The 72,089-nt window shown below is 40.4% G+C and overlaps 3 protein-coding genes across 7 annotated transcripts in view; 2 read left to right on the top strand and 1 right to left on the bottom strand.

Moving 5' to 3' along the window:
- LOC106850023 (toll-like receptor 1) overlaps positions 1–1,761 on the top strand; it is a 4,598-nt gene extending 2,837 nt beyond the window's left edge. For both annotated transcript variants that reach the window (XM_014871029.2, XM_088163272.1), the window contains exon 2: positions 1–1,761. This exon is cut by the window's left edge. In XM_014871029.2, coding sequence (XP_014726515.2) covers positions 1–1,701 — 1,701 coding nt within the window. In that variant the 3' untranslated portion in view covers positions 1,702–1,761.
- A 6,702-nt stretch (positions 1,762–8,463) lies between these two features.
- Positions 8,464–13,494, top strand: LOC106850051 (toll-like receptor 6). The gene has a single exon (XM_088163271.1). It carries the CDS (start codon positions 10,031–10,033, stop codon positions 12,434–12,436), a length of 2,406 nt encoding a protein of 801 aa, XP_088019397.1. The 5' UTR covers positions 8,464–10,030; the 3' UTR covers positions 12,437–13,494.
- A 6,425-nt stretch (positions 13,495–19,919) lies between these two features.
- Positions 19,920–44,951, bottom strand: KLF3 (KLF transcription factor 3). Of its 4 annotated transcripts, none has more exons than XM_088163270.1 (7): positions 44,860–44,951; positions 40,072–40,110; positions 33,236–33,335; positions 27,360–27,855; positions 26,331–26,481; positions 21,803–21,963; positions 19,920–20,665 (listed from the first exon to the last, which is right to left on the bottom strand). In XM_088163270.1, the coding sequence occupies exons 3-7, from the start codon at positions 33,290–33,292 to the stop codon at positions 20,484–20,486; spliced, it is 1,047 nt and encodes a 348-aa protein (XP_088019396.1). In that variant the 5' UTR covers positions 33,293–33,335; positions 40,072–40,110; positions 44,860–44,951; the 3' UTR covers positions 19,920–20,483. The 4 variants fall into 4 exon arrangements, with proteins under 4 accessions (XP_088019396.1, XP_088019395.1, XP_014726513.1 ...); XM_088163269.1 differs by having other exon boundaries at positions 33,236–33,332; XM_014871027.2 differs by lacking the exon at positions 44,860–44,951 and adding an exon at positions 44,151–44,828.
- Between the last annotated feature and the right edge of the window lie 27,138 nt (positions 44,952–72,089).

Below are 72,089 nucleotides of genomic sequence, written 5' to 3'. Positions count from 1 at the left end.
GACAATGTAAAAAACTTAATAGCTTTATTATCTGATTTCAGACAAGGAGCCAGGTTACAAAATCTGACACTAACAAACGTAGCAGCGAATTGGAATGCTCTTATGGAAATTTTTCAGACTGTATGGCACTCATCCATTGAATACTTCAATACCAACAATGTAACACAACTGTCAGATATTAAAAGTTATGACTTTGACTATTCAGGTACCTCTATGAAAGCATTGACAATGAAGAAAATTATAATCACAGATTTATATTTCTCACAGGATGATCTATACAAAATATTTGCAGACATGAATATTACAGACATGACAATAGCTGATTCAGAGATGATTCATATGCTTTGTCCTTCATCTAAGAGTCACTTTAGATACCTAAATTTTTTTAAGAATGATTTAACAGATTTACTTTTTCAAAAATGTGACAACCTACTTCAGCTGGAGACATTAATCTTGAAGAAGAATAAATTTGAGAGCCTTCTCAAGGTAAGCTCCATGACGAGTCATATGAAATCACTGAAATACCTGGACATGAGCAACAACCTGCTGCACCACGATGGAGCCGAGGTGCGGTGCCAGTGGGCCGAGTCTCTGACTGAGCTGGACCTGTCCTCCAACCAGTTGGCAGATGCCGTGTTCGAGTGCTTGCCAGCCAACGTCCAAAAACTCAGCCTACAAAACAATCAGATCAGCAGTGTCCCCAGGGGGATGGTGGAGCTGAAATCCTTGGAAGAGCTGAACCTGGCATCGAACAGGCTGGCTGACCTGCCGGGGTGCAGTAGCTTTACATCCCTGCAGTTCCTGAACGTCGAGATGAATTCGATCCTCACGCCTTCTGCTGACTTCTTCCAGAGCTGCCCGAGGGTCAGGGAGCTGCAGGCCGGGCACAACCCGTTCAAGTGCTCCTGTGAGCTGCAAGCCTTTATCCACCTGGAGGGGCAGGCAGGGGGGAAGCTGTTCGGCTGGCCGGCGGCCTACGAGTGCGAGTACCCGGAAAGCTTGCGAGGGACGCAGCTCAAGGACTTCCACCTGAGCCTGCTGGCTTGCAACACGACGCTGCTGCTGGTGACAGCTCTGCTGCTGACGCTGCTGCTGGTGGGCACGGTGGCCTTTCTGTGCATCTACCTGGATGTGCCGTGGTACGTGCGGATGACCTGGCAGTGGACGCAGACGAAGCGCAGAGCTCGGCACAGCCGGCCCGGAGAGCAGGGGAACATTCTGCAATTCCACGCGTTCATCTCCTACAGCGAGCGCGATTCGCTGTGGGTGAAGAACGAGCTGATCCCCAACCTGGAGAAGGGGGAGGGCTGCGTCCAGCTGTGCCAGCACGAGAGAAACTTTATCCCGGGCAAGAGCATCGTGGAGAACATCATTAACTGCATTGAGAAGAGCTACAAGTCGATCTTTGTGCTGTCTCCCAACTTTGTGCAGAGCGAGTGGTGTCACTACGAGCTGTACTTTGCCCATCACAAGTTATTCAGTGAGAATTCCAACAGCTTAATCCTCATTTTACTGGAGCCAATCCCTCCGTACCTGATCCCTGCCAGGTATCACAAGCTGAAAGCTCTCATGGCAAAGCGCACCTACCTGGAGTGGCCGAAGGAGAGGAGCAAGCATGCCCTGTTCTGGGCTAACCTCAGGGCAGCCATTAGCATTGACCTGTTAAAAGCTGATGAAAGCTTGTATGAGGAAACTGATTGAGAATATTTCGAATGCTTTTTTCTTAGTGAAACAATAAATATGATTTCCATTCATTGTAAATGTATTTAAATTTTTATTTGACAATTTCATTTCTAACTGGGTGTCTGTATTGCCTCCTAACTGTAGTCAAAATTCAATTCACCTTATTGCAAATCTCTTGAGATAGCTAATTGCAAATGAATTTGAATGTGGATTTTGAAATATGACTTGAAATATTTTAGTGAGGTTTTCTCAGCAGAAGAAAATCTGGAGCAGTTGGTATAGTCATATGGACGAATGCTTCAGCTGCTGGTTAGTTTGCAGAGCTGCTTTAGGTAGCTTTTAGACAGCTTTTTCAAAGGAAATATTTTGCTAAAATTGGTTCACGTGAAAGCAAATTAAAGATCTTGAGAAGATGCCTGAAGTCCAGAGCTCAAAATGGTTGCCAAATAGTCTTTGCTTAGATTCAGTGAAGATTAAAAGGATAGGATCCAGATACATAAGTTTGTGAACTTTGATCTTGCCAAAAACAAGGACTGAGCAAGGAAGAAAAGTTTTGGTTTTTTTTCTTAAGCAGAAGAAAAAAAAAAAGGTGAGGTAATTCACTTTTTTTGCTTGGAATTGCGGCAAGGGAGGAGCAGTGAATTGACTGAGCTCTAATACCCATAGGGTCCTGGTACCATTTTGATCCTGAGAGATATCTTGACCAGAGGGGGTGAGAGGGCATCTGCAGTAATAGAACTGCCTTCATCATATTATCTATATTTTGAAAAACTCCTGACATTTCTAAATCGTGCTTTTCCTCCTCTGGCTTACTGCTTTTTGTGTTCTCATCATATATCTCACTTTATGCTTCTTATTAAAAGAATCTGTCCTTTTCAGCTGAAACAGTATCTCTTGTAGCATGGCTATGACTTGTGAACAGAAAGTCAATAACCAGTCAGAGCCTGAAAAAATATCCCAGGCCTTGAGAGAGCGGATAAGACTTTATTCACTGAGTTCGAAAAACAAACTACATTTACAGCATTAGCTTTCCTTTATAGAAACATAGCAGGCCCTTCTGTTTGTACTTATACTGTACTTTTACCTTCAAGAAAGCATGGCTGGACTCAGGCAAACATTCACAACTGCTAAAGATGAAGACAGCAAACTTCCTCTTTGCCTCAACAAGGGAAGATTGTTTGAAATACCAGAGCTAGGTGACCATTAAGCAGGAAGTTTCCCTTCAAAAATGTGTTTCAACATGCATATGAGAGAAGAAGGGATGTTATGATGAAATCCTCAAGTAGTATAGAATTTTTACATTTTGTCCTATTTTTGTCTTCCATTATTAGCAAAAGGTTTTACTTTTGATGCTTCTTTTTGCCTGAGGTCTAAGTAGGCTGAGATTTCTTAACCTGAAGCCTTGAATTCTGAGTGACTGTTTATGACCTGTAGAAGAAAGGTCAAATTTAACACCTCTTTCATCCCACTTAACCTCAGAATTAATATAACACACCTATTACCAAATTGCCGACATTTTATTCGGGACTGTGGAAAGAAATGTTTTCTCTGCTTCCTCTTCCCCCTCGAACTACTGCTTCAGTGTGTGACTCATTTAACCCTTAGAAAACTGAAGATGATCAGATAGCTTGTTTTGCCTATCTCTTTCTCACAACCAGGGACAGCTGAATTATGTGGTGCCTTGCTTGAAATTTTTTTCAAAAGCCTCAGAGTTTTTAGGCCAGGAACCCTCGAAACGTCTGCAATAAAATTAACATCCCCTTGTTGTGTGCAACCTTAAGAAGTCATCTATCTTCTTCTCTTGGCTGGAAGACAGACAAACCCTCTGAAAATCAGAGAGAGCACAAAGAAACCTTGCTGTTACTCATGTGGGAGCCATAGCTATTACCAGAAATTAAGGAGTGGAAGGTTTTAGTAAGGTAAGCAAGGTTTGTTTGCCACTTTGGAAAGGACTTGGAACTATGTGACCTCAGGGAATGTAGCTGATGTTATGATAAGCAGAAATATATAATTACGGTTCTCTGGTATTACAGTTTTCTAGATTCCAATATCCTTGAGTGAATAAATTAGAAAGGGTAGCTTTTAATGAGCATGGGCATCAATTAAAACTTGTACTACTATGTAGCCCCCATACTATCATCCTTTTTTCCATGTGCCAAATAATTGATAAAACAGCTAAATGTGCCACAAATTATTAGAGCTAGTTTCTCTGATTCCACAAGAGAGAATGAGTTTCTGAAGTGGTATTAGAATATTTCAAACAATTATCTCAGACTCTGTCATACTCCCAACCCTTCCTAAAAAACCAGAGTTTAATCCATGAAGAAATTTTTCCATGTTCACGGGGCCACGTGTAGTCTCACAGCACATGAGCCAGTTTATCTGCACATTTTGGAAAGGGACTAAACTTTTCTGTGCAGCCTGGTGATGTGTGCCTGCATTTGGTGCTGCACTGAAATGTCTAAGAGCTGCTGCACTCCAGGTATCAGGAAAAGGGAGTGTGCAAATGTGTTCTGATGTCAGATACCGTATCAGAACAGATTCCTGGCATTTGACTAGTCATCTTGGTGACTAGCACGAATGCTATTTTTACATGCATAAAAATATCAACATACAAAGCTGATAACATGGGAGTTAAACACCCTCCAAAACCTAGAAAATATGCAGAATGAAATGAAAGTGTACAAGTGTAAATGTTTATATATATATATATATATTTAAGTAGTGTGTAGAATAAAGGAAACTGAACTGTGGCAGACAGTTGGAGACTTGACACAATGTGGGTTGCTCTGCTGAGAGCTCAGCTCTTCTTTAGCTTTAGAAATGCTACAAAACATTTTCACTGAAGTTAACTGCAGAGAGTTAGAGGAAGGAAAGGCACTCAAGGGAAAATAATGGGACTGTGGGAGATTCTGCTGAGGGGCAGGTTCAAAACCTCTGTGAAACCCATGTTTTTACTCAGGGCTTGATTAGTCTGTTTTATCTTTTGGAGATTTACTGTAATGCTCATTTGTAGTCATTGTTTTGTCCAGAGAAAGTAGTATTTATAATCAGTAAGTTAGAAAATTGTGTGTTCTGCAAGGCTACTCTGGGTTACCAGTTTGATTTCCACAGTTTTGATCCATGTGTCTATTTATACCAAATCAAAACAGACTTGGGCATAAATGTGATACAGTCTCTGCTCACTTTGACTTGTGGTGACATTTAGCCTGTGTTTCACCTACTTGATGTACAGGTGACAAAGACAATTACAGTTAAACAGAAAGTCCTTGATGTGACCAAACACCAGCTTTCCAAACCTTTAATTATTGTATTAACTTTTCATGAGTGCTTTGATGAGTTCATCTGCTCAGTGACTATCCTTTAATGCCATGCCTTGCACATGTAAGTTCCCTTCTGCGGTGCTTGTCCCAGAGATTCTTCACACTTTTGGCATGATGCTGGTCCAGAATAGCTTTTCATACCTGGCCAAGAAGAGCTGTGGTTCCTCTCTGGGTAAGTAATAATGACATACAGGCAGAAATGTGAAATGTCTTTTTGTGAACATTGATAGAACAAATTGCAAACCCCCCCAGCAGTGTAAAATTCAGAAATGGAACAAGGTATCTGCATGAATATATATGAGCTGACTATGGAAAATATGGTATGTAGCTGGTACATTTCAAGATGCATAAACAGAAATACAATGCTATTAGTTTTTGCCTGTCGTGAAAAATGACTGAATCAGTAAATTGAAACCAGCCCCAAACAAAACTTGGTTGAATTGGTTAGTAAAAATAAACGATGCAAGATTCCTAATGGTTTAACAAAGGTATTCAGGAATATCCGTTTTATTTTAACCAATTGCAAATTTTTCTTTATGGCAAACTGTTTATTTGAATGTATTTTAAAGCCTCATAAAGAAAGGTGGCAAGAAAATTAAACCTACTACAACAAAAAGGTGTTTTTAATAGCTGTGTGTGCACTGGAGTCAGTTCTGATGAAAGCTGATGGTGTATTTGATTTTATCCATCCAGCAAAAATTTTTCTATTAATTCTATTCAAAGTAAAGCTGCCACTGTTTTGCCCAAGTGTGATATCATTGTTCTGTCAGCAAGTGCCTTTATTCAGTATCATGGATTAATGCCTAGCAATAGAAGAGTCTCTTTTAACTTAAAGTCTGGGTGGTATCAGCTGGCAAACACTCTTGCTGCTGATTGAGAAGCATTCATGATCCCTGGTCTTGTCTTGGGTCACGGATGTTGATTTTCTCCCAGGCTCATGTTCCTGTTCACAATGCTAACTGAATGGCTGCTTTCATGGATTCCTTCAGCCCCAGATTGCCCTATATTGTCATATTCTTTGTGGCTTCATTACAGCTGTATTGTCCTAGGGAATATTCTCTGTTATTTTTTATAATTTTTTGGAGGAAGCCACAATGTGAGGTATCTTTGATAACCATTCTAGTGTAAAGATGATTGGCCTGCAAAGGTTTTTAGCTGTGTCAGTTTGCCCCTGTTACTAGCTTTTGAGATATGAACTTCTATCATCTGTCAGTGTGCTACAGTAAATACTCTCCTTAATGAGCAAAAACTTTTGGTAGGGTAGAGCTCTGCAAGAGATCTTGATATGAACAAGAGTTGGCAGTGAGGGTTCTGCTTCCTCTTTTCTGTGTGTGCAAAGAGGAGATGCAGTTGACTGATTTCTAGAAAATGTGTAACATCAGAAGCAGACTTGAAATTAGAAATGCAGAATTATTTGGACAGTCTTGCCAAGGGAAATATTCTATACTACAGACAGTTTTTTTTCCTCCTAAATCAGATGGTTATGTAAATATTACAGAAGTAAATTATTTTTAGTCGGAACTGTTAAAAGTTTCCTTTCATTGTGCTCTTAATACCTGCACTGTAAGGAAGTTCCATTAATTCTTAGAATTGTAGAGTCTGTTCAAAAAAGCCTTGTTTGTTTTTTTTTTTTTGCTTCCTGACATAGGTAATTACTGAGGAATTAGCATCTTATGTGAGATTCCCCACTCTGAACGTTATGTATGTATGAAATTCTATTTTGAGGATACTAACCAAGTATGCAGAGGACTTTTGCTGGCTTTTCAACTTGGAGATGAATTCCATGAACAAAAGGTGGGTGATATTTGCTTAATTATTTATAATGATTTTTTCTCTGTTATATATATATCTTGGACTTCATCAAATCTCAGGTGCTGATTTTTTTGCTGTTGGAAGATAATCTTGCATTTTGAAGTTTCAGTGAAAACACTCATCTGGGTTTCAGCAAAGAGGAAAGGGAGAAAAAACATTTGGCATGGCAGTTTTAATTGTTGGCCCACTCTAATTTAATACCATTTAAAAACAGCATTGCAGGATTAACCCTTCATCCTTACTATTTATTGTCTAGACATATTTCCTTTGCTCTTTGACTGTGGCACTCTGCAGGGCTATAGAGTTTGGCTCATCCCTCGTTGCAGTGTCTAGCACAGCATATACAATAAATTAAAACTCATCCGGTGCTGGAACATGTACGGAGAATATATTTCTGGGTTTTTTTTCTCCCTTCAGAACATTTTTTGCTTTATTATTGGCATCCCTATTTCCCAGGAGGAAGTTCCTCCAGATAGTTCTAGATCAAAATTTATTTGATTCAAGAGTTAGATAGTTTATCAGCCTGGACTCTGAAGAACAGAGCCAACTGCACTTTGAAGGAGCTGGGTCACATTTCCTAGTCTTGTTTTGTCTTGCAGTTGATACTGTACTTTGACCAACCATCCCACCTTTATCTCTTTTGTGTCCTCAGATACCTAGCACAACTTTCTGAAGGCGTAATTTGACCTCTCATTGGATTCAATAGAGGTAGAAGTACTTCAGTGATTTATTCTTTTATTGCTTTTGGTGATGTTAATTGCATATATTTTTGCTTTACTTTACTTTGCTTTACTTTTACTTTACTTTACTTTGATTAAACTTGATAGGAAACTTGGATGGAAGGGTTGAGTTTTGATATCAGTTAGTCAAATTATTAGGGACTAATACACATTATAACTTAGAACTGAAAAAACAGGTTTTTGGTTTCTATTTAACAAAAGATTACACAGGGACAGAACTTTAAAACTTTGATGTTTTATATCTTTTTAACGGAAAAAATGAGAATAGAAAATAAAACTGGGGATGTTTGTCTTCTGAAACTGTTTATGAGCTGTTTATGCTTCATATTGTCTATGTGCTTTTTTTAATGCTTGTCAAAAAGAGAGTAATGCCCACATCATGGTGTTTCAAAAAAGGACTGATGCCTCTCCAAATCCATGGAGGCTGTTGATAGGCATTACCAGATATTAATTCAGCTGGACTATATCCGCAAAATCCTTTCCTCCGTGGGTTTTTGATAATTAGAATTAGATTAATCAACCCTCACGATTTTTAGAGATGTTCTTTGTCAAGTCGCAATCATAGAGAAACGTAGAAAATTTCATAGGACACCTAGGAAATTCTGGAGTCTTTGGTAATGTCTAATGTTTTCTTTCAGATTTTGGGTATCACTGCTTCATACATAGTCCAGTCATGGCGTGGTATTACTATTAGTATGCTTTTGGTCAGACTGGTACTACACTATTCATTTGTGTGGAGTGTGGAGGGTTACCCTAGCAGGGTGCCACCTGTCCACCCAAGCCATTCCATCACTCCTTTCCTCAACTGGACACAGAAGAAAATATAAAATGAAAGGCCTGTGAGTCAGAAAAGGGCAGGGAAAGATCACTCACCTGTTGCTGTCACAGGCAAAACAGACACAACATGGGAAATTAATTTAATTTATTACAATTTAATCAGAGTAGGATAATGAGAAATAAAACCAAATCCCAAAACACCTTCCTCCCAGACCTCCCATGTTCCCTGGGCTCAGCTTCACTTCTGAATGCTCTGCCTCCTCTCCCAATGGCACAGAGGGTCAGGGAATGGGGGCTGTGGTCTGTTCATCACTTGTTATTTTCCCCTTCTTCCTTCTTACTCTATTCCCCTGCTCCATGCTGAGGTGCCTTCCACTGGAGATAGTTCTCCACAAAGTTTTCCAATGCTGCAGTTGTTCAAGAACTCTTCAGCACGATCCCTTCTATGGGGCACAGTCCTTCAGGCATAGGCTCCTCCATGGAGGGGCAGTCCTATCAACAAACCTGCTCCAGAGTGGGCTCCTCTCTCCACAGGACCCAGGTCCTTGCCAGGAGCTTGCTCCAACATGGGCTTCCCATGAGGTCACAGCTTCCTTCAGGCATCTACGTGCTCCAGCATGGGGTCTTCCAGGCTGCAGGTGGATCTCTGCTCCATCATGGACCTCCATGGGCTGCAAGGGCACAGTTCCCTCACCACGGGCTGCAAAGGAATCTCCAGCCTTAGGAACAACTCCTCCCCTTCCTACTGCCCTGACCTTGGTGTCTGCAGAGCTGTTTCTCCCATATATTCTCACTCCCCTCTCCCAACTGCAGTTGCTGTTCCCCAGGGCATTTTCTGCCTTCTTCACCATGTTATCCCAGAGGCACTGCTAATGTTGTGAATGAGCTTGGCCTTGAATTCCAGCTGCTACTGGCTCTATAGAACACAGAGAAAGCTTCCGGCAGCTCCCAGACCTGTAGTCCCCCTGCTACCAAAACCTCACCATGCAAACCCAATGCAATGGACAGTATAATTCCTCCTCAGAATTCTTGGTTTACTGGAAAAATGGACTCTTATGTCTTTGTGCTACAGCAAGGACAAAGCTGCTAATCTGACCTTGAGAGGGTGCATGGCAATGTCCAGGGTCTTTGGGGTGTGAAGAAGAATATCCTTTGAGTGAAGAGGTTGTTTTTGTACCAGTTCCTGTGGGTTTATTGGGTGGTTTTATTGGAGTTTTGTTCCCAAATGTGTGTAAACTTGGGATGTAAAGAAACAGCAGATGGATGGGTTGTTTTGTTCTCCTTTTTTCGTAAATGTATTGATGTCGGTTTGTACCAGTTTTGTATTTTTTTATGATTGTTGAGAAATTGTACTTTTTAACATCTATGTGTTTTTAACATAGCAGTGGCATCCCACCCATTATAAGAGAATTAATTTATATACTACTGAGTCAATAATTAGAGTTAAAGAATGGGAATGAGGATGATTGATAAGAACTGAAAACAAGAGTATGTAAAAATAATTCTTATTACATAGATTTTATATGAATTTTTTATTTTCACTATAAAAAGGCAACTTCAATCGTTCAACAGCTTAATTAAATTTCATGTATTTTTTTTTCATAGGGCTGGACTCATCAGTGAGACATATTGAACAGAAAACAAAGATATGCTTCTCTGTTTCTGTAAAAAACCAAGATAAATCTGCATAGCATAATGAGATCCCTCACAAATATCTCTGTCTTTACTTATGCCTTTGTATTCACACTATGGAATAATATCCAGCCAACTGTAGAAGATGAATTTATGGCAAATTATTCAAGCAGTTCTCTAACTAATGTTCCAAAAACCATTCCAGTCCATACTCAAGTATTAGATTTATCACATAATAGGATCTCTGGACTTAGTATTCCAGAATTTATTTATCTTTCTGACCTTCAAGTATTAAATCTTTCTCATAATCTAATTACGCTGCTTGACTTTAGTGTCTTTATTTCTAATGAAAATTTAGAATACTTAGATTTATCTTATAATAACATTTCTAAAGTTTGCTGTCTAACTCTTGCATATCTTAGACATTTAGATCTTTCTTTCAATAAGTTTACTGCCCTGCCCATTTGTCAGGAATTTGGGAACATGTTTCAATTGGAGTACATCGGATTAAGTGCTACAATGATACAAAGGTCAGACTTCAGGTATATCAGACATTTGCAGCTGCACACTGTCTTCCTGACCTTGGAAAACTTTTCACTGTATGAGCCTCAGAGTCTGACAGTCTTGACTACAAGGAACCTCCACATTGTTTTTGCAGAAAACCAAAACTTCACTTTCCCCCTCTTGTACGATGGAATGAGCACATCAGAAAACTTAAAGATAGTTAATTTAAGATATACCTTGAGCTACAGACATTTCCCCTCTCCATCTTTAATGCTTCTGAAGAAAATCAAGACAACAGCTCTCATGCTTGATGCTGTGGACCTACAGTGGCCTATCATCCTGCAAATTTTCATGCTTATTTGGTATTCACCTGTGGAACGTTTGACTGTCACAAATTTGAGTTTTCACGGACCAGTGGAGGAGCTGACTGAACATGCATTTCTACCCTTATTAAGTTCTGTGGAACAACTAATTTCTTTGGATGGCTCCATGAAAGCATTAACTTTGGAGCATGTTCGTAATAAGGTTTATTATTTCAATCAGGGGATTCTATACAGACAATTTTCAGAGTTGAATATTGCCAATTTGACAATAGCTGATGCTTATATGCCACACATGCTTTGCCCCAATAGAACAAGCTCTTTTCAGTATATAAATTTTTCTCACAATGCCCTGACAGATGAATTGTTCCAGAATTGTGGCACTCTCGTGGATCTGAAATTACTTATTTTGAAGAAGAATAAATTTGAGAGCCTTCTCAAGGTAAGCTCCATGACGAGTCATATGAAATCACTGAAATACCTGGACATGAGCAACAACCTGCTGCGCCACGATGGAGCCGAGGTGCGGTGCCAGTGGGCCGAGTCTCTGACTGAGCTGGACCTGTCCTCCAACCAGTTGGCAGATGCCGTGTTCGAGTGCTTGCCAGCCAACGTCCAAAAACTCAGCCTACAAAACAATCAGATCAGCAGTGTCCCCAGGGGGATGGTGGAGCTGAAATCCTTGGAAGAGCTGAACCTGGCATCGAACAGGCTGGCTGACCTGCCGGGGTGCAGTAGCTTTACATCCCTGCAGTTCCTGAACGTCGAGATGAATTCGATCCTCACGCCTTCTGCTGACTTCTTCCAGAGCTGCCCGAGGGTCAGGGAGCTGCAGGCCGGGCACAACCCGTTCAAGTGCTCCTGTGAGCTGCAAGCCTTTATCCACCTGGAGGGGCAGGCAGGGGGGAAGCTGTTCGGCTGGCCGGCGGCCTACGAGTGCGAGTACCCGGAAAGCTTGCGAGGGACGCAGCTCAAGGACTTCCACCTGAGCCTGCTGGCTTGCAACACGACGCTGCTGCTGGTGACAGCTCTGCTGCTGACGCTGCTGCTGGTGGGCGCGGTGGCCTTTCTGTGCATCTACCTGGATGTGCCGTGGTACGTGCGGATGACCTGGCAGTGGACGCAGACGAAGCGCAGAGCTCGGCACAGCCGGCCCGGAGAGCAGGGGAACATTCTGCAATTCCACGCGTTCATCTCCTACAGCGAGCGCGATTCGCTGTGGGTGAAGAACGAGCTGATCCCCAACCTGGAGAAGGGGGAGGGCTGCGTCCAGCTGTGCCAGCACGAGAGAAACTTTATCCCGGGCAAGAGCATCGTGGAGAACATCATTAACTGCATTGAGAAGAGCTACAAGTCGATCTTTGTGCTGTCTCCCAACTTTGTGCAGAGCGAGTGGTGTCACTACGAGCTGTACTTTGCCCATCACAAGTTATTCAGTGAGAATTCCAACAGCTTAATCCTCATTTTACTGGAGCCAATCCCTCCGTACCTGATCCCTGCCAGGTATCACAAGCTGAAAGCTCTCATGGCAAAGCGCACCTACCTGGAGTGGCCGAAGGAGAGGAGCAAGCATGCCCTGTTCTGGGCTAACCTCAGGGCAGCCATTAGCATTGACCTGCCAATATCCAGTGAAGCAAATGAGTAGGGGAGTGATGCTACACTTACTAGTAGTATAAATATGTGAATAACTGACTTGACTGCTTTGCATTAAACTCTGTTAATATTTTTTTCTATTTTCTTATGATATTACCAGTTTGTTGCAATATGGCACATACAGAAATTGCTATTCCTTATTTGAGCCATCCAGGCAGTCCTTAGTCATCTGTAGTTGCCCATCAACAACAAAGAGAAGGACAGAGAAATTTTCATAGTGACTGACCTAATTTTTAAGTTGTATTTATTTTGGACTTTTCCCATTGAAAGCTATATTTGAAACTAATGAGAATAGCCGTTGGTTTGGTGTCATCAGGCTGCCAAGGCATACATTTAATCTTTGTTCTGTCATGAATGTTGTGAGGTTAAGATTGTAAGGATCTGCTTTCTTACTTTTAATAAAATAACACAAAGACGAAAACTCTTGTTTGAATTCCATCCAATTCATTGGTATAGTAGATGTCAAGAGTACAGTATCTTCAACCTTTTAGCCTGTTTTCCCTTCCTGGAAGTCTTTCTCTTCATCACAGAGAGACTTTCTTGGGTAAGTGCTGAAATTTGAATCCACTTATCCTTGTTTGATGTTCTTCTTCCTTTGTTATATTAAACATTACCACTTGCCTAGAGATAGATAACTGCCAAGTCAAGATTTAATACAATTTGCTATTCACTATCTTCAAAATCATAGTTAAGACCCGTAGTTATTATTTTTTGTAGTATTGTAATGTTGCTGCTTTCTGCCTTGATTTTATCAAGCCATACTGGGTTGCGGTTTTTTTCTTGTTTCCTAGTACTTAGAAACTTGATGTTTGGAGGTGAACCTCCTTTTATCTCCAGGCTTCCACTGAACTCTGTTACTTTGCTCATTTAATTAGCAGGTGCTGAGGCTCATCACACAAGTGAAAGAAAAGTAATTTTCCCTGGAAAATAATTTCTCTGCTAAAATCTTACTGATTAAACTAATGGTGTTTGTTAGTAGGAGACATCTTGTAACTTGCTGTGCTTGGATTTGAGTGTCTAATAAACATCTCATTCTTTATCGATTATTAAATTTCATGTGTCATTTCAATGGTGATGTGGAGTTGTGTCATTACATTTAATGAAAATGGAAATGTAAAGTCCTGTGATCACAACTGTGAGGATCAAACTGGTAAGAGGATGTGATCCTCAACACTCACTGAGGTGGCTCACCAAGCACACATCAGGTGTGGTAGGTAGATGAAACAATGAAATTGAAGCTGCGGGAGAGCTTGTTGGTGTCCAAAGATGCTGAGACACTGCTGGCACCCACCTACCAGTTCAGGTTATTTGGATAGGATTGTAGTAGGATGCCAGGTGCCTGGCTCTGAGCTTTGGAAAGAAGAGCTAAAAATCTCTACTAAATCTTAATTATCATTCAATTATTACCACACTCATTAAATCCGTATCTCTCCAATTTAGAGGGGAGGATGTTGTGGGGAACCATGCCAACACCTTACCCAGAAATTTAGATTTAGTAGGGATTAGGGATGCTGGTGGATGAGGGGCTGGACATGACCCAGCCATGGGCACTCACACCCTGAAAGCCCCAAACGTGTCCTGGGCTGCATCCAGAGCACCGTGGGCAGCAGGGGAGGGAGGGGATTCTGCACCTCTGCTCTGCTCTGGTGAGACCCCACTGCAGGGCTGCATCCAGCTCTGGGGTCCCAGCACAGGAAGGACATGACCTGTTGGAACAAGCAGGCTGGATCACCTCCCCTATTGGGACAGACTGAAAGAGCTGGGGTTGTTCAGCCTGGGGAAGAGAAACTCCGTGGAGATCTTGTTGAGGCCTTTCAATACTTAAATAGGGCTTATAAGAAAGATGAGGACGGACTTTTTAGCAGGGCCTGTTGTGATAAGACAAGGGGTACTGGTTATAAAATAAAAGAGGGCTGATTTAGGTTGGATATAAGCAATAATTTCTTATAATGAGGGTGGTAAAACACTGGAAGAGATGGCCCAAAGAAGTTGTGGATGTCCCATCCCTGGAAATATTCAAGGTCAGGTTGGGAAGGGCTCTGAGTGATCTGATCTAGTTGAAGATATCCCTGCTCATTGCAGGGAGTTGGACTCAATGACCTTTAAAAGTCCTTTCCAACCCAAGCCATCTTATGATTTTATGATTTTACCTCTCTAGGACTTCTTGCTACTTTAAAGTGGGAAATGCTACCAAGTAATCCTGTGCCCCTTCTTTCTGAAAGCCTTACAGCCAGGCATTACAGCCTAAGGACGTGATTAGCAGTCACACTTAGTACTAATGGGCTAAGGGGCACGTAGTCTATCCTGTTTACTAGACAAGAAAAGAGGAAGCAAAATTTCTCTAATTCAGGCCTTCCAGTCTCTGTAAATTTAATGCATCAGCAAACAGGGAGTTATATCCTAAATAATGTACAGACTGGGCTGTGGAGGAGTCCCTCACCTTGAAGACTGTTCTGAAATGTAAGTTTTAGATGGGAGTGAAAGAAATAGTTTCTCAAGTCTGCCATGTATATTGTTTTGGAATACTAATGGTGTAAGAGCCCTTTATGCTCCATCCTTCCCACCTTACAGACCTTTCATGCACATGCGAAATACTTCAAATATACAAATACTTCTGTTATTTACCATACCATACCATACCATACCATACCATACCATACCATACCATACCATACCATACCATACCATACCATACCATACCATACCATACCATTTCTTAAAATACAGTTCTGAGATTCTTTGATAAAGCAGACTCATTTTGCTGTGGTTTCGTGTGTTGGTTTGTTTTCCTTTTTAAGTAAGCATTTGACAGTATTTCTCATCAAGCAACATTGTGTATTGGCTTAATTAGTGTTCAGCCAGGCCAGAGTTTTAATTGTAAAGGATACATTTAAAGCATTTTTATTACTAAAATTCACAGTAAAGACATAGAGATCCATTTTAAATCCTTGAGCAGATTTCTGTGTATGACAAGATTGAACTCAGTGATAGCAAATAAGACAGAGGGAACAGCTTAATTTCTCAAGTAGAAGAAAATTAATATTATCTTAAATTACAGTCTCATTAATTTAATTTTTGCCTTTTTCTCAGACCAAGAGGGACACCCAGTGGCCGATAAAATTATCACTGCTCCCTGAAAATGATCATTCAGTCTAGAACGTATTCAATGCTTTTTGACTCATAGGAAAAAATAAATATTATCAGCCCAGCAATTGGAGTAGCCTCCTGTGGGACGAGCTCTTCCCCATGACAGCTGCCACACTGGGTCAGTGGCCATGACTCTCCTGTGCTTTGGTCCCTCCTGCCTGAACCTTAGAAATCAATAGCATTATATGAGCTGTCTCTGGCTTTGCAATGTGCACTCCTTATTTTCAAGCAGAAGGCCAAGAAATACAAGCCAGTCATTTTCTCATATTCTGAGTGCTGTTTGCAGGCTTTTATTTTTATGTCTCATTTCTGCTGTACCTGCTTTCCCTTCTGTACATCACCATGGCATGGCACAGGCATTCACCAGGCTGATCAGCAGGATTCCAGGCAGTGAGAGATCAGCAGCACCCTAATGCAAATACTTCAGCAGAAACGGGAAGTGTTAGAGATGCATGGTGTATTCGGCCGGGCTCCCTCTTCTTAGGCATCTGATAAGGTGTGAAGAAATAAAACCCCATTCTTTGTTATCTCTACCCATCATCATCATCTCTCAGCACAGCCTGCAGGTGTGTCTGGAGGTGTGCCGGTCTCGTGGTGATGTGTCAGCAACCTCTGGCACCCTGCTCTGGGAGAGGCTGTGGGGCAGAGCTCGGCTACAGGAGCAAGCCCAGTCAGCTTGTGAGTGATAAAAAAGACAAACTCACGTGTTTGGTGCTCCACACCTGCCTGTGGGCTAATTAGAATGCCCTAATTAGAAGTCAGTAAAACATTTTTATGAGTTTGCCACTAAGTGTGCTGCTGGACACAGCTCCTCCAGCACAAATTCCTTGTGCTCCTGCCCTGGGCCCTGGGGGGGGCAGGCACACACAGGAGGTGGCCACTGGCTGGGCAGAAGGGCCACCAAAACACCCAGAGCCACAGGGGTCTCCTCCAGGCCTCCTCCGACCCAAACACAGCATCACTGTGCCCTTTGTCACCCAGCACGTGACAACACGACCACGAACAACATTCTGAGTGTTTTATTAACAAGTATAATACATATGCACTGTATACTAAATATACTAAATATACTAAATATACTAAATATACTAAATATAGTATGAGGACTGTACAGTACAAATTTATGTTCACAGTTTGACATGACAAAATGTCATTACTGAATTCCCATTGGACTACCAAAGTAGAAACAGTGAAAGTACATTTAACATTCACATCTTTAGTAAGAAAAGATTACCAAAATGTCTCCATATTTGCATGTTATAGTAATGTACGCTAGAAAACTTTAATTAGCCATTTCGTCTTATTAGCTTATAAAATATATTACATTTTATTTTTAAAATTCTGCATAGTTTATAGAAGTATTAAAGTAAATAAAAATCCTTGCTATATTTGCAGGTGAGAGATGCTAAGCAAAAAGATTATTTTGACCCTCTAAAGTACATTAAGTGCTAATATTTGTAAAATAGAATGAAAATTGGTTTAGGCCTCTTAAGAGATGTAACATGCTTTGTAAATTTTTTAGAAAGGATTTGTATTTATCTGTATGGTGCTAACCTTGACAGAGACAACCTATTTGGACAAGATGTGGCATTAGAAGTATTGCTGCAGTGCTGTGTGTATATTTAAATAAACCCCACACATTATTACCTGCTTAGTTTCTTGCAATTGTATTAGAAACTAGTAATTTATTATAATCAAATGGCTTAAACAGGAACATTTTAGTAAAGCAGTATTACCTGTTATACACTGCACAGTGTAATACTGTTAGGGAGGAAGGTGGGGGGTTTTTTAATATACTCATTCTCCAGGATTAGGATTTTCTATCTAAACTGGCTTTTCTTTAGGGCATAGATGGAGTGACTGGTTTTGGAAAGTATTTAGTTGGGTATATTTAAAAATTGCAAGGTATCCTTCAAATCAAAGTTTGCTAAAATGAGCCAATGACCTGCTTAAGATGTAAATTCACATTCAGCTACAAGTGCATTTGTTTGTGACCTTTTAGATATCCCACAAAGACACTAGAGACACAAGTGAAAAATCCTATAAGGAAGGCATTATCATGTAATAATCTTAAATACTTATATTTAATATTTAAATTTCTGTTGTCCTAATTCAAAAGACACATGGATGAAATTTGAAAGTTCTGCTCAATCTCCACTGTATTTGACCTCATCATTAGCATACTTTCAGGAAAAAGCTATCTAAGCTAATGAATTAACATAGCAAATAACCTAGACTAAATTATCTGAAGTTACTCTTAGTTACAAAGAAGTTCTGCTTTTAGGGTACTGACTTTAAAAGTATTAAAAAACATATTAATGAAAACATTTTATTTAAGCCTCAAAAGAGAAACAGAGCATTAGAAAGAAATGTTCCTTAAACATCCTGAATTTTATAAATTTGCCTTTTTAAGGTAAAAATGGGACCAGTTGCCATTAAGGTGCTTATTTTTATAGTATCTGTTTTTTCCCCCCTCTATAACAGAACAGAGAATTATTTTCATCCCACGGTACTAAATATCTGTAGACTTATGCCACAGGGCTCCCACCACACAGCCTCTCAGCCAGTGATGTGCCTGGATTTACAAAATTGCAATTAAAACCTAGAGCCAATTCTCTACCACTGACAAAAAAATATAAAACAGCTGTTCCTTAATATCAGTCTCTTTCCTACAAGTTTCTCAATGTCACTAACAATCTGGCCTACCAGGAAAGAAAAAAGACAGATTCATGTGCCAGGTGTTTCAGCACCACGGGTGAGCAGATGAGAGAGAGCTTCAAGACACCAGATGTAGCCCTGCTGAGGTGGTGAGGATGTATGGAGCTCGAACAGAGCAATTGCTGTCAGACCATTTTTCTACAGGACGTACAGACCTCCCCTTCCCTAATTCCACAGGCATATGGATGTCAGCAGAACAGCTGGTAAAGCCCTATCACCAAATAAAGGCTCTTTGCACTCACTCTTGTCTCCAAGATTGTTTGGCATTGGGCTTCACTGGATATGGAAGCACAGCCTACCTGCTCCACAAGCTCAAACATACCCACCTGCAGATGGACACTCCACCTGTCTCCTGCAGAGTTCTATGAAACTCTTCCTCCCCTCACACCTCCATTGTTCACTGGGTTTTTCCAAAAGAAAGGGAAAGCCGACTTCAGTATCTTTAACATTCAGGGAGTGGTGGTTATCTTACACAGGGCAAGGAAGGAAAATGCTTGTGTGTGTGTAGAGAAATACATCCTGTTTCCTTGCAGTGCCACAAAGTCTGCCAGCTCATACAAAAACCTTCCTTTCAGACGGCACCCAGACAGGAACATTTCTAGAGGCAACTGCAGGTTGCTTGAATTCAATTTATTTTACTTATGGAGTTCTGTTTGCTAATAGGCATGGTTTTAATGCAATAGACATGTCCACAGGGAAGCAGTTGTACCTACCATTGAGAGACTACCAGAGTCACAGATCAGAGTTAGGAACAGGATGATTTGGTATATGCTTTTATCCAAAACAGATACATGACTCAAATTATCATCAGAAGTACTTCATATCTGATATCATCTTTTCATAAAACATATTGTGGATCAATAATTTTAAATACTGCAGTGTATTACAGTGGTACTCACAACAATATAGTTCAGAGCAACAATATAGTTGCACAACAATATAGTTCATTTTTTACTTAATGATTGCTATTTTCAGAAGTATAGCAAAGAGAAAAAAAAGTTATTTAGAAGAAATGCAGGGGCATAATTTTAGGGGGATAGTCTATATCCCTGAAATGAGGTGCAGCAGGTTTCCATGAATGTCATTTAATGCCAAATCACAGGAGAGTACCATAGAATAATAGAATCATAGAATCATAGAATAATAGAATCATAGAATATGCTGAGTTGGAAGGGACCCATCAGGATCATAGAACCCAACTCATGGTCCTGCACAGGACACCCTAAAAGTCACACCATGTGCCTGAGAGCATTGTCCAGACATTTAACTCAGACAGGCTTGGTGCTGTGACCACTTCCCTGGGAAGCATGTTCCAGTGCCCAACCACCCTCTGGGTGAAAAACTTTATGGTAAACCCCTGACTCAGCTTCAAGCTGTTTCCTCAACTGTGTGTGTTCCATCCATACACTTGCACAGAAACCAGACATACAGAGTCACACAAAGTCTTCCTTTAACAAATGCACCGGGGCATTATGCAATAAAAACAAGGATATATACTACACTGTAATACAGATGACAGATGACATTGGTTTAGATGCACAGTATTATGTACGGGCCAATTCCTGCCCATTTTTCTTCTTGACTGGGGCAAATGATACTATGACTCAATCTTTCTGTAAAGTAATTATACTGTTTAGATTTATTTCCTCAGCATTACTCACTGTTTGGGGATTTCTAAATCAGGTGTCTTTCTAAAACTCTTGTATTAATCACATTGTAGAAATCAACACAGCTGGGAAAGTCCATTCATTGCATTGTTGAACATAAAATGAGAGTGTATCCCTTACAGGGCACATAAATAATAGTCTCTGGCAAGGACTAGCATTTTGGATATTCAATAACATTTACTATTTTATCAGTATATGCTGAGTTGATTATACGAAGAAACCAACAAAAGCTGTTAGTTTAAAAATTCCCTTATTCACAAATGAAATACAATAAACATACTGAATGCAGAAAGGGTTTGCTTAGCATCCCCAGGGGGAAAAAAGAAGTGTTCACATTCTTTAGGTCTGACCCGTGGCAAGGACATAGAAGGGTTAGATAACACCTGTTACTGACCATACGTAAGCTTTTAATGGTATAAACTCAGAGATCCAGACCAGCTGAATCCAAATTAAAATGCATGTGTAAAAAACAAAAGAAGTGTGACAGGAGTCAGGGACAGAAGACATTCAGACTAGCATGTGGCGTTTCCTGTGAAGAGCAAGATGGTCTGAACGTGAAAAGCTCCGGTCACAGTCTGGACACTGGAAGGGTTTGATTCCCGTGTGCTTGCGGAAATGCCGCGTCAGTTCATCGGAACGAGCAAACTTCCACGTGCATCCCTCCCAAGTGCATTTGTACGGCTTTTCTCCTGGAAAAGGAAACACGGAAGGGGGAATTTAAGACATGAACCCCTAAGTTCACACATAAATCCGACATTTATTCTACTGCCTTGCCAAATTTCAGCAAGTACTTCAATGCTTACTCAAAAAGCCTCCAAACAGCTCAAAGTTGATGAGTGCTCTGCACTAGAAACTGTGCAGTCGAAATTAACTGACCAAAAATTGTTACCTGCCACAACTTATTTTTTATTGTCTCTATGTTCCTCTCTCTGCCATATTAGCACTTGTTTTGTCTTATGAAGCCCAGAAGCATGAAGGTTTAAGCATTTGTTCAAGTATTTTCAAACCAGGGATCTCATTTTCTAGATTTCTGGGGGTAAGGACTGTGCTACCATAAAGCACAACAGGCAGAAATCTTGTGATTTCTGAAACTTAATGTACTGTAAATGACTGGCATCACTATTGCACGTACCTCAAACTCTATCATTACTAATATGTCATCCTCCTCCTTTAACACCACTGTATTGCCCAACAGGTAAAGGGCTGGCTTGATGCACAATAGACATGAACTGGGCTCCATTTTTCCTAAAAGAGGTATCTTTGTAAAAACCTTGGATGTGTATATATTCATTCAGCATGACAAGATGAACATTTCTGTGGAGAATAGAAATGGGGATGCTAACTGGAACACTCATTCAGAAAAAAACCACTATTGCAGTGGTTAGCATCTCCATGGAGCAGATGTGCTTGCATTTGGCATATGGTCCAGACTTGCAAATGGGCTACTCCCATAGAAATCACAGTCAAATTTGACAGTGATGTCATAGGTGAGGCAGGGCAATTTGAACTGATTTAGTGTTTACAGGGTGTGCAGTTTGAGTAAACTGCAAGCAACTGGACACAAAATGAGTGAAGAGCCAGTGAATGTAAAACACATCAGCATGCACTGTGAACCTGTTCTGGCTTACAGTCTCTTGTTGTAGGTTTTTCCTACTATGTCCTCTGCCTTTTGCTCAGCCAATAATTATTTTCACAACAATGCCAGATCTACCTTCTGTCATTTTGTCATTTACACGTGTGGTCACCTGGCCATTAGCAGAAATTACAAGCTTAGTCTACTATTCTACCATAGACTTGATGAAAGAGAAGCATAGCTACGCTCAAACCTGTATGGGTTCTTCGGTGAGCTTTCAGGTGGGAGCTTTTAGTGTAGACTTTGTTGCAGCCTTCATAATCACATCGATGTATTCTGCGTTTTCTTTGTGTGTCCGGAGATTCCACAGGTAAAGGTCTCTTTCCTGGCTGAACTATAACTGAAGGGTGATTCCTGCAAAGTCAAATTAATGTTAAAAATCAAAAACATTTAGCACAGCAAACCTCAGCTAATATGATTCACAACAGAGCCTTTTATTCACTACCACTCTGTCTCTTGGCAGAAAGCAAAACATTACATGCATGTCGAAAAATTCAACAGGGTTTCGCAAATTTTGTGCATTTTAGCAGTAATATTTTTAAATGTTTACTCACTTTGTGGCATGATCTAGCCATTTTTACTACTTCCTAGCTCTTTTTTAAAACTTAGAGGAAAAGCTCCTTACAACTTCATGTTTTTCAGTCAAACTCAGATTTCTTAAACCCTGAGTGAACTTTGCATTTGTTCACTATTTCTTTTCCTTCAAATACAACTAATTTGATTGTAATTGGGAACAGCTATTCCATATTATTAAAGAAATTGTATCTTTAGGGTTTCAAAGCAGAACCCAATCTTTATTGTTCCAGCCACTCCTTTAGAATGTAATTAAGAATTTCCTGTTTGGTGGTGGCAGCAGGGTGCGGCCTCCTTGTACCACTGACGTCAATTCCTAAAAGTAGAGCTTAGCCTGTGTGGCACACCCACAGGATGTCTGAAGTTGTCCCTCCACCTTCATAAACATAATTTTTCACTTTAGAAGCTCACAGGTACAGGTAGGTAGGGCATATATGAACTACATGTGGACTCCTGCCACAAACAAACCCATAAATGCTCACGTGTCCAGAAACATACAAGCTTCTCAAAAGGTGCCTTTGCCTGTTGAATGACATCCCTGCTGTAGAACTGGGGACAACCTTGATCCTTTCTTCCACACCAATCTTACAAAACGTATGTTTGTCAAACAGGTACGTGTAGAATGTAACGTGCAGATATTAGCATTCCTTTTTGCAAAAGCAGCTCCTCCATTCAACAGAATGGAGCTTTTAAGAACTCCCATCTTTTCTAAGTTACTGTATTTCACATGTTTTTAGCAATCAGCTTGTTTTATAACACTGAGTTCTGCTGGCTACTTACTCAAAGTTCCTTTAGGGCCTAATTTTCAGAAACACTGAATTCCTACTTCTCTCAGAAAAATAAAGGGAATGTGCTAAAGACAGAAAATCTTCTGCATGGCTTAAGAACTAAAGATTTTGCTATGACCCCGCAGCAGCAGGATGGGGATTACCCATGTGGGAAAAGTTGAATTCTGTTATTGATTCTTTTCTTAAGAGTTAGAAGCTGGAAACTGGGAGCTAAATTCTCTTTCATGGGTAGTTCTGTGACTATTGAGTGATATACTCTTCAAGTACACATTAAATCTAGCTAAAAATACTATAATGGCAGGAAACCCCAGATGGTGATGTTAGACAGAGACGTACACATTTCAATAGGAAGGCAGGCTTCTAGCTTCCAAAGAAATGGCTCTCTAAAGCAATGCCCAGTTTTAATGCAGCTGCATACCAGTCTTTTTGGACAAGCTCTGGCTTAGGACAGCAGACAGACTTGGTTTAAATCGTTATGTGTGGAGGCTAGTCCTGGACATGGTAACATCCGGGAAAAGGGAGAAAAACGGTATTTGCCATACACCATTTGTGATTTAGATTTTCCATCTATAAGTGCTTGGAAAAAGCACTGAGAATGTCTCCTTTTCCCCTTATGGGAGAGGAGGCTGGCAAGACAACAGAATATTATCAATAATCAGATAGGGTGTGGCAGTTTTAAAAAAATGTTAGGGTGTTGTCAAATTCAGAGGTAAATATTAAGTAAATATTAAGTAAGTGCCAATAATAAAAGAACAGCCCTAATTCTTTCATCTCCTCTTTTATAACCAGATGTAAGCTCATGTAAGTCTACCCATTTAAGTGTCACTTTTCAATAGAGAAGAATATCTTCCAAAAATTACATTAAAATTTCAACACCTTTTTCTTCTTTACCACAGACCACACTATATTGACAGCATAACTTAGACTTTGAAACTTGCATGAAAATATGTTAATGAGGCTCCTTATATTTGGCCAGAGATTATTATTACCTCAAGTTTGATTTTAGAAATAACTGCAGTTACATCGATTATCAGACATACCAGAAGAAAGTCCAGTCATCCCTACAGAAATGCCACCAATATTATTTATATATAGATAGATATAGATATCCAGATACAGAAAGATATACTGCCAAAAGCTAACACTGAAGCAAAATAAGTCACTTAAAAGTCTTAAATGAAGTCCCTTCAGTGAGACTAAAGGTTTCCTATGCCCCTTTAATGTAGCTTAGGTGTCTGAATAGTACACTCTGGGCAGTTGGAACCAATGAATAGTGATGAAAACTTCAATGCCTAACTATAGCTATAAAGCTATGAGACAACGTTTTTTAAATGAAGGTTTAAGCATCTAATCTTGTAACTTGTGTGAGTTGTCTATGTATTTTTTTAACGATAACAAATACAATTTATAAACTTGTTTTGGAAACAGCAGAATGTGAACTTGAAAGGGCTGGCTCTAGGAGCAAGAACTAGAGGACAGGACAGCTACAGAGCAATGTAAGCTGTTACAATTTAAGCAAGGACAGAATCTCCATGAACATAACACTCTGCATGGGCAAGCAGGCGCGTTGCTGTGGAAACATGGACATACAAATGTGTTCTGTAACAAAGCTATCTACACATTATACCAAATTTTATATTCTTTGTTCAGTGGATGGGTTTCCTGGGGAAACTAGACCCATTGGGAAATAAATAATGCAAATCACTAACGCAGGTGACAAGTCTGCAGAAGTCTCAGCCCTGGAGGAAGGGTGTGGTATCGAGGAACAGCACTTACTGGTTTGCTCTTGTTAAAGAGACTTAACAAAGACAAAAAATAAACTGAATCATTTGATAGTCCTGACCTAGCAGTAGTTAGTTTCAGGTACATAAAGACCTGACTCCCTTGTGTGATAGGTCCATTACGGAAGGTAAGCTACCAACTAGTAAACATGCATGTTTACTATTTTATGTTTATTACAATAAAATGTATAAGGCAATTTAAAAGAAACAGCATATAATTTATAAAAGCTAGCTGGGAACTAATTGGAAAGAGCCTACAGTCTAGGAGCTGTATCTAGACTGTTTGAAGACATGGAGGGGTGCCCACCAGAAGGCTGTAGTGGAATGCAGCCAGCCCTGGTGGTGTGGTGTGCTTTAGAACCCAAAGGCCATGAGCAGGAGGAAGAGGCAGCGTTCAGGAGGAAATAAGACCATCCATCCAACCTATGCTTTTCTTTCTCTCTCTGAACCATACTGACACTGGGTTTTGAGTGTCTGGCTTGAAGCCTTCTTTCCCTTACTCCATGAGGTGAGGTCAAACACAACCACCTCCAAGGGTGACAGTGAGTAAGAGGGAAGTGCAGAAATGGATTCTGAGGTTCTGTGCTATAAGCCCTGCTCAGCTCCCAGGTTCAGCTCCTGCCAGAGCCACGTTGGCAGCCTGCCTGCCTACCCAGAGCACTGCCTGCTGAAGGATGAGCCAGGCTCTGGGTCATTCCATGGTTTTAGTAAGTTGACAAGATTTTTCCTAGGAAAACAGGAAATGGAAGGGTGCCCATGGTTTCGCAGGTACTTTCTTAAGAATTTTTTAATGTTTTCAATTAAAAAGTTTATGCCTCAGACCTAATTTCTTCTTCTAGCCCTTGTCCTTTCTTCTGCAAACAGCACTGTTTTAAAACCCATTAGATCTGTGATCCAGTTCACGCAGCGGCCCCAGTAACAGCTATACCAGCACAATGAGTTAATATTGGGATGGAAACAAGTGGCTGTGAGGGAAGAAAGCTTCATAAACTACTTGAGCTGCCAAAAAAATCACCCACAGAACAATGGCCTCAGGTAAAAATGCAATTTCACTGGATATACACAGAACTTGTAAGCCTGAAGAGTTTCTTCCCACCAAGAAGGTAACATTTTTGAAAAGACAAAGAGGTCCTCCAAGAAGAGAAAGTCACAACACTGATTTTAAAGAAAGGCATATTAAGTAGCATGAACAGAGATATCAGCATGAACTGTCTTTCAAGTTTTTTTCGATTTTGCTGCTGGTTTTACGTAAGTAGGTTATCACTGCCTTATTGGGAGTCCTACTTTCAGTAACTTGTGGAATTAGGCCTTTTCATCACTTTAGAAATACATTTTATAAATGGAAGATCTATTGCAATGTATAAATATATATCAACTCCTGTATTGCTGAAGAAGGTGGAAAAGAAAGTTGAAATCACATTTCACAGTGATAGTGGTGGGAGGGATGAACGTTTTCCTGTATTTTATCATATGTTCTAAAACACAGCAACAATCCTTCCCATTCCTCAGAACTGGTAACTGCTGTAGTGAACTGCTTTCCAGTCCTCTGCTGATCTTGGGACTACTGTTAGCTACTTACTCTTGTAACATTACTTGCTGAGGAGACAACGAGGTCATTGCTGGAGGTGACATTTGTTCAGGATAGAAGTCAGTCTTTGATGGTTCGCTTCCTGGCTCTACTTTGATTGTTTTCTTCAGGGTGGGCTTCTCATAAGACTCAATGACAGGCACTGTAGGGGAGAGGATAGGAGAGGGAAGGCAACACATAAAAATTATGAAGAGTTATGGAAATAAATAATATATATAAAGATGTATAGTTAAAACAAATCCATCAGTTCTACATTTACTGTGACTATTTATATTAAATACAAAATCTTTCAGTTTTAGTTATCTCCTGAAGAACGATGGTTCAAAACACTTCCATTCATTTTCATCAGTCTGACATTATTATCAGTCCACATTTCAAAAGATATATACACGAGAGCATTGCTCTAAGCAAGAGCAATGGAGCTGGTGAAGGTATGGAGAACAAATGTTATGAAGAGCAGCTGAGGGAGCTGGGGTTGTTTATCCTGGAGAAAAGGAGGCTCAGAGCAGACCTTATCACTCTGCAACTGCCTGAAAGAAGGTTGCAGCCAGGTGGGGATTGGCCTCTTCTCCCAGACAACTAGACACAGGACTAGAGGAAGTGGCTTCAAAGTGCACCAGGGGAGGTTTAGTTTGGACACTAGGAAGAATTTCTTTGCAGAAAGGGTGATTAGACTTTGGAATGGGCTTCTCAGGGAGGTGGTGGAGTCACCGTCCCTGGAGGTGTTTAAGGAAAGGCTGGATGTGGTGCTCACGATCTGACTGACAAGGTGGTGTTGGGTCACAGGCTGGACCAAATGATCTCAAAGGTCTTTTCAACCTAATTGATTCTGTGATCCTGTGACCTTGGTAAGTCTGCTAAAATATTTACACAACAAATTCTATGCCTGTTTATTTTAGAAGAACAGGAATTATGTTCCACTTCCTAAAATGCAAACAACCCACAGAAACCAAGTGCTTGGATATTTGTCTTATTTTGCTGGGATGAGACAGCATAAAAAGGAATTCTGACAACACCAACCTTGCATGCTACTTGGAGTTTCCATCTCATCTGCAAGAACTGTGGACACCATGATGGGCTGCTGGAGATGGGGAGCATACATGAAAGGAACTGGCTGGACCACAACAGGCTGTATAACCGGGAGTATCCCAGGGCTTCTCAGTCCATGGCGTGAAAGAGCAGCGGCCATTACAGGTGGGATTGTTATGGGCATAGAGAGAGGCTGTACTCCTGGGGGTGACGGTGTGAATTTACTGAGAGGTGAGCTGGGGGAGGACAGAGTCAATCCAGGTGAACTTCTCCTATGCACAGTCTGAAATTTTAGTGGAGAGGGAGAACTTCCAGTTGAAGGTGGTGAGCTCCGTTTATTTACTGTAAGGTCTACTGGCTCCATCTGGATTCCATTTGATAGTCCTTCAGGGTTTGAGTAGAATTTATTGTGCAACATACTTGGTGTAGAATAAATGACGCCGTATTTGTTTGGCTTCATTTGGTCCATGTAATTGGATGGGTATGACTGTCAGAAGGAGTGGAAAAGAAATACAGAAAATCAAATAATAAATCAACACATACACACAGCTACTGCTGAAAAAGAAAGGCAGCCAATAAAACAGGCAAAATGAAGAAGTTTCAAGAAAACACTTTAATGTACTTTCTAAATAACACTGAATTAAATAAAGCCTCAGATTCCACACGCAGGAAGCTAATCAAGTTCTGATTCACTAACCGTTTCAGAAGCAATGTAAAACAGATTATAAAAAAAATCGTCGAGGCTTATTCAACTATTTTTCTCCCTTCAAAATTGCCTGTCATATATTAATGTGTACATTTCTTAACTGACCTGGGAGATACATCTGCTATGCCAAGCATATAACTACATATGGAGGATCATCAATTCTGGCAAGAGGGGAGTTCAGCTGGGCTTAGACTTGCAAGTAATGGGTCCCAATCAACTGCTAAAGCAGTTGAAAAGCAATCATCACTAAGGAAAGAAATTATGAATCTGAACCCAACAATCAATAGAAAATACTCAGCTAACTATATAAGTAAAGAAACTCAAAGAGTGCAAAAGATAAATCTAAACCTTTCTAATTTTTGAGATATAAAGCAGCTAACTAGCCAGTCTAATTTTGGAAAATGAGTACAAGGATAAACATTTGGTGTGTTGGAAGAATATTCCTGTTAGTGGTAGCAGTTCCCATTATAACATAAACCCCAAAGCTAATCTTGACCTTTGATGATCTCTTAAATTTACTAATAATTTACATGTGTATATATATATATATATATATATATATATATATATATGTATGTATTATATAACTAACACACACCTATCTAGTGATTTTTGTAAACCAAGAAGCATTAACATTAAATTACAGTGCAGTATTATTAAACAAATACACAGACCAATACTGCACTCAAAAACTGTTGAAACTGAGGTTGTTTATTAACAGCTAACCCACAATGGAAACTGATGTGATGCTCTAACACACAGTGAGACACAGAAAATGCAATGCACACAAATTTTTAGTCGTGTTGTCAACTTTTTTGAAATAAAATGCGATCTTTGGATTTTGGGTAAGTAAACTAATAATAAGAAACTAATTACTTCTTTGGCACAAAAAAAATATTTTTGATGAGTGGAACTAGAAAAATGTTCAAAATGGTATAAAGTGAAGCAGATCAGAAGTATAAAACTACTTTATTTTCATAAAATTATTTCCATAACATTTCCATTATTTTTCTTCCTGGGGTGAACACTTCTGTCAATACATCTTCCTGGTTCCTTACCTCTGTCTTCCCTGTGAGGGAACACTTGGTTCATTTTAAATGTCAATGTTAACTGGAGGTATTTTTGCAAAATGACACAAATGTAATTTTCTTCTTTTCAGTTACTATTTGAAACACTGAGTTTAGAAAATATTGAAATTTTCCTCCTGCATTCATAGCACTGTGATAAAACAACAAAGCTGAGTCACTCAGTCCATAAAACATTCAAATAAAGCAGCACATACAATGGTGATTAATCTTCAAACAGTAAATACCACTTTAAAAATCTCTGAAAGTTATATATTCTCTTTATGACTATTCTTACAAATTCCATCTATAGAAACATTCATATTTCATGGTAATTAGTTTGTCAGAATTTTATTAAATGTCATTATTGAAAGAAGTGCTGTCTGTAGACTTGCCAGCACTGCTGAGCCAAGCAAGGAAATTATTAGCATTCTAAGTGATGGAGACCACTAAATATTGATAGAATTTAATATTTAACAGCATTTAGTATCTATTATATCTGATCAAATTATGGGCATAAACAAAAAATCAAAATTTTAACAGGGAAGAATCATTAAATACTTCTATTAAAACTCCTGTTATTGATTTACAGTGCAGAGTTCACCCAGCTTTAACAAACTGTAAACATTCCACCACTAAGCATCAGTGCATTTACAGTGCTGCAGGTTTGTCAGGGATGATCACAATGTCATTGCCTGTGAACTTTAATTCCATTGCAAGAATGCTAAAAAGAAAAAGGCCTGTGAAATTTAAATCTCCAGGAATTCTTTTGGCCAATGAGTTTATTGAAGAACAATACCAAAGAACACTCCGTGGGAATTTGAGGAATAACTGTCTGGATGCTCACATAGTTTATGTCTTCTCTGATGGGGGAGGGATGATGATTGTGATTGATTTTGGTGCACAGCCTGCAAAAGGGTAGAAATGCTGCTGGACACTGGGCAAACTGGTCTCCTGAGACTGTGGGCAGCTTCCAGGCAGATTTCCCCCTCCCCAGTAGGGAGGCCAGCAGAATATGCCCACAGTGAAGAATGGAACACTCACTTCTGGATGGGTGAGTAAAAATGCCAAGATTCAGTCACATACAAAGATAAAACCCTGAAGTAGTTCACAGGTGCTTTGTTTTTGTAGTTGTGCATCCTTCAAGGCCAAAGACATTTCTAGCTGAACATGCTTTTATATATACAAGATCTTTAGACCTCATTAGATTATATACTGCATTGGCAGTATTTAGATACTGTATTACCAATAAATCTAATCATCATGACCCACATAACCAGTGTCATACTTCTTGTGCCTGACCAAGTCTTTTCTCTACTACTCTACTACACAGAGAAAAACGGTTTTTCCCAATTCAAACAAAAAAGCAACTTGTTTCACCAAATGCTAACTGGTATTTGTCCAAATGTTTAAAAAGTCCTTGCAGCAAATAGGTAGTCATTTAGGTAGGACTCAGATGACTTTGTCAGTAATTCATTAAGAACAATCATAATATATGTTCAATAATCCATTTCAATAAATGGAATGAGCTGCTGAGTGATGAAACAGTGTGGGTACAAGCTTCAGTCACCTGAGAAGTATAGTTAATCCTTTCAGCCACACACCCTGAAACACAGTGGTGTCAAAACTATTACCAGCTTCCTCCTTCCACTCCAACTACTCTGACGTTTTAAAGACAGATAGACTTTACACCTACAGTGTACATTCAGATAGAAGAATGAGTTATTCCTAAGGGGTTTAATTTAATTTGGCCCCTAATGATTCTATCAGAACGGAAGGTGCAATACAAATAATCCTGATTTTAGATTTCTGGATTATGTTAGCCCATACTGCTCTGTTTAGCACTTCTCAACATCACACTACCAGTTTCTCTCTCATTCCACCTCCTCAAAAGGTGGTCAAGAAAACTAACTCACTCAGTGGCTGCTATCCCATGTTCTCTCCATATCACAATACCTCCCTTTAGAGGTGTCTCCAGAGCAGTTTCTGTTGTGGCACCAGGGCTCCAAGGAAGCCCAAAACCAAGAACAGCTGGGGAGCTCAAGGGCTTAGGGCTAAGCAGCCTATGTGTGTACAGAAGCTGAAACACACATGGTCCTCAGCCTGAGGGAAAATGAAGTAGTGTCCAGTGATGAAACTTCACTCAGAAACCATACTTTCCTCTGGATTTTCTGCTTTTTCTTTTCTGCCTTTTTTTTCCTTATGCAATGGCAAAAAGAAAAACATAGAGATGTGGTAAAATGCTCTGAATAGTCTTTAATAGCTGGTCAGAGTGATTACAATTACTTATGAGAAGACTCCAGAGATCCAACACATGGAAGGCACCACACCACTAGGAGAAGGATATGGTATAGAAAAACCAATACTTGGAACACCAGTCTTGAAATGACTTGGCTCAGAAATGTTCCCTTTTTCTTCCCACTGCAGTTTTTCCTTCATCTGCTCACTCCTCTCCTGGTGAGCCTTCTGAGGGACGGACCTTGCCCATCTGGCAGAAGCACACAACTGTTTGGGACACTTGTGTATCCTGTGCAGAACCCCAGACTATTGTAGAACCTTCTTTGGGAGACGAAGGCAGATGTGCACAAAAAGCGGCCCAAGAAACAGCAATGACCCTTCTTTTGTAAAACCGGCCTCTTTTCTGATTTCAATGGACACCATTAGATAATCTTAGATTATAGTAGATAATCACCACTAATCTTAATATAGTTACACAATAATTGTGATTAAAGTGACAGACAGGCTGGCCAATACTAAAGTTCTTTCTTGACCCAAATACTGGAATTCGTCATATTTGTAACTTTCAGTGACAGTTATTTTTCTATCATTACTCTCCAGCAAATAAACCTCCACGAAAGTCAAACTGTAATTTTAATATGCATATAATCTTAACTCCCAGAAGTGTCAATAGCACTGAAGAAATCAGACTGCTTACAGATGCATTTAAATTTATGAAAATTATTCTTTATTTTAAATAAAATAGGAAACAGACTTTCCATTAAAAGATGTAATTCAGAACACAAGTTTAATGCACTCTCAGTTATACTCACTGACTTCACCCTTTTAATGGATGAGCCTTTCTAGGAGTGTGATTTCATGTTACACTTAATCTGTTATTGCAGGCTAAAAGCTGAAAGGGGAGGTCCTGTTCCCTCATCCTCCCCCATTCCCTTGCTCTAATATTGAGCAGCTGCACAGAATGAGTCAGATAGCTTCCTGACCTGACAAAAAATGAGTATTTTTGGTGGGTTAGCAATTCTGACCATTCAGTGAGCTGATCCAAAGGTTCCAAATCATTCTAGGACTACACAATTCTTCAGTCAAACAAAGGAGACACAAAGCTGGTATGGAGGGAGCAAAGCCAAAACCACCTACTGTTTCAGCAGCAGCCTGTATCATCACAATTCTCACTGTACTGCTCCCACCTACATGTTCCTGCTGCTATTGCTTATCAGACTCTTCTCTGAGACAACCCTATACTCTAAGTTCATGGAAAATTAATTCAATTTTAAAGAAGTGTCTCCACTTCTTTTTTTCCCACGTTCCTTCTCCACTGCCCTAGTTCTCATCTATTCACTTGGTAAAGTAGTGCAACCAGTTCACCCAGCAAAAAGCCATTGTTGGTTTGGGTTTTTGCAGGATTAATTTTCTGCTATTTAGAGCAGAGTTAGCCAGACCACCTGTCACCACAACCAAGAGAAAAACAGAAAAAGGCACAGCAAGAAGCTGTTCACTTAGTTCACAGGTGTAACATTGAAACCACAGGATACTGTCAATTCACCATGAAGCGTGGCAACTTAATTTCAACCCAGCACCATCAGCAGCATGAGCTACAGAGATGATATTTACGGAGGGAGCAGTGGCTCAGGAATACATGGACACTCCTCTGATAGGCAACTGGTCAGGTGATTTAAGGAAATAAATTAATAAACTACAGAAGTTTTATTCTAGAATGTGAACCTGATTGCACAAAGAGCAAAATATAGCTTCACATGCTTTCCTAAGCTAGTCCAAAGCTTAATTACATCTCAATATGAATTTAAAGGTGAAAAAACTAAAGAGTCATCTTTAGGGCCAATATATTGGAAAAGTCTTACCACTGAAACAGGCTCCATGGCTTCTTGCTTGATAGGGACTGGGTCAAACATTAGCATCTTTTTTATTCCCCTGTTCTGATGCCTCTGAGGTTCTGTCCTGCTGGGGAAAGACAAGGTGTTAGAAAGCCACAGGAAATACCCGAATCAACTTTCTGAATTGAAGAGAATTTACTATTTTGTTGGATTAATGTGAATATTTATCCATCTCTAACACAGATTTTTAAATCATTGGCTTAATTTATTGCAAGTTTTTTCTTTCCAAATTGCTATTTAAACAAAGGGACATCTAGTCACATTAATGAAAGTCAAATTGAATTTTTGTTGTGCATGTCAGCACACCAAGACCACAGAATTTTCACTTTCATTAGCTGTCAAGTGTTTTAACACATCACTGTTTAGACCAAACATTTCTCATCAGCATTACAACCTCAGAATAATTTTGTTTATACAAGTGAACTGATTGTGGAGAGGATGTCTCTTTCCTAAAAGTCCTAACAGAAACACTCAATAGATTACATAGTGACACTGATACTGATTTTGCACTGATGCAAAAAAAAGATTAAAATTCAAGACTAACTTGGACTACATTCAACATGCTACAATGACTTAAAAGAAAAAAATGCATCAGTTATTATAACATAATAGATTTACTGACAATTCAACAACTATTTGTGCTAACTGTGAAAATAGAAGCACTAAAAAAATCTGCTTGCATTCTGTGCAGCTTCAGGGGTTTTTTTCCTAGTGTTCAACCTTACTTCTCCAATCTCTAAACACCTGAAATAAAAGTACTTAGCATAAAGCATGTCATAACTGTCATACTACACATTTGCCATGGTCATCTTGGAAAGATACTGGGAAGGAAAGGAGATACTTCTGGGTAAAGGCATAAGGGTACACAGAGAAACTAAGGGGAAGCAAAGGGAAGTTGTTCACAATGACATTTAGATGTTGCCAAGCTGTTTATAAATCACTCGAGGTTGACTGATGTCAAAGGAGCAAGTTCTGACCGTGCCCCGTAGACTTCACAGCCCTGCCTGGAAGCGGTACAATCTCATTTAAGATGCGAGGACAAAAGGAAAAGACACAAATTCAATGTGGCCGGTAGATGGCACTGGAAAGAAGCGAATACAGCCAGACTCCATCTGCAACTCACCCCGCAGGACAGGCTGAAGGCTCACCAACAGATTTGTAGCTGTGGCTGGGAAATTCTCCCAGAAATGTAAATGAACATTTAGAGATGTACTTGCTCAAATTAAAACGATTCTAATAAGCTTACGCTAATGAACAATTTTGCAGTTAATATTTGTTTAACAAACTTTGTTAAGAGCTTCCAGAGAAAGATGGCATGAGTTGTTACAAGTCTACCGTTTTATTCAGGTTAAGTTTAAAGACTTCTGGAAATATATTACAACAGTGTGCACTTTGAATAATGGAAACAAACAAGCAGCAGAGTAAATTATAGTATATTCATAATTCACCTTATGAAAGTTGAAGGCCTGACAAAAACAAATTGCAAAATGAAAAAAATAATGCAGCTTAATGAAATTTTCAGTTTAAACTTGATATGTAGTTTTAGTTTGGGAGCAGTCATGTAGCATGACACTATTTGCTAAAAGTTGTGATAATTCTGTAAACACCTTAAGTATGGTCGTGAGAAGGTTATTAATTATACTATTTTCTTTGAATGGTTATTATTTAGATAACTGTTATCTAATTATCTTTTTCAAGTTTCAACATGTCACATAGCTAGAACTAATGTTTCAGAATACCGACTTTCCAGAAATATATCCACCTATCTATGCATCATTCATATTCTCACACATTCATCTGCACTGTGAAAACAGAAAAGTTGTACTCTTAGACACGAAAAGAATTTACAGTAAAATGTGGCCATTTGGAGCTGCTACATAGGAATTTGGAACTAATTTCTTTCAGGTTTCCAGAAACTTTTGATTTTTATCTTGTATGTGCATAGATAAAGTAACACACCAATTTGTACTTTAGTGAAGGAAGGTGAAAAGAGAAAGAAAAGAAAGAAAAGAAAGAAAAGAAAGAAAAGAAAGAAAAGAAAGAAAAGAAAGAAAAGAAAGAAAAGAAAGAAAAGAAAGAAAAGAAAGAAAAGAAAGAAAAGAAAGAAAGAGAAGAAAGAAAAGAAAGAGAAGAAAGAGAAGAAAGAGAAGAAAGAGAAGAAAGAAAGAAAGAAAGAAAGAAAGAAAGAAAGAAAGAAAGAAAGAAAGAAAATTTGTTCTAAGTAAATGCAATGATGCTCATCCTTTCTGTAATTTTTGTAATTCCAAAACCGTATTTTCTTCAGTTTAAGAATTACTCCTTTTCACCTTTTACTCCAAGAAAGTGTGTAAAGACACTTGATACACATTTCACATGTCATGCTACACATTTCTGTGTTTCCTGAGACAGCTCTAAATCACTGTGCGGAATTAAACTGACATAGACAACAGGAAGTGTACTACTCTGAACAAAAGTGAAAAGTAATTCTCAATCTTTCCCAAGTGCAGTCATCTGAGAACAGCAGAGCAAAACTTTACTTTAATGCAAGTTTACTATGCTGCATCAGAGTATAGGATGTTACTCTTTATCACGTTATTCTTAAGCAGGTTTCTTTTCCCCATTTCATAGTGACTGGAAACAAATTTTCTACAACAGAAAATTAATTAAGATGTAACACTTGGTCCTGTAGGACTGCTACAGAGTCAATATAAGTCAGCTTTGGATCTGGCATTTAAAATTTAGCTCAAAATTACGTTTTTCTAAGGCTGTAAATAAACTCACAAAAGACTCTTCTTTGTATTTAAAAATAATGCTCCAAATTGATAGCTTGGACCACACTCTTGAGTAAATATGTGCAGGTACACTCACACACAAATAAAGCACGGTACTTCTACTAAAAAGTAGGCAGTTTTTCCAAGTATTTGTGTAAAATCATGCCTATTAACTCAAAACTTCCCAGTCTTTCCTAAACATTTGAGAAGGGGGTAATAGTGAAGGTAAACAGTCTTATCTGTTTCTGTTACAGAGGAATGAAAAAACAGCTGGGTTCTGCTTTACAGAGTGATTTCAGAATGTACTTGTTTGAAAGCCTGCAAATTGTTTAGTATAGACAAATAATTTCTGGAATATCAAAATATCATCTCTTATTCCTGAGGTGCTCTGGAAAAACTGGTGAGGTGACAAAAATAAAATCATGTTAAATGTATTACAAAATAAGAACTTTTATCTTTGACTTTATTAGCTGAACTGTTTTGCATTAAAGGGTTTTCTCATGTGAGGTAAAAGAATTTAAAATGAATGTAATCTGAAACTAAATAATTAACTGCAATCCAGTAAGCAAACATTCCACCCTCTCTTTTTTTTTTGCTCTCCCTCTTTTTTTCTGCTAACAAGCCACCCAGTTTTACTTTCTTGCCTCCTCCCATTCACTCCACCCTGTGGATCTCTGCCAAGTCAGTCCAACTTGTCCAAACAGGACACAGCTTTTGATAAGATTTTCCTCACACCCTATACTTCAGAAAGACGAATTAAGCAACTGGGTTTTGTATGCAAATAAGGACAGGTGCAAGGTAAAGTCCAGGCAAAGTCCCTCAATACTGTCCTATCTGAAGTCCAGTGAAGACAGCACAAACTCTGCCCTTATGATCCAACATACAGCAAAGTATCCACTACAGAAGTGAAGTTCATTATCATTACAGTTCATCACCTTGTCAGGATTGAACACTTCTCAATATTAACTTCCTGGCAGGTGTATGGTTTATTGTTTCAGAGACATAATTAAGATTAAATGAAAGCTTAAAAGTACTTAAACGTGTATTTTGATATTAAGGGCTTGTATGGATTATTTACCCTGTATGAAATGTGCAAAGTGGTTAAAAAATGCACTCAGACTACACATCTACACTGCAGAACAGCTGGAAAAGGGCAACCGCAGTGCAGCTACTCCCAGCAGCCCTGCACATCTACCTTCAAGGTCCACCAACTCCGCAGACCTGTTATGAAAGGAAAGGGTGGGGTGGAGGGCCAGTTTTGACTGTGCACATCCAGTAACAAAGGTTTATTATAATATAAAGCCTGTTCTCTCATTAAATACCTGGAAGAGCAGTCAGTGACTGACTTTAGTTGCAGACAGGGGGGTGGTGACCATACATTCTGTCCCTCTTCACTCTGCCTGAGAACACGTACAGGGTTTATTTCCTCAGTCTTTGTGCCCGGGGGAAGCAAGGGAATGCTGCCCCATGTACAGCAAGTCTTTGTCTAGAAGCTTCAAGGTATGATTGTTACTGTCAGTACAATTACAGAATAATGTAATGGTATCTGCTAAATTAGCACTGCATGAATGCCCTCTGCAAGCAACTGCAGCTCTTGCAGAGCTGTTAGAATCCAGCAGCAAATACTGTCACGTTGCAAAAGCTCTTCAGTCCAAGCACTTTGAGACTCAGACCTGTTGCTCTGAACCTATGATTTCTGTGAACCTCAATTCAAACTTCCTCTGATACAAGGCAAAAGCAATAGTATCAGAAGATTCTCCACTGATGAAATGCAAATGGGAAGAGAGGTTTTCTGAACCCAGGTGAGAAGCTGTCTTCAGTGGAACCTCCAAAGAGTTTGGCAGAGAGGAACCAGTTTCTGAGACAAACATTCCCTGCAGAAGGTACAAAAGCTGTTTTCCAGAGCTCATAACATGTTTGCATGCGTTGTACTAGTTGCTCATCAAGACCTGAGTCAGCAAAAGTGTTTCTAAAGTTCCATTAACTTTAATGGGAAGTAAGCAAGTGCTTAACTGCACTTGACCCCAAAACAGCAGCAGGCAAAGAAGCTCTCCAGCTCAGCACAGCAGTCAGACTCGGCCAAAGCAACTAAGGTCCAGACATGGTGCTGTGGGAAGAGACCACAGCAGCCAGACCATGAGGAACAGAGCAGAAGGACAATCATCAAGAACCAGCACACCAAGAAAATGCTCTACTGATCAATAGCTTTCTGTGTTTGTTTATTTGCTGGATTTCCACCGGGTAACAATAAACATTGTTGAAAAAGTTAGAATATTTTGTAAAAGAGAAAGGTACCTAGGCAAAAATTTTCTTCTTAAAGTTTTAGTGATAGGCATTAAAAAAAAGAGCATTTCTATAGAATTCTGGTATTTAGTACTTCAAACTATATTTGTTTCTTAGCAAAGACCTGAAAATCTTTTATCTTTCTCCTTTCAGGACTGCAAGCAGGCTGAAAAATTTGTGTTTTTGCAGAGCTTGCGCATCGTAACTTTGTTGATGTCACCTTGTTTGACCTAGAACTGCTTTGACATGTGACAGACTAATCGGTATTTCAATTAAATTTCTGATAATACCGTTGCAGGCTCTTTGAAGCCACGTGTCTGGAAATGGCTTTCTTGTATGTAAAAACCTTGGGAAAAAATGTTCTTGAAGTGCTTGTTAAGAAAATACCTTCTTTACCAAGGAAAAATTGAGCCCATGTAAACCCTGTTCAACCTTTACTTCTATACTCACTGAACCTAAAAGGAGAAAGAAAAGCTCTTGAGGCACCTCCATTAGACAATATTCTCCCTTATCAGGGCAGACTGCTGTCTGGTTTCCTGTCCATGCTACTTCTTAGAAGGAGAAACAGTCTATAAGGATAAAAGATCAGACTTTTGAAAACAAATGAACTATGTGGAATGGTATGATAATCTTTCCCTTCCAAACTGAACTTCGCTTTTCTTGTTGTGTTTTTCTTTAGAGGTTAATTTTTAAGATAATTTAAAAGGAGAAATATTAAACCTTTTAATTGTGAGGGAAAAATACTGTTCTCTTATTTCAAGGGTTCTGCTATTTCAGGAAATGTGAAAAAGAGATTCAACATTTTTATAGCATGAGAAGAAAGAAAATCTAATGCTAGAGAGAGGAAGTATACATTTATGAGTAACAACCTAAATGACTGATTTGAACAAGAATCTGAATACAGGGCAAATGCTGATGAACTTCTATGAACCTAAGGAAATTTTTAAAAAAAGCAACCACGGAAAAGAGGTGGACAGTGTAGTGGGTACAAACGTGACAGTGATCAAAGCAGCTGAGACTCTTTAAAAGTGGAAATTCTATCATGTCTTCATGGATCAGGTTAGTTGGTTGGTAACATACACTGACTGCATGACAGCCAGACCATGCTTTTGGTTGGAGGTTTTTTCCCTTCTGAGTAAGTTTACTATTTAAAACCTGTTGGAGCTTTGTCTTTCCAATTGGCTGATCTAACACTTACACTTCCCTCCCCTGGGACATATCACCTACAGCTACAAAAATGTCAAAGGAAGCTTCGACATCAAGTGAATGCTTCACAGGGAAGAGTTAAATCTCTCCTAAAACCAGCTCTGCCAAACTTCATATTCTGGATTGGAAGCAACTAGCCTCGGAATGAAAACACAAAGATTGAATGCTGACAGCATAAAAGAACTCTAAAAGACCTCCTGTTAGCGATGTTAATTAATATTTAAAAGTTGGTTTACAAAAATTATTATAATTTTAACCTCAGTTCCCTATTTTATAGAACTTCTGGCTACAAAAAGGTGTGAACCACAAAATTTACTGCATTTATTATACAGCAGTTTCCAATATCAAACACAGTTAAATGCAAGTCTTTTCCTCTGTCGTTGGAAAAAAAAGATTAACTGCTTGAAATCTTGGGCAAATTAACAGTATAAGATAATACATTAAAATATGTAATTGTGTTCTATTGGGCAAACTCATCCATGATGTTCTAAAACGAAGAGAAAAAAAACAACAAAATAAAAACAACTGAGAGCAACACATTAAAATAATCAATAAACAACTTACCAAAACTGTGTAGCCAAATACTTCTTTTTATCTGGATTTCTGAATAGACAAAAAAAAAAAAGTTTGCTTAAGTATGTGCATATAATCCAATATTTTTTTTTCATATACAATTAAGCTCTGAAAGAAGTTTGAAGTGTGTACTTCAGATACTTCCTAAAGATACTTTCAGTGATCTCAAACAGCTAACTTGTAGCATCCAGAAGAGCAAGAGCAGGAACTAAAAGACTACTCTCAAAACTACTGGGGAAAAAAAAAAGAGTAAAATGAAAGGGTGGGAGTATTACTGTGTGTACAGAAACCATACATATTCCAGCCCATAAGAGACAGAGAAGAATAAATACTCCATCTTGCATTTTCATCCAGGGCACACTGAAGTTAATGCAAGTTTTTCTCTCGATTTCAGTGAGCTTTGGCCTGGATCCTTTAGTTCTTCTTCTGTCAGATTCAAAGCAAAAGAAAGATTCAATTTTTTCTCAATTTCTTCCCAATTTTTCACTATGTCTGCCTGCAACACGGTGAGGGGGAAAGATAAATATAAAAACAGAAGTAAAACAATTACTTTTAAGCCTTCAAAAATGCAAAACGTGGGACAGCCGTACTTATTAATGCCAAAGAAAAGTTAGCAGTGCCTCATTTTCTGTATTACATCTGGAAGACAATGAATCTCCTAGCCTATATAAGGAGAAAATACTACTTCTTTTGAGATTTGGAAATACAAAGTGCTTATAGTGAGCCATTCAGATTGAGTAAGGGCTGAAGTTAAAACCCTCTCATAACTATGAGCCTACAGATGTGAACTTTCTTCTTACTTACATTCTTTATACATCAGTGCAACTCTGTGACTTTAATGGAGCTATTCCAGATCAGCTGATGAGCAAGTGAGAGCAGAAAACTGGCTCACAACTTTCTGGACACTCGAGTTCAAGTTTTCAACGAAGAGAGCTACAAACTCCAGTTCACCCCCATAACTATATTGGAGTAGAAGGCGCGCGTTAAAGGTTAACTTGGAAACCTCGTTATGACATAACGCAGGCATCTTAAGCAATCCTGAGTGTGTAGAGACATGATAACTCATCGGGTGGGGATTGGGAGTTGAGGGGCAGTGACAAGGGGCCTGGACGAGGCTACCGAACTGCCAGAAAACAGTCTGAAACAGGAAAGAGCACCACATATGCCACTTGGAATGTGTGACGCAAACCCCAGCCTTGAAACAAAGAACAGGAAACAGCTCTGCTGGCTGCGCTGGGGAGAAAGCACAGAGAAACATTTAGGCGGCTCTCCCTGACCCTATATTCATGAGCAGCTGGAGTCTTTTAAAACAACAACAGTGGGTGGAGGTGTTTGTTCATTGGGTGTGAATGAAAACACTGTCCTTATGCAGGGGACCTGCCCTATTTACAAACAGGCTCCCTTAACGTGAAGGAGCAGGAGATTTTAAGACACCACAGGTCAGGAGGACTCGCTGAAACCTTCCCTTAGACCAGTTGGTTTATTACTGTATTTACAGAGTGCCGGTAGCTACACAGAGCTCTGGCTTCATGACATCAAAGAGGCAGTACCCAGCCTGGCAGTAAGCACCTTCTTCGCAGACAGAGCTGGGGGATGAGGCCATTGCAGGAAGGATTTTTAAAGCTTGGGGCTGCTCCTGGACAGTGGCTCACTCACGCTCTATACAGCTCCATAGCTGAGGACCAATGTCACCTACTGCACCCAAGAATATTTTTCTAAGCCATCATATGCTTAACCTTCCACATCCCTATTTTCATAGGCAGACTTCATTTCAGAACCTAATTTCCCATGAGTTTACTACTTTTATTTTTGAAGCATCCACATACAAAGCTGAATAAATGAAGTAATCTGAAGCAGAGGAACAGCACAAATGGTCTAGATTTCATGCACCAGAGTAACTTCAACACTTGTTTTCCTCAAAGCTGCAGTTTCAAATACTCTCTCTTCTTTTAGATACCTTGCATCAGTTATTTACATACTACGGGTGGGACATCTGATATTATCAAATGTGAGACTGTTAAGAGCAAATTATGTGGATGAGTACCACAGTAATACCAAGGAATGCTGGGGGGTTCCAAGGTTGGAGATTAATAATGAACATGGGGTAATAACTGGCTAGTACAGCATCTACACAGCAAGGCATGGGTGTAGGTTTTATGCCAATAGTATCAGTTCCTTACTTCTTCATACTGAATAACTGCAAATATAGGTAAATTGGTGATTGTATAACATCTCTATTATCACTGAGTCGTCAACTCATCTCACTCACATCTTTATTTATTTAAAGGCTTTTGCTTTTGGCTAAACAGGTGCTGACTAGGTCAAATGTTCACAGTACCTAAGGGCTCCCTTGCAGCTCTGCAACTTGCAAGAAAATCTGCTTGGATTCTCAGGAAAGGGAGAGACCATTTAGCATTCTTTCCTGCCCCCACCCCTTGCCCTTACCCCCAGTCTCTCTAGTGATCTCAACCATAGATATAACAGCACGCACAGAGAAAAAAAAAGACCCAGAAATATTTGCCTGCTTGTGAAAAAAAAAGGGTACTCAAGTCAGTTTGGGTTTTTAATATTTTGATACTATTTTTTAATATATTTTTGATATTTTGATACAATATATTCTTAAAAATACAAGGTGAAAGCTAATTTGAAATAAGTGTCGTCTGGGTCAGGTGAGATTATCAAATCCAGATGTAATTCCTTTCACACAAGTACCAGCTGCTCATGTGATTATCACAACAGTATCTTAAAAGAATTTGATGGAAAAGTCACTAGTCAGCGGCCATGTAGTTCTTTCTTTTCAATACAGGTAATGTGTATTTATGAATATTAGTTAAAATGAAGTCTTCAAGTCTTCAGAGCTCTCCTATCAGCCACTCAAATTCAACTTTTCCCAACAATTAAACCTTCAGAGTTCAGTTCCACAAACAGTGACACTTCCTAAATTTTCAAAGGTGAGGAAGTGAATAAAACACACAGAGGTACAGTACCTGAATCAAAAGGGAAGTGCACAAAACAAATTTAATGTATTTTTTAGTGTAACTCCTGAATGACCACTTAAGCTATTCTGAACTAGGTCTTTCTCCCAAGCTCCAGTTAGGTTCTGTGATCTCCCAGCACAGGCTCCTGTTGCTGAGCCTTCCTTTGCCAGGGCTCCCGGGCTGTGCCAGGCACTCACCTGACATTGGTCCAAGGCAAGTAACTCCTACTCCCATTTCGGTTAAAACCAAAAAATAAACAGAAATGAAAATTTGAAAAATAAAAAACCAACACAAGGCATCTAGCAAAAGAAAGGTTATTTCTAACTCCACACGTCGCTAGTGTGCTGTCCCACGTTTTACCTTCGCCTGCATGGCGGCCAAGCGGTGCTAAGGTGACGTGACAATACGGGGGGCAGGCTTTTGGGAGCCGATTTCATCCTAGACTTCCCCAAGAGTTAAACGGGGGACATGGCGCTTGCCGATCCGCTTCGCGCTACGGGTGGGACACGGCCCGGACGCGAGCTCCTGCCCTGGCACCTATCCCGTCGCCCCCGAAACCGAGCGAGCCCGCTGTACTTTCCAGCTCGCTTTGGTCGGGCGCTGTATCCCGTCCGGGATCCGATGGCACTTCAGTGTCTCCCCGAAGACGCGCCTGTCCCGCCCCGGCGAGAGGCCGGGGGCCGCGGCCGCGCTGGGCGGGAGAGCGGCCCCGAGGGGCGGGCGGCCCGCGGGCCCTCCCGCCGGGGAAGGCGCCCCCCGAGCGGCCCCGCCGGCCACACAGGTGCGCTGCTCGCCCGCCGGGCGCGCCGGACAGCGGCGGCCTCCGCCCCCGGCTCCCGCCGGCCGCACCGCGAGTTTCCCAGGCTCCACGGAGGGAGCCCCCGCGGCGAGCTCTGCTCCCCCCTCCCCGCAACTGCGGCCTGACGGAGACCCAGCTCCCGCTACCCCCGCCGTGGCTGCGGCTCCTGCGGCATCACCGCGCTGCCTCGGGCTCCGCGCCGCTCGCAGCGCCTGGAAACTTTCCTCCTCCGGCACCTCCATCCCGCAGCAGGCACAGCCCGGCCCCTGCATTACCCCCGCCCTCACACTTACGCTCGGCAGGCGGTGCGGAGCGCGCCGTGGCTCCGTCGACTCCCGCAGCCGGGGGTCGCGGTAGGTGGCGGGGGTGGGGGCGCTCCGGTGGGACCGAGGCGCGAGGCCGGCGTGTCCCGTGTCCCGCGTCCCCGCGGCTGAGGCGGCTCGGCGGTGTCTCCGGCTCTGTGTGCGAGGAGGAGCTGCCCGCTCCCGCCCTCCGCCCGCTCGCCTTCCCTCCGGGCTCCTGGCACCGGGCCGCACTGTCACATGACGCCGGCGCCGCTCGCCCTGCCAGGCTCCCCGGGCCGGCGGGGTGAGTGGCGGTGGGAGGGTCACGGCAGGGAGCGCGGCCGGGCGGGTCCCCGCCCGCGGGGTGGAGGCTCCGCCGAGGGGCCGGGGCGAGTCACCGCTCACAAACAGCCGGGCACGCACTGACTGCGCGCCCGCCCTGCCTCCCGGGGGCAGACAGCCTCGCACAGACACTAATTATCCCCAGCAGCCCGGGGAGGAGAGGGGAGGGGAGCGGGGCCGCCCCATCGACAAACCTGCCCGTCCAGCTCCTCCTCCCCGCCCGTGTGTCAGGCAGAGGCGTGCACCTGGCACTGGCCCTGCGGCACAGCGCACCCCTCCCTGCTCCCCTCCCTCCGCGTCCACCCCGGCCGACCTGCGGCGGCAGCAAAACAACAGCAACACCCAGCGCCCGGGGGGAAGGAAGGGAGGTGCTCACTCTGGGCCGCTGCCGCCGAGCTGGCTTCGCCGGCGGGAGCTGGGAAAGGGCGCGGAGCCGGGCGGCGGCTCCCCGGCCCTGCCGCCGCGGGCTGCCCGCGCCGCGCCCCGTCGCGCCGGGGGAGGTGGCGGGGCCGGGCGGGGCGAGGGCCGGACCGCGGCGGGCGTGGGGCAGAGGTGTCGGCCCGGCTCCGCCCCGGCTTGGCGGCTCGCCCGCCGGGATCGCCGGCTGCTGAGGCCCGTGCCGGGGTGGTTTTTATGGCTGCGCTCAGCCCGTCCTGCCTCGGGTGCGCTCCCGCCGGAGGGAAAGAGGCTGGCGGGGAGAGGTGCTGCCAGCTTCCCTCAACTCGACCCCCGTCGCCAGAGGCGGCAATCCCCTCCCTCCGCCACCCGTGCCGCCCCTGCCTGCACAGCCCTGCGTCTGGCAGCGGCCCGGGGCAGGTGTGTGTGCGTGACCCGGCCCGCCCCTCCTCCGGGCTGCGCTGGCAGCGGGAGGTGCCGGAGCGGGGAGCGGTGCGGGGGCCGGGGGGTTGCGCTGCCCGGGGCATACCCGCCCTGCCCGGGGGATTCCCGCCCTGCCCGGGGGATACCTGCGCTTCGGGGCCGCTCCCCGCACGGGGATGCGCGGTACGACGGGGCGCTGGCTCTGCCCTAGGACTGCGCTTGCTGCTCGAGACTTTTCAGCGGAGTGCACTGCACGCTCTCTCTGTAAAATGGGAATCACTTATATCCACAGATAGACCGAGGAACTTCACTGGGAGCAATACTTTTTAAAAAAAAAATTACCTTGTCTGACTGTATCAATTCCGCTGGTTAAGGAAAAGTGCTGCCACTTATTCAATGTAGCGTGCTTACAGTGGTTGTAGTGTGCCATATAGAAATCATGTTCTCCCATTACTAATGTATGGTATCTAATCATGAGACCAAGGAAGAGGCAAATGCTGTGTTTGGCAAGGCCCTGTTCAGTGTTAATTGCTTGGACATATGAAAACGTGGACATATGAAAAGCCAGTGATACGTCTTATGGGTGGACAGGTCACCTGGCAGGTCTTCATTTATTTACATGCTTTGTTTCCTGCATAAGCCAGTGGAAGGGGCTGAGTATTTCTGGCTCTGCAAGACCATCTATGTATATAAACTGTCTTAATAGGACCCCAGTGTAACATACCTGTTTCTTTGTATGTTTGGGTTAAAATTTCTGTTCACTTTGATTCTTATTGACCCAGTCGATAATGCTGTAAAAACAAAGCAAAGAAGGAAAGGGAAAGGATGGGGAAAGTATTTTCAAACACACGGCTGTCCACGCATGTTCAGACTATGTCTTTATTCATAGGATGTTTTAATAAATCTCTTTACTTAGCTTGCTATTCTGTATGGCTTTAAAAAAGCAAATTAAGACACCAATCTGAAGCCCTGAAGGGTATGACTCAGTGACATAACAATAAATTGTAGTATCTCCTGCTAAGTAATTACACCATATCATGTCACAACAAGGTATTGTTGAAGTACTATCATATAGCTCATAAAGTGTCATTTTTTTATTATAAGCCTATAAAATAAACAAAATGCTGTGTTACACACATGGGCACAAAAGATTTCATTAGGGCTGTGAAAAGCAGCTGCTGTAGTTTTCTTGCATGAACTTGCTCACGATAAAGTAAGTATGTCCCAGTGTGCATTCTTTTATTCTGGGAACTAGCAGAGGTTAAACAGCTAACTGAAACCCTTAGGTCAGAGGCAGAGCTATTTTGATGTCAAATCACAAGAAATGCCAAAATACTTAATGGCAGCGAGCATGCTGCTCCTGGTGAAGTCACTGGCTTTTCTTGCTATTATCTATCTCTGGCCTGAGATGAACCTGTTGTAATCTGGTGTAATTTTACTGTCTTGTGAAGAGGCAGAGAGGGAGGATTGAGAATGATGCTTTTGCACTGTCAAGATTGTACAACTGTCAGCATTTTGTTGCCTTCCTGTGTTTATTTTTGGCAAGTCCAAATTCTGAAGGGAATAGGATCTTACTGATTTTAGTAGGAATTGAAAAACCAGAAGGGAGAAGCTGGGAGCAGAGAGAGTCCTTGCCATCTGGTTAGCAGACCCAGCAGGTCTGGAAGTGTTTCTAGATCAAAGGACTGGTTGATGGCAGCCCTTAACATCTTTTAGCACAACACCTCTTCCATTTCTGCTCTACCCATCATCCCCACAGAATGACGTCTGTCTCAAAACGGAAAGAAAGAAGAGAAGTGCAAGTCCTTGGCATTGACAAAAAAGAAAGAATGCTGCTTGGGTGTCCTTTGGTTTGCAGCACTTGCCCTGAGCTCTTGCAACAAGATAGAGCCTTTAACATGATGGAGCCTTGAGGAGCCATAATCCCAAGCATTAGGAAGAGTGTTGGCAATATATCACAAGTTTCTGATATAAGCAGACAGGAGATGATACCTAGAGTGTGTTGAGGGGAATGTACGGATCTCTGGTGTGGACAAATCAGTATTAAAATGTTAAATGAAAGGGTATAATATGTTCAGATGTCTGTTAAAAGACCAAATCCAGCCATTTGTTGAAATGAACCCTTGTTACATTCCGCTAAATTGCCATTGTGATAAATGTGACTATTCTGTCACATTTCTGCTTCCCAAAAATCAATTAAAAAAGAAAATAAATACTTAAGAATTCTGCATGCTTTTTCAGTCCTTTATTCAACTTCAGGTTATGAGGTGAATTGGAAGTAGTTTGCTGGATCCAAGCAGTGCAATTGTAAAGCTGACCTTTCTTCCAAGTTGTTCTGTTATAAGATATACTATATATATAGTCAGTGAGTGGTATTGATGCAGGGAAAATGTCCACTGCAACCAGTCGGCTTTAATCTACAGATACATGTTTAAGGGATTTTGATATCTCTGTATAAACTTACTGTATTCTGCAGAGTTTCAAGTCAGATAGTCACCTCATACATCTAGTACTCAGTGAACAGCTTCTGGGAGGAATGAGGGACAGATCATCACATAGCCAGCCATATTCATTACTTTTGTTAAACACAGTTCGCATTTTGGAAGAACCATAAATTTCACATTTAAAATGCTATTTTTTATTGCACGCCAAATGTTTAATCTCCACAGTACACTGAGGACATATACTATAGGTCCAAGTTGTTAGAAATACAGAAGTTGAGGCAGTATGAATTTGAATAGAAGCTTAAATGACTTAAAAGCTTAGGTATGTTTACGCTGCAGTCATGTACATACCTGAGCTGGTTTAAAACTAGTCAACTGGGGAACTGGTAGCAATATAGCTGTGGCTATGTGGACCCTGTAGCTATCTGGAAAACATGCCCAAAAAGCTGGGTAAATACTTGAGTGATTAGGCTGGCCTGAACTCAATGGCCAGACTACTACCAGTGCCCAAGACAAGTAATGTAAAGCTTGCCTGGCTGTGTATACACAGCATTGCAGTCACCATCACTTGTGACTATAGCGCAGACATACCCTTCTGTGAATTCTGTGAGTCAGCCTTGTCTGGCACATGATTCCCAAACTCTTTTGGGAGTTTTGTGGCTAGTGTCAATTCAGTGGTCCATGGGAAAGCCTTTGCAGGTATTAAGAAACTCAAAGCACAATATAAGATGCACCTATTAAGAAACTCAAAGCACAATATAAGATGCACCTTTATTGCATTGAAATGTCCCGTGTTGTAACGGTGGGCTCTCGTAGCCATGTGAGCAGCTTGTGAGTCAATCTGCACGTGTGCATAATTGGGTCCTTCTTGTTTGCTTGGAGGAAGGGCAAGGTGAGGGTGAGTAGCCAGGCTTCCTGGCTCTGTCATACAGGTGTGGACCAGAGGAAACCACTGGAGGAGCTTGGGCAGAGCTGGTATTGAGCTGCCTGGGGCCTAGGGCAGAGGCTACTGTGTGAGCCCCTCCCTGCCTCTCTCCTGCCCACACATGGATGACGAGTCTTGCTGCCTGACCTGGCCCAAGTTCTTCCTCCTACCTGTCCCTTCCTGTGGCCCATGGACCAAGACAATTACTGTAGTTCCTCATCCCTGAAATTAATTCACATTTTGTGCAGAAACACATTTCAAACATCACAACACAAGGTTCTTTTGTGTTCACCACCTCACACGAGGAAAGGATGGTTGGCTGCTCTTTCTAGTTAAAGCCAACAAGTCACATATGACTGCTTTTAACAAAAGTCAGCTCTCTGAGGGCCAGCCCTCAAGCCCACTGCAGCAATCAGAATTACAGAGGGAACATGTGGGGACTGGGATGTGTGTGTATTGTATTTCTTGTTACACGTTTGATGCCTGGAAAGGCTGACCTGGAACAGAGACTCGACAGAGCAAAAGGAATAAAGCATGTTTTTAAGAACAGGCATGATTTTTTTGCAGGTGTAATGACTACTGAAGGCTGCTGAGGCTGAATTTCATGATTTGAAGTGTAGAAAGATGGTTGAATTTAGTAGTGATGTCCAAGATGTAGTTGAGGGATGCTTGAAGTTTCCATAGCAGAAAGAATAACAATTTTGGAAGCAAGAGCAGATATGTGTGCATTAAGATTGACGTGTTTGGAGACCAAATCTTCATCAATTATATGCTGACGTGAACTCAAGATGTGTGGATGAAGTTGTAATTGAGAATGATCTTATGTAGGTGCCCTGTCTCTTAATACTGTTCTTGAGCTTTATTTCTATGATGATGTTTTCCTCAGTACTGAAGCTGGAATTTCTCTCCAGACTGCACAACAGGAAATAGAAAGATGATGTGGTTCTCTCATACAAAAATATATGCAGCCAATGGTTTGGTTATAAAAGGTCTGTTGCTTTCATTGTTCCTTCACAACAGAAAACAATGGATAAGAAGTGAGTTACTCTGTTAACTTTCACTGTATAAAGATTTGTTCTATGTTCCAACATATGCTCTGGAAGTCTTGAAATGATGGTGTACTGGATGTGCATAGCCAGGTTTTGATAGTGAGGGGCTACAGGGTCAGCTTCTGTGAGAAGCTGCCAGAAGCTTCTCCCATGTCCAGCAGAGCCAATGCCAAATGGCTCCAGGACGGACGTGCTGCTGGCCCAGCCTGGGCCAGTTAGAAATGATGGTATTGACTCTGTGATAATATATCTAAGAAAGAAGATAGAAAGTTATTGTGCAGATGTAATTGCAGCCAGAAAAGAGTGGGGCAAGAATATATGAGAGGAACAACTCTGCAGACACCCGGGTCAGTGGAGAAGGTGGCAGAGGAGCTGCTGCAGGCACTGGAGCTGAGATTCCCCTGCAGCTGTGAGCTGAGGCAGCTGTGCCCCTGCAGCCCAGGGAGGAACACGGGGATGCTGAGATCCACCTGCAGCCCTTGGAGGAGACCCACGGCAGAGCTGGTGGATGGCTGAGAGGAGGCTGTGACCCTGTGGGAGGCCTGTCTGGAGCAGGGTCCTGGGAGGGTCTGCAGGCCCTTGGAGAGAGGAGCCCATGCCAGATCAGGTGTCCTTGTAGGACTTGTCACCCCTTGGGGACCCACATAGGAACAGCCTGTCCTTGAAGGGCTGCACCCTGTGGAAGAGTGACCTGTGTTGGAACAGTTTGTGGATAACTGTTGCCTGTGAGATGGACTCTGCTGGAGTTCTTGGAGAACTGTCTCCTGTGGGAGAAACCCCACTCTGGAGCAAGGGGTCTCCTCCTGAGAAGTGACAACATGTGACAAACTGACCGTAATCCCCATTCCCTGTCTCTCTGTGCTGCTGGGGGAGGAGGTAGAGCTGGGAAGGAGGGAGGGGTAGGGAATGTGTTTTTAAGGTCTTATTTTACTTCTCATTATCCTGCTCTGATTTTGTTAACAATAAATCCAGTTAACATCTCTAATTCAAGCCTGTTTTGCCTGTGACAGTATTTGGTGAGTGATCTCTCTCTGTCCTTAACTCATGAGCCCTTCACGGTATTTTCTCTTCCTTGTCCAGTTGTGGAAGGGAGTGAGAGAATAACTTTGGTGGGTGCCTGGCATCCAGCCAGGGCCAACCAAAGGTAGATGGCAAATCAAGAGAAGTAATTCTGCTCTTTGCTATTCTCAGAAAATCTTATAATGCACAAGTTAGATAGAAGGTGGAATTATTAACAGATGAAAGTTGACTTTGCTGCACAAAAAGTAATTTAGATGTGTCAGTTTATGTCTATTGAGGGTCCATAAATTGTAAAAGTCATTTGACTTTGCTCAGTTAAGCAACTATGTGGAGTAATGCCAGGTTACTCCTAGGGGAAAACCAGGTCTTGGATCTTCCAGGAGATGGTTAAAGCTAACAATGGTAGCCTATAGTTAAAGCTGCTAGACCTTCAGTTATTATTTATTTGCTTGACTGATGGGTAAATAGATAAATTTTAAGAATTTTGTTGAGGTTTTTTTGTTTGTTTGTTTGTTTCATTGAAGAATTTATTTCCCCATTTCATTGTGTTTTATTATTGCTTTATATAGCAAGTAGGAGACAGATTGATCTTTGGAGGTTTCATATATCCAGAGATCACAGGTTTTTATGTGTCCTGCAAGAATGGAGGTTTTGGGTTTAATTTGGGTGATTGAGAACTGTCTTAAAATATGGAGGATGTTAACACTCCTTTCACATTTAGGGACAGAGTTTGCTTGTGTAGTTTAGGATGTACTGTCAGGAATTAAAGAGTCCAATTCAGGTCTGACGTAACTCCATTGACTTACTGGAATTTCCACAGTCACAAATGACTCATAATGCTCAATATTCAAAAACAAACTCCAAAAGCATGCAATTTTGGGAAACAATGTTTGGTTTGGTTTGGTTTGTTGTTTTGAGTTTTCTTCCCTTGCAAAGCTGGTATTGTATGAAAAAGATATACTAGAAGAATTTGAAAAGTTAATATAGAACTAAAAAATGTTGTATCTCTTTTACTCTAATGTTATTGAATATTGAAAAGTTAGCCCATTTCTTTGCTGAATTGTGTGGCTCTGAAATGACTTCTCAGACAAAATGTAGATTGTAGTACACTTGACAGAAGAATGCACTGAAATTGGTAAGAGGATGGTTCCTTCTCTTGCTGTTTGAAGACCAATTTGAAGAAGCTGCCATCTTTAGTTGATTTTCATAAATTAAAAATATCACTATATTAAAAAAAGTATTTTGGTAAAGGCTGTGACAGCCTGGAGAAGAAATGGTGTCAGGAGATCCAGGAGCAGCCTCCTGAGCACTGGAGGTTACTGAGGAGGGGAAACTGAAGCTGAGGAGCCCAGTGTGGAAATGGGAGACAGTGGTTTCCTAAAAATGAGGGAATGGGGAAGGGGAATTCTAGCCAAAACAAGAATAAACATTGTTTTGTTGTGAAGTTTTGGAACAAGTTGCCCAGAGAGGCTCTGAAATGTTTTCAAAAGATTTTCAGGATCTGACTGGACAAAATCTAGACAAACCCATTCTAAACTCAGAACCTGTTCTGAACAGGAGTTTGTACTAAATGACCTCCTGAGGTCCTTTCCAGCCTGACCAACCCTGTGATTTCTTTGCTTCTGCATTAACCACTGCTATTGGGGGAAGATAAGGATCATTATTTACTTTAAAATCAGGCTGTTCATGGCAACTTCTAGTTATAAAATGCTGTACTTGGTAAAAAGAAAACCTGAATGAGAACAAATTGCAAGTTAAAATTATCATAATGCAGGCATTAACAATAAAGTAAAGGAATAGCCAGTGGCTACCATCTTACATACCTCTATGTAGTACTATATGCTCCAACAAGAATGTCATCTGTTGGTTAATAACAGAGAACAAGTGCTGTTCCCTATTTTAATCAGCAATAATAAATATTTTTTAATTTACGGCATATTCTAAGTATTAAAAGAAAAAAAATACCTAGGAAAATGCATGATTTCAAAACTTTTATAAAATTGTATCAGCAATTAACTAGCTGCTGTTTTCATGGTTCTTCCAAAATACTTTTGTAAAGAAATGATATTTAGAATTTCAGTGTATATAAAAAAATTATTAATGGGGTGATATGACCTATAGTGTGAATTATAGACCTCTTCTATGAAATTTAATTTCTTTGCCTTCTACACAGATATCTAATAATGTTATTATTGATCCACCTATTTTAATGAAAAGTAATTTGATAGAAAATTTTAATTGCATACTTAGCAATACAGTTTCCGCAGTAAGAAAAATATATCTCTCTATCTGCAGAGCAAAATTCTATACTCATAAATTAATAGAAGAAAACGCTTGTTCCATGACTATTGCTTTGACCACCTGTGCTTCATACATCCAGCTGCAGTATGAAGACCAGATGAAATTTCACTTATTCAGTATGGGCATATTCTTTGGGACAGTACAGCCAGCAGAAACTTGAGATGAGGATTATCTTGTAGGTCTGGTTTTTCATCCTACCTAGGGTGTGTTACCTTAATAAGTAAGCCAAATAATTACTTATTTACAGAGTCAGCAAATAGTAAGGTCACACTGGCATTTCTGAACAAAGAATGACACTGAACTGATCGGGGTTAAAGTGGCCTGAATTTATTTGAAATACTCCAGCAGTAGTTATAATTCAAGAAAAGCCCTATGGAATTGTAAAAGAAAAGGTAGTGAGATAGAAGGGGATGTGGCATTCAGACCATCCAAAGTCATGGGGGTTTACTACATAGGTATCCTGCCTACAGCTCAGTTTATGGTTCAGGATTTCATCAAGAAAGTGAATGACATTAAAATGATGTGAAAATAAAGAAACTATTTCACAATATGTGCAAGTCTTTCAGTTGTGCTCATAGCTTCTTCAATGCAATAGGAAAAGCATTTGTACAGTATGTTTTGCCAAACACCTTCAAAATTTTTTATGAATCAGATAAAACCATCACCAGAAAAACATTTTCCAGGCTAAGCTTTGAGGAAAATCTTACCATTTCTGTTCCTTAATCTACATCACTTCATACTAGTACCACATTTTCAAAAAAGACCAGGTTCTTTTTAAGCCCTCAGGTTTTCAGAGTGGATCTTGAAACAGTTTTGAAGGATGTTAAAAAGTGGGAGTTATGGTTTAACTCCAGCTGGTAACTAAGTATGACACAGCTGCTTGCTGCACCCTGTCCCCCAGTGTGATTGGAGAAGAACTGGGGGAAAAGAGGTAAAACTTGTGGGTTAAGATAAGAACAACTTAATCATAGAAATAAAATATAATGATATTATAATAATTTAAATGAAAAAGGAGGCAACAGAAAGAAGAGACAGCAAAATAAATCCCAAGAAACACAAGTGATGAACTCTGTAATTGTTCATCACCCCCTGACGAATGCCAGGCCTATCCCTGAGCAGTGATTGACCTCTCCCACACCCAGTTTCTATACTGAGTGTGCCACTCTATGGTATGGAACATCTCTTTGGCCTCTTTGGGCTAACTATCCTGGCCATGCTTCCTCTGTGCTTCTTGTGAGCCACCTTGCTAACAGAGGATGAGCAGCTGAAAAATCCTGACTTAGGGTAAGCACTGCTCAGCAACAACTAAAACAACAGTGTGTTATCAACATTATTATCATACTAAATCCAAACCCCAGCCCTGAACCAGCTACTATTAAAAATTCAACTCTATCCCATCCAAAACCTGGGCGGTGGGGGAGTCAGTACATCATAGAAATTGTTATCTATTGACATATCTCAAGGCAAACTGGGCTTTTTAAAATTTGTTTGGTTTGTAGGTTTTTTGGTGAGAGATTTGATTTGATTTGATTTCATTTCATTTAGTTTCATTTAATTTCATTGTTGGTGACAGAAGGTGGAAAAAGAATTGAAATATATATATAATATATTATAATTATGTATTATAATAATATACATATATTTTTATATATCTATATAATATTTTTGTATATATCTATATCTATTCACTACAAGCACTGGAGTCAGGACCTTCTACTTGCCTTCTCAGCACTGAGTCATTAACTATCCCTCTTTGTGTTTACATAGACCCTGTTTTTAAAATGTACAAATGCAGTGGACCTGTGTCTGACCTGTTCTACATGCTTTGGGGAAAATCTAACTTAAATGTGTACTTACTTCAAATGTTGTTGGAGACTTTCAAGTACAGCACTATACTCATAGCTTGTGGAGAGTATCTAAATCGCCTTTATTTAATTAAAAGCTACATATGGGTTAAAAGCTCTGGTATCAGTATAATTGGCAGTGAGATAGAGCTATGAGATATAAAACTGGGGTAGCAGGTATATGCAGGGAAGGTGAAACAAGGCTTCTGTTCACAAAATCTACTTGCCTATATTATTGCCACGTGATCATGATTAATTCTTACTTCTGGAACTAAATAGCTGTGCCTGATGTCTGTCTTGTTGAACTCTCTCCTTGTTTCACTAAAGAAGCAGCAGCATCTGCACTGGTTGTAAAGGGAGCATTTGTAGCAGTTGCCAAGAAAGGCAAGATTACAATGGACACTAATTTAAATAAAAAGCATTTGGGCATTTTATATGCCTGGGATGCAGGGAATTTCCATTTCAGCTCTTCTTCAGTCCTTTTCTTTAGACTTTGATGACAAGCATCACATACTTGCTAAGGGAATTTCTTTGCTGTAGCTCTGTGACATAGGGAAGTATGATCACCATTTTCAGGAAACTGGTAATGTGAGCAGGAGAGCCTGAAAATTACAGTCTGAATTAGTAGATACTCTGTTAAATATTCAAATGTCTATCTCAGTTCAGAATTGTGGATTTAGGCTTCAATGTTTCAAGAGGAGAAGAGCTGAAGCTGGCTTTGTTGAAAACATTGACAAGCAGTGCACCATCCTTCCCCTCTAACATGCAGATGTCCACTTGGAGTTCACTTGTATTTGGTGGAGCAATAGAGAATTTCTGAGCTTTGAGGATAGTGGACTTTCCCTAAGCAATTTCCTAAGTTATGAACATGATGGTGAAAAAGCCAAATTAATGTGTAAGTTGGTTTAGAAACTTTTCCCTACCATATGATAAAGAAATATTAATGAGTAATAGAAAAATGCCTGAGGCCATGAGCATACTACCGTGGTTAGGTAACACTGCTCAGAGTTTGTGCTGAGGAAACTAGTGATTTTTGAACTGTGCTTATCCAACCACCACTATGGACCTTGAGCACAGAGACAGCAGTGACACAACTGACTAGCTCTGCTTTTTGGGCTAGTTAGCTGGTGTGCTTGGCCACTCTGACACCCGGGGCCTAGACTTACCTTCTTCCAAGGTGGTTCTGTACACATCACTGTTCTGAATAGTCCAGGCAAATGCAATGTACCTTCATTCCTGTTTCCAAGCTGTGGAGTGTCTGCTAATATGTGTTGCTGTCTCTTCCTGTCTGAAAATATCTGTTCTTACCCTTTCAATATTTTTTATGACTGTCCTATGACTCATTTCACCCAGATGTTCCCAGATGCTTCAGTCATGTTCTGTCCCTTATGGACCTCAGGGTGGGCACACAGCCTCCCAGACCTGCAGAGAGGTGTGAAGGGTACCTTTCCCTCCCAGCACTTTTGCACTAAATGTTCTCTGCCTCAGATTTGCACAGAAGGGTGTTATGTCCCTCCAGACACCCTTGCCTCGTCTCTGCAGAGTATGGTTATGTAACTTTGTAAGGCTAAGTTCCAGTATCTATAGTAACATTTAAACAGAAATAAAACAGTTCCCAAAACAGAAAAAGTTACTGAAAATTATCGAGAAATTGGATTTTACATCTTCTGGGTCATATCAAGACATGGGTTGTTTGATCTATACAAACTATAGATGCAAACCTTATCCTTACTGTGTCTTTTCACCATATGCAAGAGAGATGGAAGAGAGGAAGACATCTTTAGAGAGGAGACAGTTGACCTGGAACAGGCATAGCCAAGTGGCACTTTCCAAAGACTCAAAGATGCTTTCAGAAACTTGGTAAGAGGGTTTTAGTAGGGATAGGTGTGGGAAGAATCATGGGAATGTTAATAGTGGCTGCCTTTTAATGTGTATTGGTTCTGGGAGATCACTGCTGCTCAGGGGCATATTGAAGAGTTTGTCTGGGATGTGGCAATTACATGTGACTAAGACAAACAAGATTAGTAGAACATGAAGATGGTTTTTCAGTTTGTTCTCCTCTATCTACATGACAACATGCTCTTCTCAGGCTTCTTTGTATCCCTTATGAACAGCAAAGTTATTCCTGTAGTGAGGAGCTCTCAAAGGAACTGCTTCAGCAAAACCTCAGCAGTGAGGCATGGCAAAAGCAGATTCACATCAGTGGAGAAATTCAATCTTTGGTGATCAGTTATTTAGAAATATCATCATAAAAATCTGCTGTAGAAATCCGGAAGCTTATTTTTAAAAAGAAATTAAAGTTGTATTTACAAACAAAATATTTTATAAATAAATATGCTCTATTTATTTCTGCAGGCATCAAATCTGTTTTGTCATCTCTTTAGGTCAAACAATGTCCAAAGTCTTACTTTGGCCTCTTCCATTGTGCCTGTTGCCGTTTCTCCTCTTTATGAAGCAGTTGCAGAGTGCATCTGGAGAGGGCAAGATATTGTGCGTACTTCTAATAAACGGCCAGGACAATCTGCTATGGGTGTGTATTCAATGAATGGCTGAAAAATTAGAGTTTGGGGTTTGTGGAATCTCCAGTTTTGTACAAAATATATTTATTTTTCTTGGATAATACTAATGGTTCTTTTAATGCAATTTTCAGCTTTTTGGGTTTTTGTTCTCCTATACTTGAATACTTGAATAGCATTATATTCTGGCACAAAGTTTTGTCTCTTTTTGGAGTGTGCTTGTGGCAGGCAAGAACTATAAATTCATAATGTAGAAGTCTCAGATCAGAGCTTTACTTATTGGGTTCCAGAGAGGATCATAAAATACATCAGTTATTTCATGTGAATTTAATGTTATTTAGTGTTATTTAATGTTATGTAATGTGAAAATAGAAAAGGTACTTTAATTTAAGAATCAAGCTATCAAGCTTAAGGAAATACTATTTTTAAAAATAAGAGAGGTAAAATAACATTCATTTTCAAAAGCAGTTGAATTGCATTACCTTAGGGAAATAATTATATAACTAAAAAACCACAAATTAATGTTTCTCTCAAAAGGGTGTATTAACTTGCTTTAAAATTTGCCACTAAGTCAGAAATGTTTAAACTCTCAAATCTTCCAAAGAAAATTGTTGCAAACACCAGTCCTTTGGAGGCAGAAGCTCTCAGAAAGAAACACTTGAGAAAGTTAGAACCACTTATATGGACACCATCAACTTAAAGAAGTCCTCAGTGACATGCTTTTCCCCAGTACTCCAGAAACCAAGACCTACTCAGTTAATAAACTAGCTTTTAGTTACATGAATAATTAATAGAAACATCATCAAGCCATTTAAACTTATTAAAGCAACTATGATCAGGGCTGAGGAAGAGAGTTAAAGGCAAATACAAAAAAGATCAGATGTGGAATACTTTGAACAAAAAGGTTATAAATCTTTCTTAGGTGTACAAAAAACCAAACCTAATGATAGCAATCTTGGCAGGTAGTAGTGAAGAATTGGGAGGTTCAGAAATTTTAGAGTGGAAAATCAACATACACACCCACTGAACCAAATTCACCCATGTGCTAATAGCCAGCAACAGCCCATATCATGCATAAATCCTATTTACATCCTTAAGTTGGAATAAAAGTTTAGGGGTAATTTCAAAGACACTTGAGGAGAGAGAATTTCAGTCTTTGTGAAGTGTCCTACATTCTACAAAGACTTGCACATGTCTAACCTAATATGCTGCATATATTTCTGGTATATATAATAATTGATAATGTGTAAACTTAGAATGCTGGCTGTAAAGGTTAGGAAGAATTGGAACCTAAGCAAAGAAATATGAGGCATGAAGAATAAATCATAAAATCTGTCTTTTAAGTATGTGTCAACAGTAATGGAGTAGTTAGTGTAGGCACAGGGCTTGATATATAAAAACCACAGTATGAACAATGGCCCAGATTCTGTATGCCAGTATGCCAATTGTTCCAAGGAAGTGCAAGCAGCTACTTTGATAGGGTTTCTCTTCACCAAGCTTTGTTTGTCAGAGTCACCTCTGTTATTACATTTTATAGTCAATAAATTAAATAGCATGATGCGGTAAGACCAGCAAAATATTAAGTTCTTAATTCTGAAATAATTAGACACAAATCTTGAAAAAACATTGATTCTGTGAGTACAGCCACTTCAGCTGTGTTGCACCAAGAAGTTATTTGTCCCTGTATATTTAGCAGAAGATACCCTTGGATATGCATAGTGATAATTGTAATTGAGAGAGAGCAAAGCAACGCAGGTCCCTTTTTATGCCAATGGCTTGTACACTGAGGAACCTTGAAAACTCTCTTGTTTCACATAGGCTATCTGTGGAATTCCTGCCATCTATGTGCAATGAATTCAGACTGAGATCTTAATACTGGCTTCATTCAATCGAGTTTTGTTATGCACTTGGCATGCTTTCACACCCAAACCTCCCATCTGCAGCCTGCACCTGCATTGCTCAATATTTAACTCAAAGATCTCTGAACTTCCTGGACCATTAAGGTGTCTCTTCTTTTGTGGCTTGCTGGTGTGGCTGTTGCTTACCATGAGAAGGGAGTTTAAATGCAGTAAAACAGTGTTGTTTTCCAGTTTCCTCAGTTTTGCTTCTGCTCATTGAAAGGAGCTCCTGTCTGGCATGCTGTGGCTTTTCCTCGGCATGAAGCATGGGGCATGAAGAGCAGAGTGTAGCATTTACAACCTGAAATTAAAATGCTATTGCTTTGCATTCTTACATTTTCTCTTTCTGTACAGTAGCAGAGTGAGTCTGTATTTACCACAAACAAACTCACTATTTTCTGCTCTCAGCTACTGAACTGTTTGAAAAAGAGCAATTCCTTTGTGTTATGACTCTGATAAGCTGGCAATAAGAATTCAGACTCCATGCAGCCTCTCATATGACACAGCTGAGCCTCTCCACGAAGTGCACTCCACATCCAGCAGTTCAGTGGATTAGAGATACAGTAGGTATTTGCCCAGTGATTTTACAACTACATTGCACCACAAATTATTCACCCTGGCCTTATAGCCATACTTCTCCCTTCCTGATCTGGTCAGTCTTTTCAGAAGGCTAAGTCCAGCATGATAAAGTGAAAGATATCTCTTTGGAGTTCCCCTACAGGTGCATACAAATTTCTGCTGAGCTGTATACTTCATTAGTAAGTACAAGTATTTCAGAATCAAGAGTTACTCCTAAAAATATAAAACTGTGTGTGTGCTCACACAAACATTTCTGGGTACACTCAAATATGTGTAAATATGTATATTACTACAGATACACACATAGTGGCTTGGATAACCTATGAACTTGAAGGTTCACTGGCCTGACTTTTATGTATGGAAGGTGACATAATACTTGTGAAGCCTTAAGATCCACTCTACTCTAGAAAATATGTTTGGAGCTGGCAAGCCTTCCACAGTTACAGTCAGAGGAAAGATTGCTTTTGATCATATTCCTTCTTTCCTGGGGAATAAAACCCAGAAATTAACCAACATTTTTCTGGTACAACTGTGTCTCCACTGGAATTTTACTGAATCTGAAGCAGTGAAGTATCACTTAGAATGGCTCTGGAAGACCAGAGAGCAGACCTGCTCTCTGACTGCTCTCTTCAATCTGGCTTGAAGGGGTTAAGGAGCATGGACTGGCCACTCAGTTACACAAAGTCCTTTGTGTGTGACCACACTATTCTAGGCAAGGCACTACAAGCAATTAATAACCTGTGTAAAACTGCTGTTGATATGTTTCAGGCAACAGGTAGAAAGGCGTTTGTTGGAAGAGGCATGGTTTAATGGTCTTAGTACAGGATTGTGAATGAGGATCTCCTGTCTTTGTCTTGTGACTTTGACAGTGATTGCCAGTCTGTCTTTTGACAGGTCAGATATTCTCTATGTGCTTCTATTTACCTTCTCTGAAATGGGCCTACAAAGTTTTACTTAGCTTTTAAGAGCCAAAAATAATTAGTTTCTGTTACAAAATACTGTCAAGACATAAACCATCAATCATGAGACTCATCTACCTTTTGTTTTGGAGTGTTAGGTATCCTAGACATGCATTTAGTGGAGAGAGACCTCTCCAAAGGGTAAGCTCTCCCCATGGGTCAGCATAGGAGACGTTTTCCTTCTAAAAGAAATTTCTCCTTTCATGCCATTATGGAGATAATCTAAATTATTGACTTAGACTTTTCAATGGCTAAGATGAAATGGACTCCATCCTAGACAGTTAAGGTTGTTCATAGATTGTGCAAAGAAGGCAGAGTTTGTGCTTCACATCTCTGGCCTCTGAAATCAGAAGACCTGCACGAGTGAGAGTGATGAGTGTCTCACAGGGAAACTGAAGAAGAAGCATTCTAACCCAAATTTGCAACAATTTAAGAAAAATCTTCCAGCAAAGCTAAGTTGTTTCCATGAATTAGGGGGAATGGTCTGCCAGGCTGCTTGGAGCTTTTGAGTAGAATGGGAACACAGGATCATGAAGTATTTCAACAACTCTGGTGGCTGGCTAGGGAAGACACAAGGGAAGAAAAATAGCAGTTATAGATATTATCACTGCTAGGGAGCAAGGCCAGTGCAATAGTCCAATTGCAAGGCTGCTACAGCACTGGGAAGCTGAGCAGAGGGAGAGAGCTTCAGGCCATCCATCCGAGTGGACCAGTAGAGACTCAGAAGTGCTCAGAAGTGACCTCAGCTGCAGGAGGCAGGATGCCAGCCACATTACTAACACACACTCCTTTGCCAGCTGAGCTTTTTGGCAGCACTGGTGTCAGCAAAGAAAAGCACGGCTTAATGAGATTGCAGGAGGAATGGCAGTCAATGGCTGTAGGTGAACAAAACTTCTTTTTAGTTCAACTATAGCTGCAGTTTCACCTTGTGGTGACAAGGTTGCAGATAGACCAGAAAGTGACCCCTGGGTGGGACCACCCCATTCAATAGAAAGATGGTCTTTGAGGAAAACAGGCTGAAGTCAAAAAGCCAGGCCTTGAACACTCCAGGACCCACAGTTCATGTCAACAAATTGTCCTCCTCCTGAAAGCCAAAATTTCCAAATCCTGGCTGCTTCAACACTGCTAGTCCCTCCCACGGTCCTCTAGGTTTACTGCATGTTCCATGCAGGGTTTCCAGCTCCCTGAGTGCTTGTGCTCAATGCAAGGCAGTTTGCAGCAGGGCTGTGTCACTGGGCAGGCAGAGGAGCCTGAGCAGGAAAGAAACCCCACAGAGCACAGTCTGGGTAACCCGTGTACTGGAAACTGCTTTTAGCAGGGACAGCCACTGGCAACATGTTTGCAGCCATAGCAAACCAGAGTGATTTCAGGAAAATAGTAAACATGAGTAAATGTTGCCTGAGAGCTCTTGATTTAAATTTCAAAGTGATTTTGAGGTGGTAGTGCCTGTCAGCTTTTGCAATGCTTGAAATGTTGTTGATGCCCAGTCTTCTATAGATGGCTGAACCCCATTAAACCTGTGGGTTATACCATACCTAGAGGATTAATACCTATTAGGTAGGATGATACAAATGTCAAAAAGACATTTTGGATCATCAAGTCTGTGTCTCGCGTGTTGTGGACAACTGTATCATACAAGGCCTCTCACAAAATTGTGTCTCTCTGTAAAGCAATTAGGTTTCTATTTTCAATTAGTGTCTGTTTCAGAAACGTATTTCTTTGCTGGTTAAGAATCTACATTATTGTAAAAATATCAGAATTCCAATTTCCATCAAGTGTCAGCATCATCCCATAGCTGAAAAAGTTATTTTAGCTTTCTGGTGTTATGCTTGATTCCATTTTCACTACTGACCTTCACTAGGTTAAGCAAATAAGCCTATTGTATTTTCATGTATGGTAGCCTATCCATTCTTTGGCTCATGACAGTCATCTGCACTGCTTTTGCATGCTGAATTCATCCCTTCTGAACAATGAGTGACCAGAATTGTATACAAAATACTTCAGATTTAGGTGAAGCAATGCCCATTTTCACGAATATTGTTCCATTTCTAGTGGAAACATTTTGTCTAAAATATCCCAGGACCACATTATTTAGTTCATAATTACATATGGGTCTAATGGGTTTCCTGTGGTCTTGGTATCCTCTGTTTTCTCTTCTGTGGTTTCAGTTGATAATCTCCACCATGCTGCAGGAATCCTTGATTCTAATCTCTAAACACAGGAATTAATATTACATTTCATTTATTTTTAACCTACAGGAACATTTCATTCAGTGATGCGTTTGTAAAGTACTTAATTAACTGTCCCTTATTGATATCCATGCAGACAGTTAATGAATTCATTATTACTTTTATTTCATATAAACAAAAACAAAACCAAAAAGGGGATGCACTCAGAGTATATGTTGCCTAATTTATGAGACCACTAACATTTTTTGTGTGGGTTAAAAAAAGGATAGTAGTAGTAATATTGAGTACTGAAGGGAAATCTTGAGTTTAGATTTCTAAATCCTTATATCAAAAGTTTAAAATTTTACTAAATTCAATTGAGTTTCATAATTTGTCCCTTTGTAGCAAGGAGAACGTATCTACTGCATTTTTTCATTCCAAACACATTAAATAACTTTTCCCCCGATAAAACCACACCTTCATTGTGCAAGGATAACTGAGCAATAAGACAGTTTAACCAAAGTTAGCTTAATTAATACACTTTTGCAATTCAAATATGACAGGCTTGCAGAAAACTAGCTGAGGTGAAGTTCTTCAGTCTGTAGATGTGCAAGGGCCAAACATTACTTTTGGTGAAGGATAATATGCTGAATTGTACAAAAAATGGTTTTATGGCTTTTGTGCTGTTGGAATCACCAATATTTCTCCATTTCTATAAGAAATCCAATATTTTAGAATAAATATAAGAGGGTAAAGTTCAGGGATAACATTTTATTTTAAGACTGTGTTTCCCTGCCTTTGAATGCTTGTTTTCTTAACTCTGAGAGTTGAGAGTTGAGTTCCACTGATGGTTTTATTTTTCTTGACATCTCTGTGTATGCTTTGTATATGTAACATTCATGAAGATGCAAAAATATTACATACAGTGCAAGAAAGGCTTATCCATTGTCCTTTTCTTATTGGCAGTTCTTGATAAATGGAAAACAGTGCTTTCTTTCTTTTTCATTCTTTTAAGTTTTTTGCTCTATTTCAAGGCTACAGAGATGGGGCCTTTGGGAACTATGACATTGTTTTTCCTACTTTGAGAAAAATGTAACTGTCATCCAGCAGTGCCTTATCTGCCACATTTCTCTGCCTGAAGCAATGTTTTATGGAGCTACTTGTTTATAAGTGTAGAGGATCTTTGGCTACCACATGCCCTCTGGCTTAAATAGTTATTCCTAGGAATCTGACCAGTCATGCTTCTTTAAAAATAAAAGTTGGCAGGTCATTTTGGTGCTAACACTGTTTGAAAAACAAGATAAAAAGCTTTACAAAAAGAAATATTAACCAGACCAAAACAATGCCATAGTATCCAGAAACATTTCATGCTCCAGGTGAGTTTGGGGTTCACAAGAGAAACACAAGCCTATGGGTAAATAAGGAACTTTATTTTTTTTCCAAAGCTTTCAGTGTAGCAGATGACCAAAATGATCCTGATGCCCCTAGGGTCATACCATGTCTTTGCCTCCAGTGGACTTTTTGTGCTTTGGTTGTCTTTATCTTCTTGGGTCTTTGAGATCTGTTGTATGCAAATACCAATTGTCTTCTTTGGGGTATTAAAAGGGTTGCTATAAAAACTGTTAGATATTAATATTGATTTGGATTTTCAAAGGCAGGAAGAGAAGTACCCTATAGGTAGCTAGGTCCACTAAATGCCATGGGAAATTTAACTGTTAAAAACATCAATCCTTGCTACTGTATGCAGACTGCATATGTAAGTTAAGATATATCATGTATAGTATGCTTATAGTTAAATCCATAAATATCAGCTGGTTCAGCTCTCAGGAGAATCGGGAAATTGTGGGTAAAATATAGCTACAACGTTTGATAAGAATCAAAATCTTTCTTTGGTTGGTAAATGTTTGATATGCCTTGCTGAAAAGGATCACAAATAGTCTTTTTAAAAAGGAATTACAATCACAGACAGGCAAAAAGCAGGAGCTGACTTGCCAGCTAACCCTCTGCTGCTCTAAAGATATTAATTTTTAAGTTGAAAATCAGGAATAGATTCCTTATAGTTGAAATACATATTGTAGCTTGAAAAGAAAGAATGAAGAATGGAATTTTTTTCTGCAGTAGTGACACATCCAGTTTTTCAAGCTTTGAGGTAACTTGTACTGTTTTTGTAGATATTGTGTCCATATCTGAAAATATCACTCCACACTTTCGGATAAGCTATGAGCAACCCACAATCCTGGAGGCCAGTCTGTGGGAACGAGCTCTGGTGTTTTTGGGAAGCCTTAAGCTCAGAGGCTAAGAAAAAGAGTAATGACAGAAGAGCCTACAGGATAAGAACACAATTTTGCCAGGAGTAGCAAAAGAAACTCTAATGTTTAGACCAAAAATTAAATTTGAATAGCAGACATTTTTATTGAGCAATTGTACAGAGTTCAAAACAAAGTGATCTCTGTGTTTGCCCTCCCCTTTTTATGATTCTCTTTGAAGTTTATTTTCTGTTTAAATGGACTTGCTTACTTCCCAGAAATTCATTCCTCCTTCTATAAGTAGATTCATGAAGCAGAAATTATGTCTTCATGTTACACAAACTCCACACCCTTTGTGTTTTATTGCACTACCGGTAGTTTGGATGTTTGCTTGCAAAGGAGATACGGGGTTCTGGTTGTGATAGTAATTTATTACCTGTTTTATTGTTGCCATTTGGTCTATAATTTTAAAAGTAACCTGAAATGTTTTCTTAAGAAAAGTTTAACCTTGGACTTGTGTCCCCAGCCTTCTGGGATGCTCAATAGCCTCAAACTCTTGTGTGAGCACCAAATACACTTAAATAATGTTGGGGCTGAGACAAATGTTGAATGTCTCACAAAAAAGAAAAGAAAATCAAGAAAGCTTCACCTTAATTTAACCTTTTCCACATCTGTCAAAAACTATTAATGTTTTAACTTAGAAGATACTTCTCAGCAATTGCTGTGTGGGTAACTGTGCAGTTCACTATGTGAGTAGTCATCAACAAATTGCTGTGTATGAGGCATAGAATTTAAAAATGCACTGTGGGTCCCAGTGCAATGCTCCAGAGACAAGATTTCATTTCTTGGACGATGCCATCAGTTTGGGGAAAACATACTTTAAAAAGTTGAGTGTACTTTGAGCACAGGCCATGCCCAGAGTGTGTATGTGCCCACACTCACAGGTGCAAGAGCCCAGGTCAAATTTGTCATTATTGCTCCTTGGCCCATTGCAATGATCAACCAAAAGGTCCCAAAACTACATTCCAGAATGGTTAAAGAGGAATATGATCAGTTAAAAAAATCTCAGTTAGAAAAATCTCTGTGGAGCACCAGACACTGATGAAAAACATCACAGTCTTGCTGTATGCATAGCAGCCTCTGCTGAAATCTAAACCCTGGAGCTCTTTAAACATTTTTATTTTTTCATGATTGAAACTACACTAAGGATTAATTAACCTTTTTGCTTTCCAGCAAGATATCCGGAATTTTGCCACATTGTCCTCATTTAACATTTATCTATAGAAATGCAAGAATTATGAGACTCTATTCTGTTTAAAAGTGCCAATTTGTCATGGGATAGTTTGATTTAACAAGAAACTCCTTGTAGTTACTAGAGACATATTTTGTAAGGATTTTCCAATACAAAAACTGACTGGCTTTACTTAGTTTAAGGGCTAGGGAAACAGGTTGCTCCTTAGCTGAGACTGAGCAAGCTAGATTTACCCTTGATTGAGTTGGGAAAGCCCAGAGATCAATAGACAGCATAAGAGTATAACAGGCTAGATAGTATTCATAATGAAATTATTTGGGCAGCCATCACAGCTTACTCAAAGGTTACATGAAAATTCACGGCTACTACCATAAAAACAGGGCTAAGAACAACAACAGTGGATCCCGTTTGATAATTGGAATTATGATTACCAAAATGAGAGAGTGCTTTCCATTCCCTTGGCTCAGGAAGGCCTTTCCCATCAGGAGTAATTGGCACAGTCATCAGCAAGCCAGCCAGTTAAGGCATGGTATACAGGGCACTTTGGGGAGTCAGGCACTGACAGAGGTCACTGAGTTTGGGAGAGGTGCTGATTAGGGAGGGTTAGATTTTAGGAAGAGAGTGAAAGTGGCATTCAAAATATAGGCAGTAGGAATAGATGGTGAAGTAATAATTTTTGTGTGCCATATAGTTATAAAATATGTGATAACATCAGAAAAAGATTTCACAATTTTCCTGTGGAAAGTATTTATGTTTTCCTGAATGTTTCCTTTCTGTTACAAGTGCCTTAGCTACTCTAATACTAAAGATGGTCCTGTGCCCTGACACTCTAAGTACAACTTTTTGGAGAGGTTTCCCTTTTTAGCTGAGCTCTGAAACACACATAGCCTCTCTCTCCCAAGTTTGTCATCAGCTGAACAAGTACAATGTAGAGCTGAACCAGTGCTTGTGTGTGTACCCACTGCATAGCTGCCTATAGAAAGAGGCTGGAAGAGGACCTCCTGGGAGTGTTGTGCATGGGAATTACAGGCAGAATATATGCTTGAAAGTGCTACATCCAATGGGCTAGCACAGCACTTAAATTAGGTGGCTGAAATAGGTGTCTGTCTGCTATGTCTCCCTTGCAAGAGCTGGAGAGATCCATCTGCATGAATAATTTGGCTGGGGATTTTCTTTCTCAGCTGGGGAATTTTCTTCCTCAGTCTGCTGTAGTTTTTGTATGTGTCCAAAAAGCAATTACATGAGGTTTCACTCCTTGAAAATGATGAAAGCATTGCCAGTCACACCACTAGCAGTGCCTCTGCCACACCAGTGTGCAGCTCCAGTTTTGCAATCTGATTTGTGTATATAGACACAAGCTAAACGAGCATCTGCATGCACATGCAGCCAAGACCTACATAAAGACTGAGATTTCAAAATTCCATGTAAATTCCTAAAAAATGTGGTACTCTCACATAAATGTGTTTTCCACATTTCCACATTATCATTCAAGTTATCATAAGCAAGATTTTGTTCTCCTGCTGTCTTGTTTACCTAATAAAGGCTATTTATATTATTGAGCAGATTTTTATATAAATCCTTAGAACATAACCTTCCTTATTTGTATAACTGTGTGAGAGTATGAAGTTGGCTGAAGTGCAGTAATATGTAAGTTATTGATGACCCTGAGCCATAGACTATGAACAGAACTACAACACCTCCTGGAGAAATGGTTCTGCTACTGAGAAAGTTTCAGGTTTCAGCAAATTTGTACATCCACATTCTCTCAGAGTGTTCAGGCATTCACAAAAGGATACAGGACTTAATTAAGACATTTAATTCTGATGGTTGAGCTCCTACTAGTTGTGATCTACAGATGATTCCTCTTACATGATGAAAAACAAAAGCGAAATGTAAGAGAAGCCTTTTAAGTCTTGGAGGAAGGCTGAAGCAGGGGGAGGGGGAAGAATACCACTGCAGCTCTTGAAGTCTGCTGAGCTTAAAGATCCTGGTGAAGCAAATTAAGATTGTCACAGGAAAACAAGAGAATATCTGCAAAAAAGCTGGTGACACAGATTTGAAACTGAATCATGAAAAAAAGGGACTTCACTTGATGCTGTTGAAATGAATCAATCCCTGAGGCAATTAACTTTTTGAGTTCAGTAGTGTGAATGACTCCTATTTTTTTATGGAGAGATAGCATATTTTGCTAAAACAGCACATGATATTGCAAACTGGGGATGGAACCACAAAGATAAGAGAAAAAAGTAGGAATAAGAGCAGGGAGGAGGGGAATGTAATGTTCACTGCAAGAGTAGGGTAACCAGGAGTGGGAATCAACAGCAAGCAGCAAACACAATCTTTTCTGAGAACCAGAGAGTGAGGGCTGAGGATGTAGTGAGCTGGCAGTGAACCAACAGCTGAGGAAATGGTGGAAGAAAGAAGGGTTGAATTCGTGGAAAATTAGTTTTCTTTCTCTGGGAAAGAGGTTGTTTTGTTTCTGACAGTCTTATTTGAACAGAAAGAGGAATTTGCCATCTGTGGAGACATCACTTCCAGAAAATCTTAACCTTTTCCTGACCGACTGTGGAGCAGAAGCTTCCTCAGACACTAACTGTGTAATAGGCCCAGTCACTCTCATTTTTTACTACCATGAGTTTGAAACATCAGGGGTCTTTCTAACCTTGTGACACAGAGGCTTTCAGTTCTTCTGACATGACCTTTAGTGGCATTATACCACTGGAAGCACAAATCTCCTTTCGGGGCCATAACTCACATCTATAAATGTTACATGCTTACACCCAGGGACATCATACATAGTGTCACAACTTTTAATGTAGTGAGGACTGATTGCTAGGATCTCTGAGAAGCTAATTTCTTTACCTCTCCTCCATAGTTCGAAGTAAGAAAGTTACATTATATATGTCCTTTTTGTTCATCAACACTTGGGGTACTCAAATAGCCTGAGTGATGAGGGCTTGGAGGGAAATCAGTATTATTTGTGCCACAGAGTCAGGTGTGCAGTGCAGCAAACTAATAGTTAAATTTGAATTACAGTAAATCATGGTAGGGTGGCACAGGAAAATAAAAGCCAGCTAGAAGGGCTAATTCTAAAAATAAAGCAGAAGTTGTTTGTTAGGGTGGTCCGGAAAGAAACAGGGCAGTAAAATTTGTAGATGCCGTTTTGTGAAACATGACAGGAATGTGTAACAAACGTGAAGAATTCACTGCTTTATTGTGATGAAAGGGAAACTGTGGCTCAGTAAAATAGGAGTTGTATCCCTCATATTCCTCAAAGATACTGGCTCTTGGAGGGACAGCTGAAGAGAACTGATGTAAAGTTTTGACACTGAACTTTCCCTTTGGAAAATGCTGCTCCACGGGGTACAAGATGTATTTCAGAAAGAAGAATCTTGAAAACAAATGGTTTTTTCAATGGGAAAATTTCAAAGAAATTCAAAATTTAATTGTTTAATTGTATTCAATTTGGATGTTCTCTCCTTGCTGTATTTTGACTCCCCTGCATCACTATTTCTGAATTTTTAGTGTTGGTATTCTTCTTGTATGTCTATATGTGTTTGTATTTTATTTATGTCCACACATGTGAATGCATGTCTGTATTATGTGATGATCTTTTAACACTATTAACATTTCTTACTAATTGAAGTTTTTATTATTCTTGTAAAATAGATGAACTGATTTTTCATCTCAAATCTGGTTAAAAACACACTCTAGCATGCTGGAAATTCCCCATGTCTTAGTGAACTCCATTTCCTGAGAAGCTGTGCTGCCAGCTGATAATTTGGTTAGAAAGCATCTCTCCAACATCTACATTTCCGTTCTTCAATAGGTAATGGTTATTTTCTTGTCCTTAAATTTTCTTGAATATTTTATTGCTACTTCCCCTGGATAGTTACAGTGATGTGAAAAAACCTCAAAACCTGTTAACTAGCACTCCTTCAACTGCAATATAGTAACTGGCCATAAACTCACAGCATCATGGAGTAATTTAGGAGGGACCTCTGGATAATGGATATTGACTGCTCAGAGCAGGTCAGCTGGAACTGTTTGCTCAGACCATGTTTAAATACCTCCAAGGATGGAGACTCCATAGCCTCTCTGGGCAACCTGTGCTAGCGCTTGGCTCCCTTCACAGTGTAAGCCATTTCCTTGCACCTAGTTGGAATTTCCCATGTTGGAGCATGTGTCTCTCATCCTGTCCCTGTGCATCTCCAAGGAGAGCCTGATTCTGTCCTCTCTCTCACTCCCATGCAACAGCTGCTATTTTCACTGGGCATCTCAACCAGTTAGCTGCCCCCAGACTGTACTCTGCTGCCTTGCAGCCTGAACAGCAGTTACAGCTCAGGGCTGTGCTGACAGCTGTGGAGTGGCAGCTTATGAAATACAATAGTATGATTGTAAACACTTGCTGGGCCATATCATCAGCTCTGCTGTTATCTCTTACAAGATAATAAAAGATAAATCTTTATCCATGGTTACAATCAATTGATTTTTGCCCACTATGGATGAAGGATTTCAGATGGTGCTGTGTGTTTTGCAAACACAGTAGGTCTGTCTCTGATCAGAGAGTACTGTGGTTTACTATCTGGATGAAGTCAGGTTGCTTCTTTTTTGTTTGTAGGAGGAACCTACAAACTTAAGCAAAAAATATTTTTAACCAGTCAATAGTTATCTGGAATTACCCATATTTTTAATCTAGGGGGTGTTGGTTTGGTAATTCAAGGAAAGTGCACTTCATCCAAAAGAAAGTATCTGTATGGTAAGGATTCTCACCAGTTTTCACAACCAACTAATCTTCTAATTTGTCAGTTTATGAAGTATTTGGATTAGACAACCAGCACAACCATTTTGTGCTGTCTGAAAAAATGGCGTTGCTGGGCTCTCTGAGGCTCATGTGGAGCCCTGAAGAGGAATGGTGTGATGGCAGCAGAGATAGGTGCAGGCTGAACAACAGGAGGGGTGGTTGGCAGGAAGGGCTGTCCCCAGAGAGCTGATTCAGCAGCCAGAAGCTAATTGTGCAAGAGGAATGGCACTTTTAAGGTGTTTACAGTCTCTTATCAGACCTGTCAGAGTAAATAATGCCTTTGTCAGCAGTATGGCTGTGACCAAAAAGCTTTGCAAATGCAATATAAGGACTGTCTGGACCTCCTATAGCAAGGTAAATCATGCTGCTTGAGCCTTTGGAAGTCCTTTGGAAAGGCACAGGAGAGATATGACTCTGCCATGGTCAGAAAGTTGCTTCATCTTATTTCATCTAATTTCAACCTTCATGGCTCCATTACCTTCAGAGAACCTATGCTGATTTAAGATATTGTTCAAAGTACCCAAATGCTCTGTGATAAGAAGTGCTGTAGTTATGCATTATACCCTTGTATATAGGCTATAACCAGTTTCATAAAGTGGAAAGTTTTCCTTACTGTGTGATCATTAAAATTATATATGTATGTATATTTGCATTACAGAGTTCTCTAAGAGCCTTTTTCAGGCCAGTAAGAGCAACAGGTTGTATCTTTAACTTCTAGGAGCAAACAGAGAAAAAAACAGTAAAAAAGAAAAAGAAAAAGGAGATTTGTGATTTAATTTATA

The sequence above is a fragment of the Sturnus vulgaris genome, chromosome 4, assembly GCF_052056855.1.
Source record: "Sturnus vulgaris isolate bStuVul1 chromosome 4, bStuVul1.hap1, whole genome shotgun sequence".
Lineage (NCBI taxonomy): Eukaryota > Metazoa > Chordata > Aves > Passeriformes > Sturnidae > Sturnus > Sturnus vulgaris.
The sequence above is the reverse complement of the archived record's forward strand: the minus strand, read 5'-3'. Positions and strand labels throughout refer to the sequence as shown.

Bases quoted from the DNA above. Each gene is read 5' to 3' on its own strand.
- KLF3 (XM_088163270.1), bottom strand. From the start codon at position 33,292: ATGCTAATGTTTGACCCAGTCCCTATCAAGCAAGAAGCCATGGAGCCT. The intron at 27,856-33,235 runs GTAAGACTTTTC...TCCTTCTGACAG, and splicing joins CCATGGAGCCTGTTTCAGTG to TCATACCCATCCAATTACAT. The intron at 21,964-26,330 runs GTAAGTAGCTAA...TTGACTTTGCAG, and splicing joins CAGCAAGTAATGTTACAAGA to GAATCACCCTTCAGTTATAG.
- LOC106850051 (XM_088163271.1), top strand. From the start codon at position 10,031: ATGAGATCCCTCACAAATATCTCTGTCTTTACTTATGCCTTTGTATTC.